Here is a 69468-nt window from a genome sequence, read left to right on the forward strand (position 1 = left end):
ACAGTGCCTGCCTGGAGCAGGCAATTAAGGAAGACATTGAACTTAATTTAGAGCACATTGTTCATAAGCATGGCCACAGTGTTTATACACTGACAATGAACCGATAAGCCTGAAATATATCCTGTGACAGCTAACAAGGTAGGGTAGTCTAGAACCATTGTAGACAGTGAGGAACTAACCAGGCCAATGAGAGAGTGTGTTGGCTAGTCTATGTCAATTTGACACAAGGTATAGACATCTGAGAAGGAACTTCAGTTGAGAAAATGCCTCCATAAGACTGTAGACAGGCCTGCCTGTAGGGGCTTATCTTAACGAGTGATTGACGAGGGAGGAAACACTCCAGGAATGGTGGGTCTGAGTTCTTTGTGTGTGTGCCTGAGCACTTCAAGACTGGGTTTCTCTGTGTAGCCCTGGCTGTCCCTGAACTCACTCCGTAGTCCAGGCTGGCCTCAAACTCAGAGATCTGCGTGCTTCTGCCTCCTGAGTGCTGGCCTTAAAAGTATGAGCTATGATTACTGTAGTGGTTCTGAGTTCTAAAAAGAAGCATGCTGAGCAAGCCATGAGGAGCAAGAGAGTAAGCTCCCCTCCATGGCCTCTGCAGCAGCTCCTGCTCCACGCTCCCTCCTGGTTTCAGTTCTTGACTTCTCTCAGTAAACTGACTCGGAATATGTAAGCCTTTCCTCCCTAAGGTGGTTTTTGATCATGGTGCTTTATCCATCACAGTCGTAGTAACCCTGACTAAGACAGATGGCTCAGCGGGTAAAGAAAGACGCCCGCTACCAAGCCTGATGACCTGAGTTTGGTCTGTGAGACCCACAACGTGGAAAGAAAGAGCCAGCTCCTACTGTCATGCCCAAGTTACTGATCTCCAAAAAGAAATCCATGGAACCTGATTCCTATGCACAAGAAGGTTTTTAATATACAAATTCGAATTTGGACCACACCTCCAGCAAAGGCAGTGGCTGAGGGAAGAGCAATGACAAGCCCAGGATGGAGAGCTTTTAGCGGGGAGACTCTGTAATCAGGGGAGCTCATGCCCTGTTGTCTTGAGACGGGGTAAGGAGGGCATAGGGTAAGATAGTTTCTGAAACCACTGGTCAGTTTTTGGGTGCGAAACACTAACAAAGAGCCATTAATAACTGACAAGGTGTCTTCAAGGGCAGGATGCCTCCTAGGAACATCTGGACCTCAGTTAAATTTTATGGCCCTGCTCCCTAGCTCCTTAATTGGCCATTCTCAGGTTATCTGTTTAAATTCTGCTATCGCAGCACATTTCTGGAGCTGAGATCGGCCCCTGTTCACTGTATGGCTTAAGATGAAGCCTCTTCTTTAAAATGTTTAAAATGGAGTTTGAAAGTCAGGTCCTCACACTACAAGTTATTTTCTCAGCATCACACTTGTTCCATGACACGTGTATGTTCATTATACTCCTCCCTACTAAATAGATAAATGAGTCAAGCCTTTCAGAAGTCAGTGTGCCGCGGGTCGGGGGAGAGCAGTGCTAATGGGGATCGGTATAGGAACTGAACTGTCCAGTTAGGGAGGGCGCGCCACTGGCCTCCGACTCCTCCCAGCCTGCACACGTGTGCGCCACCCTAAACTTTCCTTCTCCCAGGTGGTATAACCTTTGCTAAGGCTTGAGATCAGAGGAATTTTTACTTTGTGTAGTCCTTGGCATTAAATAAAGGGACCTTTACCCAGCACCAGCAGGAACCACCCTTGGGAGCCACTTAGTGCTGCCCGGCACGTCCACAGCAATTAGAGCAAAGGGCCAGAGTTCAGGAGCCTCTTTGAGGGAAGTTCTCCTGAGCCAGCGTCAGCCCCATTCTCACTCCTGCAGGGCACATATCACGGAAGCTGCCCTTGGATTTAGTTCCTGTAGGAGACAGGATGACCCTGCCCTATAGCACTCTCCACATAGGCAAGACTCCTAAACCTGGCTAAAGTGGCTCAGTACCAGAAAGAACTCAAGCAGGGCTGGAGAGGTGGCTCAGTGGTTAGTTCCCAGCACCCACATGGCAGCTCATGGCTGTCTGTAACTCCAGTCCCAGGGGATTTGACACCCTCACACAGGCATGCATGCATTCAAAACACCAATGCACAGAAAAACAAATGAATTCTTGAAAAAAAAAGAAGGAATGCAAGCAATTTTTGCTGTGATGAAGATGAAATGTAAGGCCCTCCACATTGAGCAACACTCTAAGGCTAGACAGATGTCAAGCATTTCGCAGTTTGACTTTGCCTTAGGGAGAACTATTGCTTCATCTAGTAATGGTGGCTCATGTCTGGACTCTAGCTATTGGGAGGCAGAGGCAGAGGAAGGTTGGCAGTTCAGGCCCAACTGCAGCTACATTGTAAGACTGTCTCCAGATCAAAACAATACAGTCTGTTGCTTCAGTGTGGGAAAATAACGTGTTGCCGTGTTCCCATCAAATGCCGATATGTACAGTGAATGTGCACATTGCTCCCAGAAGCTGTCTGCCCTGTCCTAGATTTTCTCTTGCTATTCCCTCTGCCTGCAAGTTCTCTCTCAGGCAGGTGTCGTATCAACTGCTCCTGTCCGTCAGCCAGACTTGTGCTTCCAGATGGCTGAGTGGGGCAGAGCGACGGCTCAGCTGGTAGAGGGCTTGCCTGGGGACCGGTAAAAGCCGGGCCTGATGACACACTCCGGTGATCCCAGTCCTGTGGAAGTGAAGACAGCACGCTGACCAGTCAGTCTAGAAGAACCAGTGAAAAATAATAGGCCGAGGCCCCGTGGTGGTGGTGCACACCTTTAATCCCAACACTCAGGAGGCAGAGACAGGCAGATCTCTGAGTTTGTGGCCAGCCTGGTCTACAGAGTGAGTTCCAGGACAGCCAGGGCTACACAGAGAAATCCTGCCTCAAAACAATAAAAATTTAAAAAAGAAAAAAATACATGTATGTATACATGTGTGTACACAAACATACACACGGACTGTGGAGGATGGTAGAGGAAGACACCAGATGCCAACCTTTGGCTTGTACATGCTTTCACATGTGTGTGCACCATCCCACACACACACACACACACACACATGAACCTATATACGCACACACAAACAGGGAGGCCTTTCCTATGTCCCTTCTAAAATATCCTTTTCTCTACAAGCCTACAAAGTCTACAGCTTTTGCTGCCCCCTGCCATGGCTAGCTTTGGTTATCAATTTGACTACACCTGAAATTAACTAAAATCCCAAAATGGAGGGCAGGCCAGTGAGAGATTTTCGCTTAATTTGAGGTAGGAAGAACCACTTTTAATCTGGACCTTAAAGTGGGAAGATGCACGCCTTTAATCGGGGTCACACCTTCTGCCAGAAGCCCATAGAAGGACATGGCAGGAGGAAACACATGCTCTTTGTCTATTTGCCCTCACCTTGTCGATACATCCTTCCGTCACTGCATGAAAGCCCCATTCTTCTGGATTCCAGTGCATACTGAAGACCAGCGGAGACATTGAGGCTCGTGGACTGAGCAACCGCTGCATTCTTGGACTTTCTGTTCACAGCGGCCATTGTTGAATTACCTGGACCATAACTTGTAAGTCATTTCAGTAACCCCCCCCTTTCTGTACACAGAGAGATTAATTCCATAAGTTCTGCTTCTCTAGAGAGCCCTGAGTAGTACACCCCTTTAAAAATATTGTACATTTATGTGTGCAGGTTAGAAGACAACTTGTTGGTTCTCTCCTTCTTGCACATGGGTTCTGGGGATCCAACTCAGGTAATCAGGTTTGTCAAGAAGAACCTTTACCTGATGAACCATCTAACTGGCCGTGGTTCATTTGTTTGTTTGTTTGTAGATAGTGGTGCCAATGTACAGCCCAGTTAGGCTGGAACTCCCTATGTAGACCAGTCTGGCCTCAAACTCACAGAGATCAGCCTGCCTCAGCCTCCCAAGGGCTGGGAGTAAGTAAAGGTTTTGAAGTCTTTCTAAAATAACCCTTTTCAATATTAGGTGCCTCCATCCCAACTCTCTGCCCATCTTCCTTGAGAAGACGCTGAAGGCCTCTGTTTCAGTTTGGGTGACTCCCCCCTCTACTTCCAGGGATCATTTTGTGTCCCAGGTACCCCTAGTAACTGGTTTTGGTTGGGGATTTGGCTTATGACCCGAGGGAGGTGGCAGACATCGCCATTTATCCTGAAAGCGTCAGCATATAGCTGGTGGCCTCTGCTTCCTCCACTTAGGGAAGCCTGCCTAAGAATGAAACCCTGCTGGTTCTGAAGCAGAAATGAAGGCTGGCAGGTAGAGTGTGGCTTAGGGACCTGTCAGTCTGGGCCCCTACACAAGCCCTGCCCTGAACTCACCGTGCCTTCCTGTTTCCCAATCCTGTGACTCAGTTCTTTCCCGGCACAACCAGTACGATCTAGTTTCTACTGAGGACCAGCAAATCAGAACTAAGAAGGCCAGAGACCAGGCAGAAGCTGTGGGGCTCTACAGGGAGAACCTTGTAGCGGGGATTTTGGGATCATCAGCCCCCAAATCATGACTCGGAGACTTGCTATGTTGGACTCTAGTGTCTAACCCGAGAAGGAGTCGCCCCCAGAGACCACCTCATACACCACAGCCGATGCAAAAGCATGAGGATTTTATTAATTCTGTTATGACAGGGTCCCTCAGCACTCGGGAAGCCGAGAGACCCCGACTAGCTGGTACAGTCTACTTTTAAAGGAGAAGGCCCCATAGAAACAAGAGGGGTTGTTCCTTGACCATTATGATTGGCTTGTTCGAAAAGGGCTAATACCAATAATTGACTGTAGAATTATTGTCAGATCAGATGAGGTAAGAGGTCATTTTGACCCCGTTTCCCAGGGGACTGAATCAAAACATACATGTATGGGTGATTGTTCAGGAACTGAGTACGTGCATGTGTAGCTGTTAGGTCCTTGGTTCCCAGGGGAGGAGGGGAAGCACTGAGGCTCACAGAGGCTGAGAGGGTTTGGAATTGTCAGAAATGGCTTCAGAATTGTCTAAAGTCTTACAGCTATTAATTATGAAAGCTTGGTCTTAGTTTAGGTTTGTTTCTGGATGCTTTTTGTTGTTGTTGTTGTTGTTTGAGAAAGGGTTTCTCTGTAGCTTTGGAGCCTGTCCTAGAACTAGCTCCATTAGACTAGATTGAACTCACAGAGATCTGCCTGCCTCTGCTTCCCGAGTGCTGGGATTAAAGGCGCACACCACCACCGCCCAGCTCAGCCTATGTTTTCTTATTGTCTAGGTTTGTCGTGTGCATATTTTCCCTCTTAGTAAAAGAGTGGGTCAGGTCACTTCAGGCAGGATCTTGTTTGTGTTCTGCTTAGGGCAGCTTCCCAGAGATGGACAGAAAAGAGGTGGCACCATCAGACTGTTTTGGAATCTACTTTCCCTCAGCAGAGAGCATGTAATTCACTGATCAGAATAATGTGTTACATACTACATATGTATTACAGTGTTGTTTCCCACTTTTCTGATGGATTCTTACAAGAAGATATTTTGAACCAACTCAGTTTTATATATATCCATGATGAACATCAGGTCCTATAGAACAGAATCTTGCTCAGGACTTGAGGAATTTTCTGATGTTATGTATGGGTGTAGCAAATTATTAATTAATTAATTAATTAAGTTAGTTAGTTAGTCAGATACAGGGTCTTGTTATATAACTCAGGCTGTTCTCAAAGTTGTCATCCTCCTGCCTCACTTTCTAAAGTATTGTGATAACATTGTATTTTCTACCTTACTCTGATTTTTGTTTGCTTTGTCTTTTGGTTGTGGCAGAAAACCTGCCTAGAGCTTTTTGAATGCTAGACAAGCTGTCTGTCTGTCGGTGAGCTATCCCCTGCTGTCTGTCGGTGAGCTATCCCCTGCTATCCGTCGGTGAGCTTTCCCCAGGACTCATACAGTTGACATCACAATAGAATAGTGCATTAATGCACTCTTGGGCCCTGAGATGGCTCAGCAGGGAAGGTGCCTGCCACATAAGCCTGTGGACCTGCGTTTGATCTTTGGGCTCCATGGTGGAAGGAGAGAACTGACTCCTAGGAGGTCTGCTGTGGCCTTCACACTGTAACCTACACACATGTGCTGTGGCAATATGCGCCTGCATTAACATATGCATAATAAATACATATTTTTTTTTGTTTTTCAATATCGGGTTTCTTTGTGTAACAGTCCTGACTGTCCGGGTTGGCCTCGAACTCACAGAGATCCACCTGCCTCTGCTTCCCAAGTGCTGGGATTAAAGGCGTGTACCACCACTGCTTGGCATAAATACATAATTTTTTGATGAGTAAAATAATTAATAAAATAAAACAATGCGTTGTGTACATAGGTTTGAAGATAACTGTCACAGTTAACTTATGCAGTGTCCAATCCAAGCTAAAATTTGATGTCATAAGTATTTTTTTTTGTTTTGTTTTTGGTTTTTCGAGACAGGGTTACTCTGTGGCTTTGGAGCCGGTCCTGGAACTAGCTCTTGTAGACCAGGCTGGCCTCGAACTCAGAGATCCGCCTGCCTCTGCCTCCCAAGTGCTGGGATTAAAGGCATGCATCACCATCTGGCTGATGTCATAAATATTGAGCACAATTGATATGCTAAACATATTTATATATGAAATATGAAAGGTACAATGAAAAACATGTACAATAACAATCTTTTTTTTTTTTCTGATACAGGGTTTTCCTGTTGTAGACCTGGCTGTCCTGGAACTCACTATCTAGACTAGGCCAGCTTCAAACTCGCAGAGATCCACTTGCTTCTCCCACCCAGTGCTGTACAATGATAAACTTCATGATACTTACAATATAGTAGAGAAAACTAGAGACAGCAGAAGGGGCCCAGCCAGAGGAGAGCCAGATGTGTTTAGAAAACAGGAAGTATGGAATTCCATGCAAATGAAGATTTGCCTGATGGTCATGTGGAATCTGTAGATGCTGTGGTGGTGCACGCCTGTAATTCCAGCACTTAGGAGTCTGAGGCAGGAGGATTACAAATTTGAAGACAACCTGACTAAACTGTGAGACACTCTCCAAAAAAAATATAACCTCCCCACCCCCAACACATACATTTTCAGGAAATAGGCATTCAGCATGAGCTCACGTTCCCTCTTTCCCTTGGTGTTGTAAGCTGTTTGCAAGCCTCTAACCCTTTCTAAATGGGTGAGGGAGATAAAGTGATCAAATGACATTGCAGTCATTAAGAGCAGTGTCTGGTCAGTTGGTGTCAACTTGACACAGTGAGAGTTATCTGGGAAGAGAAATCTCAGTTGACAAAATTCCTCCATCAGATTGCCTGTAGGCAAGTCTGTACGACAGTTTCTTGATTAATAACTGATGGTGAAGGGCCACTGAACAAGCCATGAGGAGCAAGTCGTAAATAGCAATTCTCTATGGCCTCTGCATTAGCTCCTGCCTCAAGTTCCTGCCCTGATGTCCTCAGTGACAGGGCGACCTGAGAGTTCTAAGCTGGAACACCCTCTCCTCCCCACGGTGAACTGGGGGGCTCTGCAGGAGGAAGGCCTGACATGAGATCGTGAGAGCAAGCAAGGAGTTAGACCAGTGAACCCTGGCTAGTGTTCCAGCATAGGAACCGTGCTGGAGTACCGGGGAGGGCAAGAACATTCCCGTGAGGTATCCACTCGCTAGAGATGGAGAAATGAAACAAACAAGCCATGGTGGCATAAACACGCCACCCTAGCACTTGGGAGGTGAAGGCTGGAGGATCAGGACTCAAGGCCAGCCTCAGCTACGTCTGTGTCAGGAGTTCAAGATCAGTCTTGATTACACGAGACCCTGTCTCAAGGAAACATATATAAGAAACAGATTGGCTTGCCCAGGTTTTTTTTTTTTCCCTCTCCCCGCAGCTGTAGGTGAAATTCAGCCCTTGTCTTATCTTAAGATGTTGTTCTTTCTACAGCTTCATCCTCTGTCTGGCATGTCTCTAGTGCTGGTGCAGGACCTGTGGGAATTAGACGAGGACTATGGGTCCAGCCTAAGGAATGCCTCCATGGGAGGAGCAGCAGAGAAGTAGCAAGGAAGGAGGGAAAGTAGGGGGACAGACGGGCACAGGGTGAAGGCAGCCGGGCAGAGGGGACAGACGGGCACAGGGTGATGGCAGCTGGGCAGAGGGGACAGACGGGCACAGGTAGAAGAGGAAGTTTGCCATCTTGGATACACACATGGCAAACACTGAGGTTCTGCTGTGGATGGTCTCAGTGATCTCAATTCAGAAAGTGATTCCAGATTCACAACGGATGGGGAAACACAGGGAAAGTGACAGGGTATAGTGAGCACAGGCTGTGTTTCCAGCTAACCTTGACCTTGTGTTACCAGAAGAAGTAATAGGGGAGCCAACTCCAAGACTACACCCACAGGAAGTTTATTAGGGAGAAAACTTGGCCCTGATAATAAGGGAACCGAAGGGAGCAAGACTGGGAGGGAACAGCTGAACTGTATTGGACCATTCCCACTGGATGTAGGCTGTGAGGAATGGGGTGGGACCAGACACCCAAAGGCCACCTGCCAGCAGCACTTCAACCACCAACAGCTGGAATAATACATCCTTCATAGCTGTGTGTTGGTACACAAACTTTAATCCTAGTACTCAGAAGGCAGAGCTGAGTGGGAGGCCAGCCTGTTCTATAAAGTAAGTTTCTCCAAAGTGAGTTCCAGACCCTGTCTGAAAAGACAAATAAAAAGTCCTTATAGCAGGGGTTCGGCTTATACCTGTGATCCAGCACACAGTAGGCTGAGGTAGGAGGGTCACAAGGCCAATTTGGACCACATGGCAAGTTCGGGACCAGGCTGAGCTGCCGGAGAACTTATTTCACCTCTTCCCTAGAAAGTTCTTAGTTCTCAAAGCAGGTCTGAGCACTAGGATATGATGTATTGGATTACACACAGGAATAGCTTCTAAGGTGAGCAGCATCTGAGGAAGACTATTTTTTGGCACAGATAAAATTTAACTTCGGAAATAAGTACAGAAGTAGGAGTATACTATCACTCTTTATTGCCTAACAGTTATAACATGTTTTACATTTTACATGTTATAAAACACTTAATATCTATCTCTGAAACAGTCATAGGACACCCCCTGTATACCTGATCTTGGCTATCTCCAGCTACACAAAGATACCACCCACCTAGGGTCTCATTATGTCGCCCTGGCTAGCCAGGAACTTCTGGAGATCTGCCTGCCTCTGCCTCCCGAGGGCTGAGGTCGAAAGTGTGGGACATCTCATGCTCAGTCTTTTCTATTGAAAGCTCAGTTTATTGGGAGGAAAAGTACAAAGCCATAAACAGTGATGGACTGTGCTTCTGCTATCACTGATTGTACGTGCAGTGCCCAGCCTGCGCTGGGTGCTTAGCAAATAGTGGGAAAATGAGTTAATTTGTTAAGCTTGAAAGTCCTACATGGTTTGGTCCTGAGAACCTGACAGGGGCCACAAGGGCGTGAAGTAGAGGCACACAGACACAGCTGGGTTGAGAGGGCCTTGGAAGCTCTGCCCACGACCACCAGCAAGCTGTGCAGCAGCTCAGAGCCTTGGCTTGATTGTTACAGGGCCACGGGAGGAAAGGTTAGGTTCGCTCACTAGGTGGGAGGTCTCTGCAGGAGAGCAGTCTCAGGCTGTAAACTTCCAGGAGGGAGCTCAGTCCGAGTTTTCTTCTCTGTTCTGTCAACGTTCCCACAGGGACCAGAGAGAGCTTTGCCAATTCCCATGGGTTTGCTGCATCAGGGTCCTGGTCAATAGAACACATTCTCTCTCCCTGTACATTCACGCAGGGCTCCTCTGCTCCCCACACTTGGGTAGTCAATAGAATTTAAGAGTAATAAATGTTGCCTAGAGGAGTCAGAGGACAAAGACAGAGTTGTTTTTGTTTTGTTCTTTTGAGACAGGGTTTCTCTGTGTAGCCCTGGCTATCCTTGGAGCTAGCTCAGTAAACCAAAATTGGTCTTGAACTCACAGAAATCTGCCTGCTTCTGCCTCCCGAGTGCTGGGATTAAGGGTTTGTGTAACCATTGCATGACTTAGAGCTGCTTTTTCAATGTCTATATTACTGTTGTATTGGGGGTAAGGGTATGGTGTGCTAGTGTGGAGATCAGGGACAGCACTGGGGAGTTCGTTCTCTCCTTCCACCTTTGGATTGGTTCCCAGGCTCAGTTCACCAGGCTTTCCATGCTAACACTTTTCCTCTTTGGCCCCATGGGTGATTTTGAGGAACCCTAAAGAGCAACTTTCCAGGTAACGGTGGTCAATGGCAGTGGTGGCTAAGTTTAGGAAGTCGCAGAGAAAATGAAAGCATGGAGGAATTCTTGGAGTGTGTGTGTGGGTAGGAAGCTTAGAAAGGACCCCTTAATAAAAGGTGCGTGCAATGGAAACACACACTGCTCTTCCAGAGGACCCAGGCTTAGTTTCCAGCACCCACACTGAGCAGTTCACAACTTTCTATATTCCAGTTCCGGGGTCATGAGCCTTCTGCAGGCATTGTACTCACAGTACACACACACACACACACACACACACACACACACACCAAATAAAATCTTCATGAGTTTTTAAGATTTATTTATTTATTTATTATGTATACACTGTTCCCTATACACTTATTATACTTGCAGGCCAGAAGAGGGCACGAGATCTCATAGATAGTTATGAGCCATCATGTGGCTGCTAGGAATTGAACTCAGGACCCTCGAAGAGCAGTCAGTGCTCTTAACCTCTGAGCCATCTCTCCAGCCCCCAATCTTTACGTTTTTTTTTTAGCACATTATACATATGATTAAAAATAAAACTTTTGTTTTTGGAAAAATTCATATTAAGAGCTGGACATGGTCCCGGTGGTGGTAGTGGTTTCAGTGACAATGCATGCCTGGCTGTCCTGGGATTCATTCTGTAGACCAGGCTGGCCTCAAACTCACAGAGATCCGTCTGCTTCTGCCTCCTGAGTGCTGGGATTAAAGGCGTGCGCCACCCCTACCCGGCCAGTCTGGTCTACAGAGTGAGTTCCAGGATAGCCAGGGCTACACAGAGAAACCCTGTTTGTTGGGGAGGTGGGGAGCGGAGGGTGGACCCCATATTCACATGCTACCCATAGATACTGCCGTCTGTACAGAAACGGGTTTCCATTGTTGTCATATGAACTATTGGAAGAGAATAGTACTCCATGTACAAAATGGAGCCGACACTGAGTGCAGCTGCCACATCTAACTGAATTGTGTTTGAAATCTATCTTTGTTGGCCAGTATGTGTCTTTAGGCAAATCAGTCAACCCTCATAAATTACTGATGAATCTTCCAACTGAAGATAATCGTTCCTGTCTCACGGTTTTGTGAGGCTTGATGGCTGCTTGTGTTGTATATAGAAAAGAGGGCTCCTGAATGTGGTGGAAGAAAACCTGAAGGTGGTTCTGTAAAACCCATGATTTGTTTTGTTTTTTTGAGATAAGGTTTCTCTATGTAGCCCTGGCTGTCTTGGAACTTGTTCTGTAGACCAGGTTAGCTCGAATTCAGAAATCTACCTGCCTCTGCCTCTGCTGGGATTAATCGCATGTATCACCTAGACTGGCATGATTTATAAGCTAGTGTGTGTGTGTTGTGTGCATGCGTGTGTCTGTGTGCGTGTGTAAAACGATGGGACCCAGAGCCCCACACACAGTGGGGCACACCCACTCTGGCATTCAGTTATGTCCTCAGCCCCACTTCTTTAAAAATCATAAACTCGAATCTTTTTTTCTGCCAGATTCTATTCCATGGGTGGTTTTATGGATATTTCTATTTTCTAAGGAGGACAAGCTGTCCCCAGCTTAATCTGCAGAGGCAGCTTGGCCTTGGGGAATGGTCTGATAGCACTAGAATTGGAAGCAGATCACATCTTACGTAGAACTTTTGGTGGCTGAGTGAGCCTAGCCCCAGGACTTTCATGTGGGATGTTCCTAGCATTGCCATGGTTAAATGTGCATGCAGCCTACTTGGTGGTTTGGATCAACTGCTCTTCTTCCCATTTACTCTTAGGCAAGTCTCAGTTATCTCCAGGAGGCAAATTCCCCCATCCTTCAAGCTCCCCTCCTCCCTCACTGAGAAATCTTGCCCTAAATTTCTGTTTTGCTGCTTCAGGACTTTTTCTTTCCCACCAGGTACTCAGTTCTGATCTGGCTCACTTTGTTGTCTGCGGGCAGATCACTGATTGAGAGCTAATGTCCTCGGCTCCTTCAGATCCAGAGAAACAGACCAGGCGGCATTTCCACCGATACTTTGAGACGCCTTCTAATTGCATCAATATCGCACGTACTATTATGTGGAAAATACATGTGGACTGTCAGACTTTGGGTTAATTGGTTTTACCTCCTGCCTCAGAGGGGCAGAGTCCTAGTCTGCAAGCCGTCCCTAACCAGCTTGACTCCCAGGGGAGTGGCAGTCAGAAGAAAGCAGTTCCCTCCACCCATTTCATTCACAGCACCCTTAGCCTCCAGGTCCCGCCCTTCGGAGAGGCACAGAAAGGAAATCTCAGAAGAAAACTTTAACTCAATTAATTTTTATTAATAACTAGGAGTGGCAGACAGAAATACAATGCCGGTCAAAGATGAAATTTGATTATGCTTTAGAGGGTGCGGTTTGAAGTTTTCCCTCACTCTTGTCCCACCTCTAATCTCATCTCCCACCAAGGGAGGCGCTCTAGTCCGCATATAAAGACGCTGCGCTGTTCTGCAAAAATCAAACCAGTTCTGCACCATGGGGAAGAGGCAGCCAAGGGCCGCAGCAACTGCTCCCAACTGTGAGCTAAGTAAGTGGGCAGCTAGCGGCGGGGACGCTCCAGCCGAGCACACCTGGAAGCTGACACCAACAGCCCCGACCCTTTTCTTTTCTAGATGCAACGGAGGGTCCCAGAGGAGGCTGGGAGGCTGTGGGCCAGAGGGTGCTCGTCCAGAACTAACGTGTGCCTCTTCTCTTCTTTCAGGAGACCACTCTGTATGGAAAGCTGCAGCCCTTACCAGGGTGCGGAAGTTTGGCTTTTTCTTTTTGTACACAGTTTGCTTTTGCTGTTATCATATCTTTTAATTTCCATTTCTGTGGGTTTACGCTCTCTTTCTGTCTCCGTTCTTACATTTCTCCCAGCCGTTTTTATGTGAAGAACAACACAGCGCTATCCTCTCTATTGTTATAGCCAGAAGGGGAAATCGGAAACAAAACAAAACAAAAACAAAACAAACAAGAACCAAGCGGTTTTGGTGGCTCTTAAGAATTTCGAGGCAAGCTGGGGGTCTTGTCAGGCCACTTAGTCTCTCCCCTCTTGGTCTCTACAGAGAAAGGCTCTGAGGTGTGAGGCCGGAGATAGAGCGGGACTGCTTTGGGGAAGGCAGGATACTGTGTGGGGAGAAGACACAGCTAGGTGGGATGGAGGACAACTCACTGAGAGACTTGGGAGGAGGAGGAGGAGGAGGAGGGCTGGTGCGGCCGAACTGGCTCCGCTGGTCCAAGTTTCGCGGTTCCTCCCAGACGTGGGGGTGTTCTTGGCGCGTCAGTGGACACAGCGCGGTGGCCCAAGAAGCCAGACGAAGAGAGGCTGCCATGGTGCCCTATTGTCGGTTGTAGCTGTATCTCGTAGTCATCATCTCTTCGGAGGAAGCAGGCTTGTGGTTGCCTAAAAAGAGATGGCGGAAACTATGACAAAAATGTATCTTGCGTTCCCGGGGTGGGAGTTGCCAACCTGCGAATGCGGTGTGTTTGAACTCCATGGCTGGAGCGGGCCTCGCCCCCGACTCGGACCCGCCCCAACTAGGTCCCGCCCCCAACTCCAGCATGGGCGGGCGGAGCCTTTGCTCCCGGTCCGCCCGCCACGCGGTGCGTCGGCTGCAGGAGTCCAGCCAATCAGGAAGTGGAGTTCCCGTCCTGCGGGCCAATCGCGGGAGGGCAGGAGATTGACCAGCTAGTTGCTGGCTTCTGGGATATGGAGGCGCCGACGCGGCGTGTCAGGTGGTGGCCGAGCCGGTAAGCCGAGGTGCTGGCGGGGTCAGGGGTTACGGCGTTCCGCTTTGTGCGGGTGGGCGGGCGAGGGCACGACCGGAGGACAGTTCGTATCCCGAGGAGACGGGGGAGCCCCGGGGTCGGCACAGGCGCTGGTGGTCACGGGCCTCGGCCTTTCCCCGCGACCTGGGACACCAGCCCACCGCCCCTCTTCGGGCTGGCCCGACTGGAGGCGTCCCGGGTCAGGGGTGCGCAGACCCTGTGCGACGCGGAGGAGGAGATCCGTGAAGCAGTTTCCTCCCGGAGCCCGGAGATCCGTCTGCCCGCGGCCTCCCTCAGCGCAGCACCCTGTCAACCCAGAGGCCGCCTGTGCTGCGCTGTTGGCACGAAGGCCTCAGGCCTCGGGGTTGAGGGCTGCCAGGGTCCCTGCGCTTTCCAGACCTCATTCGGGACACCTCGCGCGCGATGGATGCGCCCCTTCTCAGCGGTTTCCTAAGCCCGGTACTTTCAAAGCTCGCTTGTTTGATATTGCTCCTTTAGATTCTTTGTCCATGTCGGTTCTCTGGTCCAGGACTTAATTGATACGTCAGACTATTTGGAAGGGCATCCTCAGGACACAGGTTGAGATTCCGCTGTGTAATACGGAGATACTCCGTTGTTCTTTGCTTTTTCAACAATGGGATTCAAGGCATCAAAAGCAAACATATGGAGGGAGAGCTGGCTAGGGCCGGTGGGCTTCTAGGAGCTTCCGTGCGGCCCGTGGGGAAACCACGGGAAGCTGTCCACCTTGTCCACCGTGGCATCTCCATCACTTCGTGGCTGTGTTAATATTCTGTTCTGGCTGCTTAGGCTTTCTTCAGTCCCACCACTTTACGTGGGGTGACGGCAGGATCTTAGAGGTTGTCGGCGTTAAATTAGTTACTACATGTAAAGCAAAGTGCTTAGGTCAGTCCCCTGCCACCAGGTGTTTTTATTAGTGCCTGCTCATGCCTGCTGTTACCTGGCTTTGACCTTCTCAGGAGTCTTTGCTCGGAATCCCTTGGGCTGTTGCCAGAGGTTCCCCAGGCCAGTGCTTCCCAGCTGTATTATTAGTCTGAAAGTGCAGTTAATTACAGGTGAAGGCAGGCGCTGTGCTAACAGTTTCTTCTTAATCCTTGTCTTTTCTTTCTGAGACTGGAGCTTACTATATATATATATATATATATATATATATATATATATATATATATATATATATATTTATCTAACTGGTCTGGAACTTGATCAAGTCGGCCTCTAACTTGCAGCGATCCTTCTGCCTCTGTGCTGAGATCAGTCACAAGCATTTACTACTCAGGCTTGGCTTCTGCTTAGTTTATGAAATGAACTTGGAAAATAACGTTTTAGGCTATTTTCTGCAGTAGCTGTGTTAACAAATGTAACCTTGAGATTTCACTGGTGCATTTTTTATTAGATATTTATTATCAGTCTTGCTTGCATTGAATTTATTTTAAACACATACATAAAAGGCTGTGACTGCCACACATGTGGTCTCGCGTGTTTCCGGAAGGCCTGTGGGACTCAGAAGGGGAATTTCTGAACACCCTGGCAGCACCTCTTGTTGAGGAACAGGGAAGCTGCATGTGACTCTGAGATTCTACTCTGAGGAAAGCGGTGGTTTCTTAGGTTACAGCAGAGCTGGCAGGAGGCTTTGGTTCAGCTGTGACTCAGAGAAAAGTATCCACAAAGTAGGATTTTTTTCTTTTTGACTTTGCAGTCAAGAGCCTGGTTAGGTGCTGTTTTGTCTGATGCCTTAATTTTCTGCTATGCAAGTACATCTTTGTATGAGCCTTAAAATCCCTCTTAATTCCTGCTAGTTGGGAGACCCCAGAAGTTCAGAGGAAGCTGCTGTTCACTCAGCAACACTGCTAGGAACCAATTGCTAAATGAGAAACTCTGTTTAAGGAAAAGTGCTGCTTACAAAGCATGCTCCATGGGCTAGAGAGATGGCTCAGCGGTTAAGAGCCCTGGGTGCTCTTCCAGAGGTCCTGAGTTCAATTCCCAGCACCCACATGGTGACTCACAAAGCTTGCTCCATGTACTGCAGTGGCAAGTGGCATATGTTCACTTGCTCATCTGTATTAAAACAGTTTAATACTCCTTTAGGTCGAAATGTGCTCACATTCATACATAATGAGAGGAGAAGGCCACAAGTTAATTATTGAAACTTTATCAGGTTCCAAAGAGCAGAAGGAAGCATCCAAGGCTGAGGAATCTTTTACTATGTTTGTTTGACTTGACACATAATTTTTCTTTTAAGAAAAGAAGGTAAATGTTGAAGGTAGTACCTGTTAGCATAAATGGGTTGGCTGTGATCTAAAGAAAAGCATTCTTCAGATTTTCTGGAGAAAAACTGTATAAGTAAGTCGCAAAAAAGTCTTAGGCAAAGTGTTTTTATGTGACGAAAGGTAGATTTCTTTTGTTAAATTTCTTCTTTTCTTCACGAAGCAAGGGCCTTTGATGGTCACAGGATGAGGTGTCAGGCCAGGTGACCAGATGCTCCCCCCTCACCAGGAAACTCTGCTGTAAAGCTGAGGTTAGAAGGAAGTTTGCAGGAAGCTTACCCTGGCCTAGCTGGAGGAATAAAGGACAAGGCAGAGCAGGGCACAGTAAACCGTGTGTGCTCCAGTGGGCAACCAGGATGGTGAGCCCTGCCAGCAGGGAAAAGATTAGTTTTCATGAGTGTGCATCCAGCCTGCCCTCCTGCCCATGAGTGTGCACCCAGCCTGCCCTCCTACCCATGAGTGTGGACCCAGCCTGCCCTCCTACCCATGAGTGTGGCCCCAGCCTGCCCTCCTACCCGTGAGTGTGACCCCAGCCTGCCCTCCTACCCATGAGTGTGCACCCAACCTGCCCTCCTACCCATGAGTGTGGCCCCAGCCTTCCCTCCTGCCCATGAGTGTGCACCCAGCCTGCCCTCCTACCCATGAGTGTGGACCCAGCCTGCCCTCCTACCCATGAGTGTGAACCCAGGAAGCCCTCCTTCCCATGAGTGTGTACCCGGCCTGCCCTCCTACCTATGAGTGTGTACCCGGCCTGCCCTCCTTCTGCCCTTTTTTTTTTCTTAAGGGATTTATTTTATTTTTAATTATCTGTGTGTGGGGGTATATGAGTGTGTTTGCGCATGCCCCAGTGTTTACGTGCCCCTGACTGTGTGGAGGCACGTGCTCGTGGGTGCAGATGCCCACCAAGACTAGAGGTGTCAGGAACTGGAGTTACAGACAGTTAAGCCAAATGATGTAGGTGCTAGGAATGGAACTCAGGTCTTCTGGAAGAGCAGAGAGTGCTCTTAAACCCCCCCCCCCCCCACCAAGCCATCTCTCCAGCCTCAGGCCATATTTCTAAGTCATGGTTGATAAATAACACTTTTGTCTAAACAGATCAGTACTTGACAGCTGGCCCACGTTTGCCCCTTTCTTATCTTCTTTGACACTGGAGCAGGCAGTTTCCTTATCAGCTGTGGTCCTTTCCCCAGATCTTACTCTCCTCCCTTCTCCTCCCTTCTCTCTGACTCTCTCTCTCTCTCTCTCTCTCTCTCTCTCTCTCTCTCTGTGTGTGTGTGTGTGTGTGTGTGTGTTTCCAGACAGGATCTGGGTGTCTAAGCCTAGTCGGCTTGAAGCTTCTCCCAGACTGGCCTGGACCTCTTAGCCTCCTGCTTTTGTGTTCTGAAAGCTGGAGTCAGAAGCACGTGTCAGTCGTCACGCTAGGCTTTCCTTTTCTTGCTTTTCAACTATTTGTCTGTTTGAGACCAAGTCTATGTCGTCCTGGCTCTCTTGGCACTCCCTACGTAGACCCCACTGGTCTGGAGCTCACAGAGCTGCCTCTGTCCCCCTCGAGTGCTGAGTGCTGGGATTGAAGGCAGTGTGAGGCTCCCCCAAACCTTCCCACCCCCATAAGGTTTTTCTGTCAATTCAAAGAAAGAACTAAAGAGTCAAACTCAGGTAAGAGACAGCATGCTGGTATTTGTTGAATTGGAATTATAGTTCTTGGGTAAGATAGGTAGGAGGAGAGACGATTACTGTGGCATTCGAAGTTAGTAAATGACTGTCTCAGTGACTGTTGTGTCACAGGGAGCCAGCTCTGGTTCAGGTAGAGTAGCTTTGTGTAACAGGAGCGCTATTTGTACTTTGTGAGCTAGGTGTGTTGCATATAGAACCCTGGTAGGTAGGGTGAATTATAGTTTTAAGGTCATTTTTTGTTGTTGTTTGTTTTTGTTTTTTCAAGACGGTTTCTTGGTGTAGCCCTGGCTGTCCTAGAACTTGCTGTGTGTGCCACCACTACCTAGCAAGATTTGGAGCCCTGCTGGGCACTGGTGGCACACGCCTTTAATCCCAACACTCAGGAGGCAGAGGTAGGCGGATCTCTGTGAGTTCGAGGCCAGCCTGGTTTACAAGAGCTAGATTAGATCCTGGACAGGCTCTATAGCTACAGCGAAACCCTGTCTTGAAAAAAAAATGGAATCTTAATGTTTTCTTGTGTTGGTCCTACTCTTCTTTCTGAGGTAGAGTTTTACTAAGCAGCTTCAAGTTGGCTTTGAACTTGTGACTTACCTGCCTCAGCCTCCAAACTCTGTGGTGGCAGGTCCATATTCTCTTCTGAGTACTTGAGAGCCAGAGAGTGCTGCTAGGCTGTTTGATCTCCAAAGCCCTCAAAGTAGAACTAGAACCGACCCTGTAGTTGTCCCCTGACCTCCACAGGTGCACACATGCTCACACACATACACACACAAATGTACATACAAGGTCTTTACACTCTGAGTGCCATTTCTGGGTGTTTGGAGGTGTGACCACTGTATCTGTGGATCTGACCGGTGTCTGAGGAAAGGCTCCAGGAAAGGTGTGGCTGTGCCCTTTACCCGAGCTCTTTTGCTCGGAGCTACGGAGTCTGGTGCTTCCTTACAGGCACTGTTTTCGGTTGCTTGTATATACATTCTAGTTCCTGTTCTTTGATTTTATTGAAATGAAAGGCAGGAAAGAAAAAAGAGTTTTGAGAAGTGGGGAGATTTAGACTATATAGAAACACCCCTCAGTATGGGGCGGTGGGTGATAAAAACTTTATTCTCTATACCTTAAAATTAATGAAATGGTTATGAATGCCTTTGGCAAATATAAGAAGCCATTGTTTTAAATGCAAGCCCTTTTTCAATATAAGAAAAAAATAGCATTTTATACTTTATTTTGTTTCTTTTTTAATGATTTATTTGGTGTTTTTCCTGCATGTCTGTCTGTTTGAGGGTGTTGGGTCCCCTGGACTTGGAGTTACAGACAGTTGTAAGCTACTGTGTGGGTGCTGAAAATTGAACTCGGGGTCCTCTGGAAGAGCAGTGAGTGCTGGGCTCTCTCTTCACTGCGTGATTTTTAAGGTAATCAATCTTCTTATTAAAGTAGCTGAAGAATTGCAATGAGAATACCAGGGAGTAAATGTTCACCACCTCAGAAGATAGGCTAGTGCTAAGCAGTGGATGCTGGCGGGTACTCGGTGGATGGCCGCTTACCCCAGAGTCAGATTTAGGAAATGGCTCTCTTGAAAGAGGACTTCTGGGCTGGAGAGATGGCTCAGTGGTTAAGAGCACTGCTTGTCCTTCCAAAGGTCCTGAGTTCAATTCCCAGCAACCACATGGTGGCTCACAACCATCTGTAATGAGATCTGGCCTGCAGGCAGACATACAGGCAGAACACTGCATACTTAATTAAATAAATCTAAAAAAAAGAAAAGAGGACTTCTGTTCTTTGTATTTGAGGGGAAAATCATCATTTCACAATTTGAGTCATTATATGGGCACTAAGACAAAAGAGGAGTAGGTTAAGCTTTAGGCTGTCAGTGCCTGCCATTCTAGAAAGCCCAGAGCTGATTATACACTTTCAGTATCTATAGTTTCGCAGAATGTCCCCAGTGAGTGGCTGTCAGAAAGACTCTGACAATCTATAGAAGCTTTACATTTTGAGAAAAGTAAGTAGGGCCTGGTGATATATGTTGCTGGAGCACCTGGGTTTGAGCCTCACGACTACATATAACAATAATACAAGTACCTGGTGAAGCATTTTTATTGCCAAAAAAGATAGAGGGGAGCTCAGTACTTACTTCCTTTTGACCCGCTTTTTGCTTTGCTACTGCTTCTTTCTCTCTCTTTTCTGTACTTTCTGGCCTAGAGTTTGCTGTGTAGCTGAGGCTGGTTTTGAACTCATGATCTTCCTGACTCCTCCACTTTCAAAGTACTAGGATTATAGCTATGAATCACCAAACTGGCTCCCAACTGCCTTTTCTTTCTTTCCTTAAGCAACATTATATATTTGTGTATGTTTGTGTGTGTGTGTGTGTGTGTGTGTGTGTGTGCGAGAGAGAGAGAGAGAGAGAGAGAGAGAGAGAGAGAGAGAGAGAGAGAGAGAGAATGAGAACGAAGAAACTTGTAGGAGTCAATTCTGTTTTTCTGCTATCCACCATGTGGGTCCTGAGGGTGGAATTCAGGTAGCCTTGGTGGCAAGCACCTTTATTAGCTGAGCGACTCACCAGCCCTCAACAAGCCTCCTTTTCTTCTTTTCTTCCTCTCTTGCTCTCGCTCTTACCTTTCCTTTTTCCTTCCTTCCTTCCTTCCCTCCTTTCTTTTCTGTCTGTCTGTCTTTCTGTCTCTTCTCCCCCTCTCTTCCCCTCCCCTCACCTCTTCTTGCTTTTCTTTTCTACAGGGTTTCTCTGTATAACAGCCCTGGCTGTCCTGGAACTTGCTTCATAGACCAGGTTGTTCTCAAATTCAGAGATTTGCCTGCCTCTGTCTCTGCCTCCTGAGAGCTGGGATTAAAGTGCACCACCACTGCCTGGCTGACAATTTCATTTTATTTGTTTTTGTTTGTTTGTTTGTTTCGAGACAGGGTTTCTGCGTAACTTTGGAGCCTGTCCTGGAACTAGCTCTTGTAGACCAGGCTGGCCTCGAACTCACAGAGATCCGCCTGCCTTTGCCTCCTGAGTGCTGGGATTAAAGGCGTGCGCTATCACTGCTCAGCATACTGAATATTCTTAAACAGGATATCAGCCCTCATTGCGAAAACAATCTGATTTAGTCAGTCTGTGTGGCTGTTCTCAGAACTGAACAGAGATTATGGCAGGTCATGTCACGTGACCCAAAGCTCCCAGAAGCACTGCATGAAGTTTGGTGGTTTCTTGTGGCCCAAGTTCCTTTTCTTATAAGAGTCCAGTGACTGACCTGATGTGTAGTTTCTCATTTCCTGTGGGTAGGATAACTGGGTGTCTTGCCTTATTCACACAGAATGACAAAGTTAAAGGGCTACCCACCAACCCATGGCTGTGACTGGAGCCCAGCAGAATGGTCAAATGAATGACAGCCCTCAGATGAGGCCACTATAAGTGGGTGGAAGAGGCTGGATTGATGAGTGGTAGCGGGGGTCTGTGGGCTGACCAGAAACACGGGGCTAGTTGTCTGTTGCAGGAAAATGCTTGCCCCTGGTAACTGTGAGGGAGAGATGGTGCTCCTTAAATTAACCATGGACGGTGTGCTGGCTAGGGTGACACCCAGAGCTCACTTTTGATAGAATTCAGTAAGGTAAAACATGTTAATATATAAAGAATATCCAGAAAATAAGGTGGAGGGCTGTTGAGATAGAGGAGAAAAAATGTTTTGGGGGAAGGAGGCTCTCCCCCTCTCAGCAGGTGAGCACTTTGAGGGTTCCTGTGAGCAGTATTGGTGATAACTTTCTCTCTCGCTGTATGTTTGCAATCAACCGAGACAACAAGTCCATAGTAAGTAGGTTCAGAAGTGAAAAGTTCGGCCTTTTTAGAGCTGAGGGATGGCTCCATCCAGGGACCCGCACAGTGGAAGAAGGGAGCCAACTCCTGTGAGTTATATGATACCCATGTCTCCCCGGCCCCCTGAAAAAAATAAATAAATAAAAAAAAAAAGTTCAGCCTTTGTAGTGAGGCCAAGTCGACAGTGTTCTGTGGATAGACCACCGTGTCAGCTTGCTAATGCTCCCCCAGTCCCCAGCTGCACCCTGATATGTCATTGGTGCCCAGAGAAACACTGCTTCCCACAGATGGGGCCCAGTCCTGCTAACCTCAGCATTCTTGCAGACCCCAGGGCAGCTTAGCCTGTGGGTAACTAGCTTCTCCCAATTTTCAGAGCGAGACTGGAACTTTCTTTAGTTTTCCCTCTAGGGAATAGTGATCATCCACTTGAGAGGCACCTTCCACACCCATCCATAAAACTGAATCATGAGTTTAAATTGTTAGTTAGGCCAGATTTTTATTCCCTTTTGTTGTCACATGGCTGATGTTGATTTCCCTATCCTGCCTCCATTTTCCAGATTTTGTTACTACAAACCTGGCTGCTTTCTGTTCTTTTAAAAGTTGTGAATTTTGAAGATTATTCCGTTGTTAGATATTTTGGTTAATATTGAGGCTATTTTGGGTTAATTTGGGCTAATATTGGCTTAATATTGAAGCAGAAACTTGTTGATTAGCAGCCCGTTAGTGCACACAAAGACAGATTTGTTGGGAGCTGGGTGTGGTGGTGCACACCTTTAATTTCAGCAGAGGCAGGTGGGATTTTTGTGAGTTCAAGACCAACCTGACCTACTAAGCAGTTCCAGGACGTCCAGGGCTGCACAGAGAAACCCTGCCCAAAAAATCGAAATAACAACAACCAAACAGATTTGTTGGCAGGTTCATCTGCTGTGCATACAGAGGGTCCCACTTGAGCTTGGAACCCGTGAGAGCCAAGAGGCTGACTCACAGCCTCTTCCTGGCCTCATCTTTTATTGTTTTTGTTAATGTCTCTTAATCCTGTTTTGAAATCTGTAGTTATTTTCAGGGTCAGCTGATTGAGGAGAGGATTGTTCCTTTCATACAAGGGTTCAGCCATACAGTGGCAAAAAGCGTTAGTTTTGTTCTTACTAATTCTTTACCTTTCCTTTCTCTTATAGAATCCTATTCTAAGAACACAGACACTCAGGTACCTACCATGGTGTTGGACCCTGAAGAAAAGATGCCAGATGGTAACTTACATCTTTGTGTCATAGTCTGTATGGGATTGGGCTTTCCTAGATAAGGCAGCTATGAATGAAATTAATTTATGACCATTGGATTCTTCCTCATGTCTTATTTCTAATTGCCAGCTAGTTTGGTTTCTAGAACAGTAATGCTTGCGAGGACAGCGTCATTCCTGCAGTGTCATATATGCAGTGTTTCATGTGTGTATGGAGCAGAAGCACAGGGTCCTGTGCAGCTGAGCTCCTCCTCTAGACCACCCACTCCCTTCTGCTTAGTGAAGGTGGTGGGGACCAGCGTCCTAGAAAAACCAGAGCGCTGATATTTTAGTGGGTTGTAGGGTTTATGAGAAAGAGGAGAAAGCCTCGTGATGCCGACAGCTCGGTGGACTTTGGAAGCTCTTGGTGAACTAGCCCTTTTCTGCTAGGCCTTCCCCAACTTGGATTTAAGATTAACTGTAAAATGCAGACTTCAGGGAAACACTGCTTTCAGGCTGCTATGAGCCCTGCTGTCACAAGGGCGCTAGCACCCGTGACCAACAGTCACTAAGCAGAGGCCTTAGTCAGACTTCCCAGACTTCTGCTTTGCCGCATCCTCTTAGTGTTGGGTGGGTTTTCCAGTTCTCTCTTCTGCTGTGTGAGACTGATAGAGCTGTGGTACCCAAGAATGATCCTTGAGTGAGTCCTGCTGGATAATGGGATGGGAAGATGTCCTAGTACCTGACTTATTTTCTTTTAAAAATTAGGATTCTGAATTTCTCATGGGGCTAGTTTGTCAATATTGAGTCGTAGGTGTGTATTGCTTTGTTGGTTTTAAGACAAAGTCTTGTTAAATTGAAGCCCAGACTGAACTCAGACTTGTATCCCTTTTGATTTAGTCTTTCAAGCATGTCATTGTCCTTAGAGAACCATTATCAGGTGGGTGTAGAGGAAGTCCAGTGATTAGTGTTAAGACTGACCCAGGGAGGAGACAGGGCATGGATCTGAGAGGAGGTAGGGAAAGTAGGGACAGGAAGGAATCTAATCAAAATGCATGGTATGAAATTCTCAAAGGACTATAAAATATCATGTTAAACTGATCCCAGGCTGAGAGCTTTTAGAGGCTTTTGAACTCTTTGCTTCCAAGAGTTAGGGTTGCAGGCTGTACCACAGCTGGCTTGTACACATATTACCCTGTAAAGATATTTAATTTATTGGGCTGGGGATGTAACTTTTTTGTAGAGTGCTTGCATAGCATGCATGAAGCCCTGGGCTCAGTTCTCAGCTCTATTTAAAACCAGGTATGTGGCTGTAATCCCAGCACTTGGGAGGTGGATACAAAAGAATCAAGTTCAGAGTCATCCTTGGCACAAACCAGTCTGGGTTACAGACCAGTCTGAGACCAGCCCTTGTGTCTAGGCTGGTCTCTTGTGTGTGCAGGTCTAAAGCTGTTGCTCAGTGATGGGGGAACATATGCCAGACAAGGGTTAGCATTACTGAGAGTGCTCATTAGTGAATGTGGTCATGTTAACACAGATGGCGCTTCTGGAGACCATGGAGACTCTGCCAGCCTCAGTGCCATCAATCCTGCCTATAGTAACTCCTCCCTCCCTCAGTCCACTGGGGACTCTGAGGAGCCCTTCACCACATACTTTGACGAGAAGATCCCCATTCCTGAAGAGGAGGTTAGTGATGGTTCCTTGCAGGGGACCCTGTGTCCTGGGGAAAGCCTTGGAGGGACAGGTCTGCCAGCCACCTCTAGCTCAACAACCTGAGGTCTTATTTTGGCAGCCAGTCTCTGACATCATCAGGATAAATGGCCTCTGTGGGAAAGGTACTAGTGAGAATTTTGTAGTTCAGGAAGGATGGATATTGTGGCTTCCTCTTTCAGCTGTGCCTCTCTCTGCTCCTGTGTGGGTAGTGGGGGAGCCCAGGGTGCCATGTTACTTACTGTAGAACGAGCTGCTGATGGAGAGCCGGTAAAGGAAGGGCTGTCACTGAGAGCTGGATGTGAAACATGGGCACGTGCCCTGCGTGCCCTGAGCCCCTGCAGTTGGTGATGCCCCTTGACAGGTGACAGAGTAGTGGAGACACTCAGGCTGCCTTTCCTCTCTCGTTTACAGCACTCTTGTTTTAGCTTTCGTAAACTGTGGGCGTTCACGGGGCCTGGCTTTCTTATGAGCATTGCCTACTTGGATCCAGGAAACATCGAATCTGATTTGCAGTCTGGGGCAGTGGCTGGATTTAAGGTGAGCATCCAGTTTACAAGTTTTCATTATTGTTATTTTTGCTGACATTTTTGCAATGCTGAGGATGAACTCTGGGGCCTTGCAATGCTGTCCTCATCTTTGAGCCCTTGTTATACTCTTACACCTTTTTCTTGATCATGTTGAGTAGCCTTCAGGTAGAGTTGACCCTTGAACAACATAGGTTTGAACTGTGCATGTCTACTTATGTGTAGGTTCTTTCTAGATTATCAGCAACTTTCTATTTTACTTATTTACATGGCTGTCCTAGAACTCATTATGTGACCAGGCTGGCCTCTGTTTTCAAAATGCTAGAACTAAAGGTATATGCCCAGCCCAGACATAACAATCTGTTTTATAATTTACTACCCCAGGCTATATGGAGATCTACTGCAGAAAGGTTAAAATGCACCCCATCCTCTGCACGCACACAGTTCACGGTGGAGCTGTTCTCAGTTGAGAGAAATAAAAGCAAATGTAAGATGTGTTGTTAACTCCTAACCATGTACAGTAGCTGTCATGTGTGCTGTACTTCTGTGTTGGCACCTGGTGCTCTTATGAGCTCACGTGATTGCTTATGATGTGTGGCTGGTCGTTTCTGTGTGAGCAGCTTCTCTTTCAGTAAGGGATGTAGTACAGTAAAAAGGGTTTCTTGGGTTGTTGTGTAGGTTTTTGTGTAGATTTTATTCATGCCAATTGCTTCTTGGCCTTTTGGCTAAGCGTAAATAAGTGTGTTGTATTATTGGTATGGCTTCTGATAAACAGGCTGTTAATCAAGTTTTAGGGGATGAAATGTTACATGAAAACTTCTCTTGCACGGCAGAGGAGTCTGGGACTTGGTGTCTAACCTCCTGTCTTAGTTACTTTTCTAATGCTCTAATGAAAGACTATGTCAAGACAACTTAGAATGCTGGGTGGTGGTGGTGCATGCCTTTAATCCCAGCACTCGGGAGGCAGAGGCAGGTGGATCTCTATGAGTTCGATGCCAGCCTGGTCTACAGAGTGAGTTCCAGGACAATCTCCAAAGCCACAGAACAAAACAACTTTAATTGGGCTTACAGTAGAACAGAGGTGTGGGGAGCAGGAACAGCTGAGAGCACATGGTCCCCAAATAGGAAGCAGAAAGGACACTGGAAATGGCAGGAAGCTTTTGGAGCCTCAAAACTGCCCTGTGACACACCTCCACCAAGACCAGGCTTTCTGATTGCTCAAACAATTCCACAACTGTATTCAAACTTAGGAGCCCATGGCCATTCTCGTTCAAACCCCAACGCTCCCTCATTGTTCCAGCATGCACAGGTCTTCATTGGCACTGACACTTCGTGAAAAGTCCTTACTATATGGTGTCTTGTTTTTTATTTGTTTTTGTTTTGAGTTTTGAATTTTTGAGACAGGGTTTCTCTGAATAACAATCCTAACTGTTCTGGAACTCACATTGTAGACCAGGCTGGCCTTGAATTCTCAGAGATCTGCCTGCCTCTGCCTCCAAAATGATTAAGCCACCACTGCCTGGCATGGTCTCTTGTTTTATCCACATAATAAATATCCTTAGGAAAAGCAAAAGATGGGAAACTGAGGATCAGAAAGATGCTAGACCTAGTGGGTCACGTGTAGAAGCTGTTGCAGAGTGTGGACCCATCCCCCTGCTTTGACGAACTGTTTCCCGTTAGCATCTCCAAACAACCAGTCAAAAAGCCCTTTGCTTGTCTAATGATGTTGGGGGATGTTGTTCTCCTTAGTTGCTCTGGGTGCTTCTGTTGGCTACCATTGTGGGGCTGCTGCTCCAGCGCCTTGCAGCTAGACTTGGAGTGGTCACCGGCTTGCATCTAGCTGAAGTGTGTCACCGTCAGTATCCCAAGGTGAGTGGCTTGTCTATTACCATGCAGGAATCTGTGTGTCTGATATTGTGTGCTGGCCCACTCTGGATTGAGCCAGAGGAGAAGTTGGGGTCAGTGTCCCTGAAACTAGAAGTACCAAGGGGTTCCTAATGCCTCTTCTGCTGTCAGCCTGTGTCCTCCTTCAGAATCTAACATGGGACTCCCTTTTTTGTTTTTCTCTTGAGATAGGCTCATGTAGCCCAGGTTAACATTGAACTCTATATTTAGCCTTGTGTTTCAACCTTTCCTAGTGGTCCTAGAATTACAGGCACACACAGGTTTCCTTAGGGAAGTGCTGCATGAGTAAGCATTAACCAGGTTACCCCTTATTTTGTTTGATGTCACCATCACTTTGAAAAAGATATTTTTTACAAAGTATATGTGGTAGGTCCTGTGGATTGGCTAATTATTTTTAATTTACTCTTAAGTATCCTACCTTTCATACTTGCCACCTTAAGTGGGAATGACTTCTGTCAGAAGAATTTGCAGGGGAGCTGAGGACAAAACTCAGGCCTTCCCAAATACTCCATAGGCACCCTAGAGATTGAACCACTTCTGTCATGCCTGAAAATCTTTTTAAGTTAGTTCACTTGTAGACATGAAACAGGCCTCCCTTGGGAGTGCCGTAAATTTTTAGTCTCATTTCTGACTATGAACATAGAGGCTTTGTGTTGTTGTTTTTCTTTTCTATTCTCCTAGGCTGGTGGGTCAGCGGTCTCTGTCTCTCTGTACCCCCTCCCCCAGCCTAGGATGTTCTTGAACTCTTGATCATCCTGCTGGAATCCCTGAGTACAGGTGTTACAGGCCTATGTCACCATGCATGATAAATATAAATTATTTTTACCAACTTTTCAGAAAATGTTGTTGTTTTATAATTCCCTTTAGTGTCTTTTTCTTTGTGCATATTAATAGTTATTTATGAGAAGAAACTTTTTGGATAGTAAGTATCTGGAAGCTTTCTTTTTGGTGTCAGTAAGCCAACATTAACTAAATGTATTTTTCCATTCATCTGTTGGTCTAGATTTAGTTTCCTAGTTTGCTATATTCCATCTATTCTCAACTAGTTTACCATGAATACTTTAAAAAAGAGATTTATTTTTTTAAAATTCTGTCTACATATTTGAGTATGTACATTTGAGTGTGAGTGTCTGTAGAGGGCGGAGGCTTCGGATCCCCTGGCGCTGGACTTGAAGGAGTGGCACGAGCGGAGACCCAGCCTTGCTCTTCTGCAAGCGCAGTACGCACTGCTGTTGTGCAAGCGCAGTACGCACTGCTGTTGTGCAAGCGCAGTACGCACTGCTGTTGTGCAAGCGCAGTACGCACTGCTGTTGTGCAAGCGTAGTATGCACTGCTGTTGCTGAGCCATCTCTCTAGTCCCTCACCCTAAACACTAATACGTCTATCTTTTTCCTCTGACTCTCCTGGAACTCACTCTGTAGACCAGGTTGGTCTTGAGCTCACAGAGGTCCTCCTGCCTCTGCCTTCCAAGTGCTGGGATTAAAGGCGTGCGCCACCACCTCCTGACTGATTGAGTCTTTCTTAATTGTTCATTTCTTGTTCTCTCTTGACTTTCATTTTGGCCATGTTTGTATATTTATTTTTCCCTCAAATTTCTTAGACTGTTTTTGGGCAAGAGAGTACGTGGAAAGTAATGAATAGAAGTTTGATTCTTCTCCTGAGGAGGATTAAGGAGAAAAAAGTGAGCTGGGTTGCCACCCTTACCTTGACTCACAGTCTCTTGCAGGAAGAACACTTTCCTTCTCTGTGTGGGGTTGAGTTCTGTTATGTCTATGTAAGGCTATGTGGTTCTGTGCCAAAATCTGAATTCTGAATGAAGGAGGAAGTTCTTATAAACGAATGACCAGAGCCACTGTTTGCTTTGCAGGTCCCACGGGTCATCCTGTGGTTGATGGTGGAGTTGGCGATCATTGGTTCTGATATGCAGGAAGTCATTGGCTCAGCCATCGCCATCAATCTCCTGTCGGCAGGAAGGTGGGGGCTTCCCTCTAGATCATTGTCAGTATTGAGCTGGATTCCAAAGACAGGGTGAAAATGAGCCAGCTCATTCCGGAGCATTCCGGAGCCGCCTTCATCTTTCCCAGTGGACATAGTCCCTGTCACTCCCATTCCCATGATGTGCACACTTGTATTTAAATCGATTGTGTGGGGTTTTGTACAATTACTCCTTTGTAAGGGGAGGGCTACTTATCTGATTGCACCTGACCCACGCTTGGTGTGTCCTACACATCTGACACAGTAAGCTCCCAGGGAGGCTGTCAGTGGATGGCCTTTAGCTGATGGTGTTTCTCAAGCTTGGTTTCCTGCCACTGTTGCTTTTCCCCAGGCCCTAGCCTCCCCCGTGTTCTGTGTTGGACAAGCTGTGAAGAAAGTGCCTTCCCTGGGTCTTCAGTCTCTGTTTCTCTTCTCTAACCTAGGATTCCCCTGTGGGGAGGAGTTCTCATCACCATTGCAGACACTTTTGTCTTTCTCTTTTTGGACAAATATGGTAAGGAGGGTGGAACTGGTGGGCGAATCAAAGCCGCCTGCTTCAGGCACGTGGTTACAGGGAAGTCTGTCTTCTCTGTGCTCACTGTGTGTTTCCCCCTTAGGGTTGCGGAAGCTGGAAGCATTTTTTGGCTTTCTCATCACTATTATGGCCCTCACATTTGGATATGAGGCAAGTGTTACAGGCTGTTGGTTAACTATTTAAAACAAAGTTTCATTTTGTTTGTTTGTAGTCTTTTATTATAAAAAGCAATAATAGTGCCAGAATAGAATAGTTTAACTGTATTGGGTCAACAAAAAGCCACTGTACTTCTGGGCTGTTGTTGAAAAAATATAGTCTGTGGCAAGGATTCATGTGCAGGAAAGCCTGTAGAAATTTTCTTTGAATCAAAAGTGGCTAGACCTTTCAGGACCAACATTTTTGGTCCCAAATTAGCTACCCTGACAGCAGGACAGTTTTAGGGTGGGACAGACAGAGGCTTATGTTGACTGTTAACTCAAAGCAGTTCTGTTTGTGCTCATCGTGACTGAAATTAATTAACCACAGCTTGACTATTTCCTGTATTAGACCAGCTGATGGTAGTAGTGAACGTGTGCGGTGGTGCATGCCTGAAATACTAGCAACTAAACAGAGGCAGACTGGTCTCTGTGAGTTTGAGTCCAACTTGGTATACTTAGAGAATTCCAGACCAGCCAGGACTGTAGAGTGAGACAAAAAACTGTTGATGAGTAATAGGTGATTGATTATTTTCCTGGTTGTTGCTTGCCCACCGCTAGGGATCAGTACCACTATGTTTACCTTTTCTGTTCAGTTATAAACAGATTTCTTCTTACAGGCCTGCCTAAATATTAAAAGATACCTAGTCTATGAGTAGGTTTTTCAGGTTGTCCCAAGGCTTGCAAGAGAAATCCTAAGCCAGGAGAAAGTTTGGGTGGGCAGTGTTAAGGAATGACCCACTCCCAGCACACGGGTGACAAGCAGAGGAGGTTCTTAGATGAGCAGGTGAACAGCAGTGTGTAGAGCGTGGGTTTAAGAACAGAACTGTTCTTGGATCTGTATCAGCAGTTACAGAGACACAAATACCAGCAAGACCTTTAGTCAGTTTGTTTCCTCAGAACACCGTGTTCTCTACATATCTGCATTGTACATTCAGAATATTTAGTCCTGAGTCCTGGCCCCTGGCAGCAAGCCCCATTATTAGTTATCTTTGGTAGCTGTAACTAAAATACTTGAGGAAAGTAACAGGAGATGAAGGGTCTACTTACCTGGGGCTTCAGAGGGCTCGGGCTGCCTGCAGTTCCTTGGGCAGAACACCCTGGCGGCAGATGTGCTGTTGAAGGTTCTATCTCAGTGCAGACAGAAGCACGGAGGTTCAGGACATGGCTAGGTCCAGGAGGACTGCCTGCATTCATCTACTTCTTCCAGGGAGGCTCCACCTGCCAAAATTTCTACCACATCCCCAAATTGTACGAGCACGATGGGGCTTGAGTTGGTCATGAGCCTGCGGCAGTTTCTGTTCCGACCACAGCAGCCCTTTGTCGCCGTTCATTGCTGATGCTGTCCTTAAACTCAGGGCCTTGTGCATACTAAGCGCGTACGTGTTCATGATTCCATACTCCTATTCCAGGCAGTTGTTACAGAGGGTAAAGGAGTGAAGGATGCCAGTGTCCCTAGTGCTGTTCTTCCCCTTCCATGTTGCGGTAAAGGCTAATAGGTGTTGTGTTGCTGTGTAGTATATTACAGTGAAGCCCAGCCAGAGCCAAGTGCTCAGGGGCATGTTCGTGCCGTCCTGTTCAGGCTGCAGCACTCCACAGATTGAGCAGGCTGTGGGCATCGTGGGAGCTGTCATCATGCCACACAACATGTACCTGCATTCTGCCTTAGTCAAGGTGAGCAGTGCCCTTCCGTATTCTTAGTTTCTGACTGCTAGAGCTCTGGAGGAGCTGTGCTCCACAGGAGCGCCGTATTTCTAAGGCTGGCGGGACTGTGTTTATCACCAGATTGACCAGGAAAAGTGATCCTCAAATTCCAGGCTAGTGTTCTTCATAAAAGGTCTGGAAGTCTTGAGGTCCAGAAGTAAGGAGGGCTTTCCCAGTAAGTCAGGCGTTGCTTGGCCAAGATAGGTCAGACACTTGACAACTAGTCCACTAGACTTAGAACTGAGATAGTCTCTGGGAGCTCAGCCTGGGTGCTGGCTGCCCATTTGGGGGTTGTGCACTGTTGTCAAAGGTGTGGAGTTCTTTGTACTTAGTGAGCTAAGATCTGTTTCATTTAGCCAGTTGTTTGCCCTCTTAATCTTTCAGCTGACTCCAAAGTTCTGAGTTGTTACAAAGAAACTTTCTGCAACTCCTGGAAAAATGACTGCTGCCTTTATCTCTCTAGTCTAGACAGGTAAACCGGGCCGATAAGCGGGAAGTCCGGGAAGCCAACAAGTACTTCTTCATTGAGTCCTGCATTGCGCTCTTTGTTTCCTTCATCATCAATGTCTTTGTCGTCTCGGTCTTTGCTGAAGCATTTTTTGGGAAAACCAACAATCAGGTGGTGAGTAAGCCAGGGTTGTGGGTGGTGAAGGCCAGGTGAACTGCATGCCTGAATGGGGACAGAAAAGAACCCAAGGAGACTTATCTGAAGTCTAGGTGCCCCTCCTATTCCTCCAGTCTACACACCAGCCAGTCTATGGTGTGGGGCTAGGAAGCCTGGTCCCACCCATTCCCGGGTGAACTGGAAGAGCTGGCCTTGGACTCACAGTTGCCTCCTGCTGTCATAGAGGTGTAGCATTTTGGCTGTTTGGCCATTGTTATTTCTGTTTCCTTTTTATTAACTGCTGCCTGCCTGTCTGCTAGTCTTGATGGTTGTGCTGAGGAAAGGTCAGGAGGAGTCAGCAGAAAGGACGCATGCTCTGACAGGGCAGGCCTTGACTGACAGGGCGGAGCTTAGCACATTTTGAATTCTCTCCCATCCATTTTGTTTGGTTGTTTTTTTTATTTGAGGTTTTTTGTTTATTGTTGAGTGTTTTAAGATGCCAGGATTGAACTCAGGACCATGTATGCGATGCTAAGCAAGTGTTCCACCACGGAGCTGCTTGCCCGCATTGCTGTCTAGTTTTGTTCATCATTTGTGTCTACAGGAGTGACCCTGGCTCTGCTTTGACCGAGGTCCTCTGGGTGCTGCTGTCCTCTCACATTTGAAGTCTTCTGATTTGTTTTCCTTTTTTTTTTGTTTTGTTTTGGGTTTTGACTTTTGATAAAAGGGCTTCATTGTGTAGTCCTGGGTCGAGGCTTGAAACTCTGTAGACCAGGCACCTGCCTCTGCCTCCCAAGTACTAGGATTAAAGGCTTGCATCACCGTGCTCTTCATTTAATCTAGGTTTTGGTTTGGGTTTATTTATTTATTTTTGGATGAGTTCTACTTGTGCAGCCCAGTCTGGCCTCAAGTTTGGGATTCTTCTAGCTCAGCTCCCTGAAGGCTGCCCTCTAAGCGGGAAGCCCTTTGAAAGAGTTTCTCTTTCCTTACTTGCCCTGCAAACTCTGTCTCAGTAAACACTGTGGTGCTGGAGGGAATAACAGGCCTGGGGAGGGCTGCAGGTAGAGGCACAGCTGTCAACCCCCTGGAGTGCCTCCTCTCTTATCTCCTGCAAAGGAATTTGGTGAGACAAACTGGGGAGTTCTTATCTGGCCCTCATTTCTGAAACTGCTTTGGGCTTTAGATTGACGTCTGTAGGAATAGCAGCAGCCCCCATACTGGCCTCTTTCCTAATGACAACTCAACTCTGGCTGTGGACATCTACAAAGGGGTAAGCACACTGATTTGCAGTCTCTGCTTTGGGGTAAGTGTTTGCATATCCTCTTTGAGAGTTCATTTCAGATTTGAGCATAATTCCTCTGAGTATCTTTTATTTCTGAGACCCTAGGCCAGGTGCACATTTGGGGTTTTGCGGGGTAGGTTAGCAACTCCTAAACTCAGGAGGACATCTTAAAGTGTGCAGACAGTGACTGCAGTGACAGGTGAATTAGTGAGGTGTTCATTCCTGGGTCCTTTTGGGCCCATCATGTTGGTTCCATTGTGATCCCCAAGAACATAATATGTACCCTACATTCCCCACATGATTCACTGTCTTAGCTGCTCCTGCCATTTTTCACGAGAATACATTAAGGAGCAGGCTTTGGGAAGTGCAGGGTTCTGTCTCTTTAGTATTTAAGGTTAGAGATGAAGGAGCATGTGGAAGAGGGATGAAGGGATGCCCAGCAGTCAGGTGGAGCCTCTGGGTCACACCAACACCGAGTCTCACTGTCTAGCAGTGCCCGGTGCAGCACTTGATGTGCTGTCATTTCACGAGGAGAGGGAGGTGCTGCAGAGGGCCGCTGTTCCGGGTGTCATCTAAGCACTCACACGCTCCTATCTCTCTCCCTGTCCCAGGGTGTTGTGCTTGGATGTTATTTTGGGCCTGCGGCTCTCTACATCTGGGCAGTGGGGATCCTGGCTGCAGGACAGAGCTCCACCATGACAGGAACCTATTCCGGCCAATTTGTTATGGAGGTGTGTGCTGGGGTTGAATACAGGGGATGGCACAGCGCTTGAGTGTCTAACTCCACGGTTTACAGGTTTCCCTGACTTCCCCAGGCATTTCTCTCTCCTGTCACTTGTGGTCACCAGCCCCCATGCCTTCTTCCAGGGATTCCTGAACCTAAGATGGTCACGTTTTGCCCGAGTGATCCTGACACGCTCTATTGCTATCATCCCCACTCTCCTTGTTGCTGTCTTCCAAGATGTAGAGCATCTAACAGGGATGAATGACTTCCTGAATGTTCTGCAGAGCTTACAGGTGAGCAGGCAGCTGGGGAAGCTCATGCTGGAGGCTGGGTACTAGGGGTGAGTGAGAGGAAGGAAAGGCATGGAAGTTCATTAAATGGAAGTAATGAGCTCTGCTTAATATATAAAACACAAATTTGAGGCCACCAAGATGGCTCAGTGGATACAGTGCTAGCTGTGCCATTGTACAAGTGTAAATTCCTAAATTTGATCCCCTGAAGACATGGGAAGAGGAAAGAACTGTCTCCAAAAGTTGTCCTCTGATCTCCTGTTGCGAGCCCTATTCCTGAGCGGGCCTTCTGCCCTTACTTCGAGGTCGGCGGGTAAATACTCAGGATGACCACAGTCTTTGTTCTAGGAACAAGTTTATTATGCCAATAGTCAAATCTCCAATTGTTACTATAGCAGATATAAGCAAACATCAAAAACTATAACAATCCTTAGCCAATCAATCACATCACACATTCAATCACATTGAATTCACATTCAGCAAGGATTCCTATGTCCTAGGCAAGGTCTTCTACCCTATCTTACTGAGGCATTGGTGTATAGGACCTGATAATGGTTCGTGGCTCTCGACATAGACCTCTGGATCAGCAAGTCTTGATCCGCCGGCAAGAGCGAGTTCTCTGGCTCTTGGAAGATCTCAGCTGTCAAGTTGCTGGTTCGTTGGATTCTCTGTGACTGCTTCTGACAGCGTGTCTAGCCAGTCATTTTGAGAATGTCTTCTGGCCGTGAGCCTCAAGTTTTTACACTGTTTCTGGCTGCCTTTCCTCCTTACTTCTAGATTAGCACACATGTCTGCTTATCATATAGTTACGTCACACTTGTTCATTCGACTCAAACTCTTATCATCACTGCACACATTGCTTCATACTTTTTAGTTTCATTTTGTGTGTCACTTAATATTGCCTCTTAATACTCCTGGACTTGTTTGTCCTTACAGACTCATAACATCTCCATATTCACCCGCAACATGGGCATGTCTGTCTGTCAGTCCGTCTATCCTCTCTTTCCTTACTCAGTCTCTGTCTGTCTTTCTCACACACAAATAAATAAGTAACTTAGTAATACATAAAAATGCACAGCACTGTAGCTCGTTAATGCAGCAAGGGTAAATCATTAAGTGATTCCTGAGGGCACCACTACCTCCTGGGGAGGTTACAAGGCAAGTCACATCCAATATGTTATTTATTTATTTAAGATTATGTATTTTTATTTACATGTGTCAGTGTTTTACCTTTGTGTATGTATGAGCACCGTGTGTGTGCCTGGAACCTGCAGAGTTCAGAAGAGGGCATCAGATCCCCTAGCACTGGAGTTGCAGACAGTTGTGAGCTGCCATGCAGCTGCTGGGAATCGAACCTGGATCCTCTGCAAGAGCAGTTCACAAAGTGTTCTTAACCACTGAGCCATCTGTCTGGCCCCCAATGCATTGTCTTTTGTGTTTAAACAAAGGCACTTAGGATCATGATTAGTGCTGGGTTAAAAATAATGTTTGGCAAAGGCAAGATGATAGGAACAGCTATTACCATGGCACAGATGAGATATGGTTTATGACTCCTGTCTGTGAGCAGTGCTGGTGTCTTGTGGTGCAGTAACCATGATTGATGTGGAGGGAGAGAGCACACCAGAGCCAGGCCAGTGCCAATAAGCAGCATTCCTCTGAAGTGTCTGGTCAGGTCCTGCCCTGACTCTCTTGGTGATAGACTGTGACCTGAAAGTATAAGCCAGATAACCCCCAACCCCCTCCCCACATTGCTTCTCATCAGTGTTTAGTCACAGCGTTAGAGATGAAACTCATGCACCCACGTAATTCCTTCTGGTTTTTCAGCTTCCTTTTGCTCTCATACCCATCCTCACCTTTACCAGCCTGCGGCCAGTGATGAATGAGTTCTCCAATGGAATGTGAGTACACTTGTCACCCTCCCCAGGAGGAAACGGGAGGTGACTTTTTACCCAGCAGGCCAGTCAGAAATGTCTTCTCTAGGGGAGCTGTGTGTTCCTAGCTGCTTCCTCTCGGGTCGTGAAGACCCTGGCATGGGTGAGCTACAGTACGGAGGAGAGCTGCTCCAGACCTTCCTGTCCTAGCTCTCCACCCTCTGCTGCTGAGGTTTCAATTCTGTGCACTCCGGTAATACATTCAGTGTACACCTTGAAGGGATATGTGGGGTGTGTTCTAGTTTCATTTCTGCTGCTTCGACAGATACCATGCCAACAAGCAGCAAAGGGGTGGAAATGTTTATTTGGCTTACAATTCCAAATTACTGTCCATTATTCTGGAAGAAGTCAAGGTAGAACTTAGTCTTATCACAGGCACTGTCAGGAACAAGGGGTAAACACATCCTTGCCTGCATGTTTGCCCTAAGCTTGCTTCTTCTTATACTGTTGAGGATGCACTGGGTGGGTAATGGTGCCACCCTGAGTGGGCTGGTTGTTCTGCATCATCCCTACAGATGCACCCACAAGCCAGCCTGGTATAGGTAATTTCCCTTTGAGACTATCTTTCCACGTGGTTCTTGGCTGTGTCAAGTTGGCAGCTAAAACCAGTCAGTGCAGGTGCTCATGTAACCCGTTAGGGTCCCAGGGTCTCTAATTGTCACCACTCTAGAGGTGGTGGGACCTGGGAGAGTGGAGCTGATAAATGAGGCGGACTGAAGTCTCCTGCAATAGCCAACTTTCTTCAGAGCCTCGGACAGTTTATACTCTGAGGGCTAAGATGCGTGTCAAGTTCTCTGAGTTCAAGCTGTGTACCCGGGACTGGCAGCATGCGGCAAGAACTTGGTTTCCTATAGAGGCCTGTACAGGAGAGCTTAAACATTTAATTGAATAACAACAGCAAGCAATAATGAGTAACGTGAAGGCAACTCACTCCTGTCCACTGCACCTGGGTGACAGGCAGAACGACACAGAACACATTCCAAGAACAGTGCCATGTTTTTGGAGAAATTGAGGTCACAAGACTCTAATCTTGACTCCATTCCTGGACCATGTTCTGATATCTAATGAAATGGCTCTGCCTTTCCAGGACCTGCTGATTTCTGGGGTCTTAAATGCTAGATTTCTGTGCCAGAGAGATGATAGGTCAGTGGGTAAATATGCTTGCCCCACAAGCCTGACAACCTGAGTCTGATCCCTGGGACTTATATGAAGGATGAAGGAGAAAAATAAATAACTCTACAGATGTGATCTTCTGACCTTCATATGCATGTTATAGCATGTGTGCCCACACATGTACTCATCATTCATACGCATACGTTAATAGTAGATAGTTAAATACTAGGTTCAAATTACTCCAGCCCTTCCCCCTTCTGCTCAATCACTCATTTTGACCCTCTTACATTTTTCTCAACCTGTGTCCCATTTACCACATGAGACATAGGTTTCTTTTCTGTCTGTGGCCTGGTTGGACTATTGCACACTTATGCATCCCTTCTTTCACAGAGGCTGGAGGATCGCTGGTGGAATTTTGGTCCTTATCGTCTGCTCCATCAACATGTACTTTGTAGTGGTTTATGTCCAGGACCTAGGGCACTTGGCACTGTATGTGGTGGCTGCGGTGATCAGCGTGGCTTACTTGAGCTTTGTGTTCTACCTGGTGAGTCCATTGTGAAGGGAGCGGGGCACTGGTATCAGGGTGCATAGGTGGGGCTAGCTGCCTTTTAGAGACGAATGATCCTCAAAGCAGTCTACTGAGGCAGTTCACGTGGCTTTGTCAAATCAGCTGTTTCTAAAATTCTTTCTTTTCTGTTGCTTTTGGTATTGGAGATTAAATGCCATGACGAGCAGCATCCTAATGTTGCACTCTATTCTCAACAAGATGTTTATATTTTGAATCGTCCAATATATTTAAGTTTTTTTTTTGAGGAGGAGGTGTTTCTTGAGACAGGATTTCTCTGTGTAACAGCCCTGGCTCCCCTGGACCTTACTTTGTAGACCAGGCTGGCCTCAAACTAATAATGATTTTCAATTATTTCATCCTATATAAAACTTTGAATTATAGAGATCTGCCTACCTCTGCCTCCCAAGTGCTGGGATTAAAGGTGTGTGCCACCATGCCTGGCTTATTTTAGTCGTTAATACCTAGTATTTTTCTATTTCCGTTGATTTTATAAGGATCCAATATTTAATTCCTAAAAAGAATGTATGTATGGTATGTTTGAGAAACAAAATGTCTCAGTAGTTGCACAGCAAGCTTAAGGACCTGAGTTCAAATCCTCAGGACCCATGTTAAAGGACGGGCATGGGGTTGTGTGAGCCTGTAATCCCAGCACTGGAGGAAGGGAGGCAGCAATAGGAGAGTCATCGAGGCTTGCCAGCCTAGCTACAGATTCAGCAAGACTCCTTGTCACAAAGGAATAAGTGACAGAACAGGAAACATGGTGACTTCCAATGACCTCTGCAAGTGCATGCCCCCTGCACACATACAGAGGGCAAATATAGATGTATTCTCTAGTCCCCAATCTTTCTCACTGCTTTTTTTTGTTTGTTTGATTGGTTTTTTTTTTTTTTGGTTTTTTTTTTTTTTCCGAGACAGGTTTCTTTGTAGCTTTGGAGCCTGTCCTGGAACTCACTCTGTAGACCAGGCTGGACTTGAACTCACAGAGACCCGCCTGCCTCTGCCTCCTGAGTGCTGGGATTAAAGGCGTGCGCCACCACCGCCCGGCTTCTCCCTACTTTTACTAGTGGAAAATCCATAGCAATAAGAACAGACTGGATTATCTGTTTAACACAGAGTTCATACTGAGGTTGAGGATAAGAAGCAGCAGTGTTGAAGATGGAGGCTAGAGCCCTGCTGTTCTCTCTCATGCATTTCACTCCATGCGTGCCATGTCTTCCACAGGTTAGAATCTTTTAGAGAAAAGCTTCGGTGCGTAGTTTAATATGTGCCCTGGGTCAGTGAATCTTTTCCGTTTCCAATAAACCTTGGGCATCTAAGGTTATACTTCACCATAGGACTTTGGAAACCAGATAACTGCATGTGTCCTTGGCAGGAATTGTTTTAAAATCCTCTTTAAAAAAAATCGAGACTGGAGAGATGGCTCAGAAAGGTCCTGAGTTCAATTCCTGGCAACCACATGGTGGCTCACAACCATCTGTAATGGGGTCTAGTGCCCTCTTCTGGCCTGCAGGCATACATGCAGGCCAAATATGGTATACATAATAAATAAATTTTTAAAAAAATCGACCAGCTGTTCCTTCATGCAAATTGAGTGTGTTAACTCAGTACCCTAAGACTAGTGAGATTATCTGAGCCCCAAATTTGGAGGTAGGGCAGATTTTACATCTTGATTACTGCTGCTTCGCTCAAAACCAGGAGCTTCACAGAGGAGCTGTCTCCCTGCCAGTCTGTAGCCTCTCCGTGTCCTTGGGAAACCAATGAGAAATGGCTACTGGAGAGTTCCCCTGAGCGAAACTAGTCATAAACACAAAGCCTACGAACAAAGAGAGTGCAGTTTTGGAAAACCTTGGAGGGCAAAGCAGAAGAGGGGCTGAGAGCCTGACTTGGTCCTTGGTGGAAAGAAATGGATGAAGCTGGATGTTTGGGACAGGAAGCAGGTGTGTCCCTGCAGAGCATGGCTGTGCTGTCTTGGTGGGCGAGTGACAATCATGTTTTCTCTTCCAGGGTTGGCAATGTTTGATTGCCTTGGGCCTTTCTTTCCTGGACTGTGGTCACACGGTAAGCATCTCTAAGGTCCTGCTGAGCGAAGACACCAACGGTGGCAACAATACTAAGTAAACACTGGGTCAGTCTGTCTGTCGGTGCAGGAGCCATCAGAGCCAGTGTGTTTCTATGGTTCACTGTGTGAACATAGCCACAAGTATGTGCTGTTGCACACACTTCATTTAGGACTCAACGAGTAGTTGGGAAATACTTTGTTTCTTGTGTGTTGAGGTCTTTGTTTTGTTTTTGTGAAATAGGATATTGCTATGAAACACTAGGTAGCCTAAACTCACTGTGTAGCCCAGGCTGCCCTCAAACTCACGACAATCCTGTCTCATACCCCTGAGCACTGAGATTATGGGCATGCACTACCGTGCCTGGTTTTTCCCATGTGTGCTTACAAGGTGATTATTTTTGAAGGGGTGAGTCTCACCCTGTAGCATTGACAGCCCCTAGAGAAAGTGACCCTTGAGCTGCTTTAAACACTAAGTCCCTAGGTAGCTGTCCAAGGGCGAATAGCATTTTATGTTCTTAAAACTTTATGAATTAGGGATATAGTAAACTGAAATTATGTTTCCATTGGGTGATTAAGGATATAGTAGCTCCAGGCACGCAAATTTTTATCAAAGGATAATGGATATTTAAGGCTGAAAAATACTTTTATGCTCCCTTTCAAATATTTTTTATTATAAAAAACCCAACTAGAGTGATATGCCATCCATTTGAACTACAAAATTAGAGACAACTACCATCTCTGAGTTCAGGATTTGTTTACTTGTTTGTTGGATTGCTTTCCAAGATAGGATTTCTCTGTGTAGCCCTGGCAGTCCTGGAACTTGTTCTGTAGACGAAGCTGGTCTCAAACTCAGAGATCTACCTGCCTCTGCCTCCCAAGTGCTGGGACTAAAGGCGTGCACCACCACTGCCCCTCTGTGTTCATGATTTTTTATTTCTACTTTTAATTTCTCAGTGGAAGAAGGGTAGGAAGCATAAAAGATGAGTGCGGACAGATGGTCCACCTGCAGGGGCTTGCTCATTACCTACAGAAGCTGTCCTTAGCATGCAAGCTTAGTGGGGCTTCATCTTTGGCTCCGAGGGTTCCTGGCAGTGTCTGGTCTTGGGTGCGCACAGTCACAGAGCCTTTGCCTTCCTCCCCTAAGAGAGTGGTGATAGCAGGAGAATGTAGTGTTTGGGAACTGGCATTCTCGTGGGCCTGGACTTGGAGTGGGTCAGAGAGCTAACTGCGCTATTCCCGGAAGTCACCTTTCACCAAATCGTGTCTCTGACCCGCCACTGTTTCATATCCAAGATGACGCGGGACCTAAGCTTTGCAAAGTCAGTAGGTGTCCTGTCACTGTGCTGGTGAAGTTCCTCCCTGCACTCTGGACTAATGCCTCAGAGAGAAAGCCTGTTGAGACCTGAAGGCGAAGCTCTGGAGTCTTCAGCTTGCGACTGCTGCTCTCGCCTCAGCCACTTCTGACATGCTTACATGGGAGCCTGAGACCGATTCTGTCAAACCCTGTCTGTTTGGAGGATCTGAATAAGCAAGTCGTGGGTAGTCATTGTCTTGGTGGCAGCAGGAATGAGAGTGGCCTTGAAGGACGTCCTTGACTCTGAAGCTTTCCTTCTAGCAAGCTGGCTGCAGATGATCTAGGCTCGGCTGTGCCGGCCGCATTATTATTGGCACTACTAGCAGTGGTTCTCAACCTCTGGGTTGAGTTTGGCAAATCTCTGTCTCCCAAAAAATATTTTAATTATGATTCATAATAGTAGTAAAATTACAGTTATGAAGTAGCAATGAAATAATTTTATGGTTGGGGGTCACCACAGCATGAGGAGCTGTATTAAATGGTCATTGCATCAGGAAGTTTGAGAACCATTGTCCTACAGGGTCCTTCTCATACCTGCCCCTTCTATCACCATTGTTCCCAAAACTTACCTGAATGGTGCCTGAAGATGCTGGAGACTGACCTTTGAACCTTTGTCTTGCTGTAGTATGTGAAGGCCAGATTGATGGCAACAGAGTTCCTTACAAAGCTGCTGTAGTAATGTTTACACTTCCTCAGGGCAGGGTGTCTCCAGAGTCACAAACACAGATAGTCCAGCCCACAGCTGCTGGGGTGGACCCAGGGGCCTTGTGCTTGCTAGGCAAGGCGTCTGCTATGGATCGTGCTTCCCTGCCCTAGAATTTGTCTGTTATATTTGTTTACAATGATAGACGTTTTCACTGTAGTTAGGTGTTCTTTTCTGATTCTATGCCTGCAATGTTTTACACTGTCATTTGGTGGTCACTGGGAATGTGTACTCAGTACCCTGTACAGAGAACAGTGTGTCAAAGTTTCTAGCCCTCCATGCCAGTGTTGTTCTGGCCGTGTATTTGTGAGCCATCTTTGTACTTTCTCTAAGTTGGTACTTGTTCTCCTGTGACATGAAATAATTGTACGATTCAGTGCACTGGGAGTTGACAGGCTGGGTGTAGCTCCAGCATGGCTTGTGAGATCTTGACAGGGCCGTAGGAAGTGGCTACTATGAGGCTTTTAGTGAACCTTCACAGCGTGTAAACTTGATTTGTAATTAAAAAACAAAACAAAACAAAAAAACAAAAGAAAAACTCTCCTTTTTCCTGTTTGCTTTCCTGGCTAATTTTGTAACCTCGAAAACACTTTATTAATAGGGTCTCAGCAGCTTTGATCGAGAAGCACATACATGTCAGTTGCTAAGAGAGACACACTAAGCCCCCGCAGCGCCAGTGCTTGCCTCCTAACAGACAAGTCCCCAGAAGGCTGGGTTAGTCGTGGACACCAAGATTGTAATTTCACTTTGGGGCTGAGAGATGGCTTCTAAAGTGTAGATGCCAACAAACTTCACAACTGGAGTTAGATGCCCGGGACCCACATGTTGGAAGGCGAGAAACAACTGTTTGTTTGTTTGTTTGTTTGTTTGTTTGTTTGTTTTTCAAGATAGGGTTTCTCTGTAGCTTTGGAGCCTGTCCTGGAACTAGCTCTTGTCGACCAGGCTGGCCTCAAACTCACAAAGATCTGCCTGTCTCTGCCTCCCAAGTGCTGGGATTAAAGGCGTGTGCCACCACCGCCCTGCAAGAACCAACTCTTGAAAGTGGTCCCTGATCTGCACGTGTGCTCCGTGGTCCCTGATCTCCACGTGTGCTCCGTGGTCCCCGACTTCCACGTGTGCTCCGTGGTCCCTGACCTCCACGTGTGCTCCATAGTCCCTGACCTCCACGTGTACTCCGTGGCACGTCTATAGTTGTCCCCATATACATACACAACAAATAAATACCAAATTAAAATTTTTTCTGATGAAATGAAAATCAATTTCAATTTATCACTCAGTTAAATACCCTTGTTGGGCTTAAGGCTATAACTTTACTATTCTGCAAGATGGGATTTTCCTGCCTTTCTTTAACTTGAAGGTTTACCTGTCTGTAGTCTTGTCTCATCATCCAGGAAGGATCTTACAATATGTATTTGCTGCCAAAAAAAGTAGTAAAAATTGAATGAGAGAAACAGTCACCTAGCTTAAACCCAGGTGCACATTTTGGCAGACCTGATGTAAATGCTGACCCTGGCATCGTTGCCCTTTGTAAGCAGAGGTGAAACTCAGGTGTGAGGAGCTAGCAGCATTGTCACCAGGCGTGGTGGGGAGTATGTCCTTACCTGACCATCCCAAGACAGCAGGCAAGCTTCAGTTCCTCTTGTGGAAGCTTCCCAGCCTGCTTCAGGAGCTGCCTGCCTAAGATGGTTATCGGAGCTGGCTGTGTTCACCAAACTTCCCTCAACTTTGATTTCATTTCATAGCTAATCTAGAATGAAAGCAATCTCTAGATCCTCTTGTTAGCCTTCCTATTCCCTTACATGTGTTTACAAACGGTGGACTACAGAGGAGACCTGATGATTAAAGCAGGTGCTGCTCCTCCAGAGGACCCAAGATCAGTTCCAGCACCTACGGCAGATCATTGCCAGACTCAGCTGCAGCTTCAGGGGACCCAATGCTCTCTTCTGGCCTTTGTAGGAACCTGTAGGTCCCTGCATGCTCGCTTGTGCGCTCTCTCTCCCTCTCTCCCTCCCTCCCTCCCCATCTCCCTCTCTCCCTCCCTCCCTCCCTCTCTTCCTCCCTCCCTCCCTCCCTCTCCCTCCCTCCTTCCCTTCCTCTCCCCCTCCCTCTCCCCCTCCCCCCGTTATTACAAGACTCTCACCTTCTGTACGGAGGCAGCCTACAAGCCAGGGCACTGGTGTCCGTGCAGAGGCCACCCTGTGTAATACACACACTCTTCTGTGTGAGGCTGTAGTGAGACTCCAGACATTTCTCCAGTGTCACCAAACATTTCAACCAGATGTCGTGACACACGCTTGTAATTTCAACACTTGAGAGGCCAGCCAGTTCAAGATCAGAGTGACCTCCATAGAGAAACCTGTGTCAGCACTCATTAGTGGTTTTGGATGCTTACATCAGGCTTAGAGAACAGACAGGGTCATGTGTGGCAGTAGCTAAGGACCAATAATAGATACACTCATGTATCACCTGTCCGCACCCCAGTCCATTGTAACCTATTGTAATACTTAGCCAGATTTCTCAGTGCCTCGGAACTAGACAACAAAATTTTCCAATTAAGTTACCTAACTGATGATACTCTGATGTCATGGAGTGAAAGCGTCCACCATCTTTTTTCACATGGGAGAGGTTTCCATGGTGAGTCTGGCCCTAGTCATTAGTTCCCAAGCCTGGATGTCAGACCTGCAAGTGCAATGTCAGTGTCTTCCTAGCACACTGGCTGGGACCCATTTGTTCTATGTCGGCTTCTCCTGCGAGGTGATATGGGACAGTGTGTGACGTGCTCAAAATAAACTTTGTGAAGACTTGATGCGGTATCTTATCAGTGTGCTTGGCATCTTGAGGTACAGCATATTTCCATTTTACACACCGAAGATAAGGTCCAGAAGATACACACAGAGCTTGAATGTGGTGCATGACTAATCCTAGCCTCATGAGGCAGGAGGATAACTGCAAATTCCAGTACAGTCATGGCTGGAGAGTGAGACCCAGCCTCCAACTAAACAAAGGGTTGGGTTTAGCTCAGTGGTATAGCACTTGCCTCAGTTCTGAAAATAGAATAAAACCCAAATGGATACATTGGAAGGACTAAAACTGGGCCTTGTCCCCCCACGTCTCCAGTGCCTTTTCTACTGTGTTATATGGGTGCCGTTCATTCATACAGACTTCTAGTCTGCACTTGACAGTCACACAGAGGCTGTTGGTGCCAAGGGTAACAGTATTACTCATACCCTAAGGACTAGTATGAAAGTCAGTCATGGCCCCAAAGTGTCTCACTGCACAGCTAAAGAAGGACAGTTCATTGCCAGGTGCACAGAGTCCACCTTTAGTCCCAGTTCTCAGTGCGGGGAGTGGCAAAGTAGGCGAATCTCTGAGCTCAAGACCAGTTTAACATATAGGAAGTTCTGGGCTAGTAAGGGTTACTTAGAGCCTTTTGGTTTTTTGTTTGTTTGGTTTGGTTTGGTTTTTTGAGATTGTTTCTCTGTGTAACAGCCCTAACTGTCCTGGAACTCACTCTGTAGGTCAGGATGGCCTCCCAGAGATCTGCCTGCCTCTGCCTCCTGAATGCTGGGATTAAAGGCATGGACCACCATCACCTGGCTGGAAATACACTTTTGAAACAGTTGAGGGTGGGGCATGGTTATAAACTAGTGTGATCCCAGGACCCGGGAGGTGGAGACTGCTAGCCAGTCACAATCATCCTCAGCTCTAGAGCATTTTTGAAGCCAGCCTTAAATCCTGCTTTAAAAATCAGAAAGTGCACGACATGAAGACAGCTGAGGTTCCTGATTCAATATGACAAACACCGGAGACCTATAGGTTACCCCTTTCTCACTACACTTTTGTTCTTTTAATGGGAGGGTTTTCTCAAGTGTCAGATGATAATAGGGCCAGAATTACAGGGCTTAGAGATTAGATTATTTGAAGTCTGATTTCCAGTACACAGTGCTGAGACAGAGGGGCTCTGTATTTGGTCATATTAGCCTATGGTTGAATCCCGAAGCTCTGTCCCAAGGTGCACTTGGCACTGTCTCCATCCTTACTCTTCCAGCTCTGGTGTGAAATATCAGGCACTATTCCGGCAGCTACAAAACGCATACATGAGAAACTTCCCCTTTCCACGTGTGTGTGCATACTTTCCCTGGCACCCTGGGCTCCGCCCTTTCTCTAACGTACCCCCTCTGCCCCTGGCTGCCTGACTGCTGTGTGGACATGGACAACCTCCACACTGGCTTTGATCTTCCCTCTCCTGCTCGGGGCGGCTTGTCTGCCCTAGAATCTTCCATCTCCTGCTCGGGGCGGCTTGTCTGCCCTAGAGTTTGTCTTTGAACCTCTAATGGAATTGTTCTTCATGGGCTGGGGGCATGATTCAGTGGCGAAGAACACCTGCTCATGCAAAGGACCCAGTCCAGGGGATCCAATGCCTTCTGACCTCCATGCATACCAGACACGCATGCACACTATGTATGTGAAGGCAAGACACACTGATGCACATAAAATAAAAATCTAAACTTAAAATTGTCCTTGAATTTAAACAACCTCATATACACATAAGCCATTTTCTTTTCTTCTTTTAAATTTTATTTTATGTGCCTTGGTGTTTTGCCTGCATGTATGCCTGTGTGAGGGTGTTGCTTCCCCTGGAGCTTACAGACAGTGTGAGCTGCCATGTGGATGTTGGGAATTGAACCTAGATTCTCTGGAAGAGCAGACAGTGAGTGCTCTTAACCCCTGAGCCATCTCTCCAACCCCCCACTTTCTATTCTGAAATAAAATACAGAAGTACTGAGGAAAGGGGACTAAACTGAGCTTACCGTGTGACTCCTTGAAAGTCAGGCTAATTCTCTCCCGTGTTTTTGTCCTCAGTGTCACCTGGGATTGACAGCTCAGCCTGAGCTCTACCTGCTGAACGCCGTGGATGCCGACTCATTTGTGGCTAGATGACAAACAGCCCGAGAGACTTTAAAAACACTTTTTCTCAGCCATTTTGTGCCAAGTGTCTGTTAGCAAATCTCTGTTAGTTCAGAGGTGAGTTTGTTCAGATGTTTTCAACAAAGGCAGAGATTTCCTCATGAGATCCAGGGTAAAAGCCAAGAGCTGTGCATGGGTCCGAGCCCCGCTTGCCTCCAGCAGTCAGACAGTAGGGAGTGGTAAGCAGTGGGCCTGGGCAGCCATGCTCCCCACAGGCTCGTGCCTGCACTTCTGGGGATTAAAAATGTATGGATATGTATTTATGTAAACCCAAACATGCCAGTTTGGGTAAGATTTTAAGGTTATAAAAGCTGATAGATTTTTAAAAAAATGTTCAGGTAAATTAGGTATTTGTTTTTATCTGGATCATAAATAAGGAAGGGAATGAATCTTTTTACATTGGACTTTCTACATTAACGATCTTTTAAAGTACTATTCTACTGAGCTGGTGGTTTCAGTTCATTGTCATACATCAGGATGTCTCTTTGGTAGCTGCTAATACTTGCATATCACTTAAAGTGTGTGTGAGAGAGAGCGTGAGTGTATGTGTGTGCACTCACATATGTATGTCCAAGTGTATGCTTGTGTGTGCATGTGTGTGCACTCATGTGCCTTCATGTGTTCCTACTTGTGCAGACCACAGGCTGATATCAGGCGTTTCTTTAGACTCTCTACCCTACCTTGTGACTCACGGACTTTCTGAACATGGAGCTCACTGCTTGGCTACACTGCCTGGCCAGTGAGTTTGGGGATCCTCCTGCCCCTTTGCCCCAACACTGGAGTTACAGATTCACTACACTTGGAGTTCATGCAGAGCTGGGGACCCGAACTCAGATCTTCTTGGACAGCAGATGCTTCACTAACTGAAATGTCCCCCCAGTCCCTGGCACATCAGTTCTAATGAGAGCCTTTCTCCTGTCTGTTTTCACACTGATTGTATCTGCTGCCACTGTTTTCCAGTGTTTGCCAGGCCGTGGTGTCCCCGCCCACTGAAGCACTGACACTGTGCATGCCATGGTGGACCCTGTTTCTCAGGGTCACTCTTAGTGATGCTGTTGAGTGTCCTGGGGAACCCTAAGCATTTTAAGGTGTGTGTGTGTAGCAAGTGGTGTGAGGCTTGTACTGGATGAGAACCCAGATAGTCAGTCCACGCAGAACCTCTGTGTAGCTTCTTAAATCTCCTTCTTAAACTTTGTATAATAAAACTCACATTGGGTAACTGAAAACTTGTTTAGGGTACTGCTCCATCGCGGAGCTCTTGCCTGCGTTAGGCAAGGTCTGGGGTTTGACCCCCAGCAGTTCATACACACACGCACACACTTTTATCCTAACAGGCTTTTTAAATAGTTTATTTTTATTTTTATGTGCATTGGTGTTTTGCCTGCATGTATGTCTGTGGGAAGGTGGCGGATCCCCTGGTACCGGAGTTACAGACAGTTGTGAGCTGCCACTGATCCGGGTCCTCTGGGAGAACACTCAGTGCTCTTAACCACTGAGCCATCTCCACCCCACAGCCATCTTCTTGAGGAATGGGTTACAGCACTGGGCTCACATCCTACACAGCAGTCCAGTAGGCTGAAGCGGGATCCTGCCCGCCCACTGTCATCGCCACGTGTGCCACAGTGGCATTCGAGCCGCTCATTTCCTTCTTGGCTCCCTGGGTGCTAAGTCTACAAACCTCACAGATGTTGATGCTGTTAAACATCACGTTTATCTTTTGGCATTCAATTGTATGATCTCTCTGCTTTGCTCTAAAACAATACCGTTTAGTAAGTGATTGTGTGTGTGTGTGTGTGTGTGTGTGTATCTGTGTGTCTCTGTGTATATGTTTGTGTGTGTCTGTATATCTGTCTGTATCTATGTGTTATGTGTGTGTATGTGTCTGTGTGTGTGTGTCTAGGTATGCCTCTAAGTGCCAGAGAGTTTTCTTTTCCTTCTTTCCTCCCTCCCTCCTCCCTCCCTCCCTCCCTCCTTCCCTCCCTTTCTCTCTTATTCTCTGTTCCTAGGCAGGCTCTCTCTGTGTATTCCTGGCTGTCTGAGAACTCACTCTGTCAACCAGGCTGGCCTCGAAATCAGAGATCCGCCTGTCTCTGCCTCCTGAGTGCTAGGATTAGAGGTGTTCATACCACCTGGCAGGGAGTTTTCTGAACTTGACAGTTCCTTCACTTTCACTTGAGCCCCCCCCCCCCCACTTTTTTTTTTTTTTTTGGACAGTCTAACCATGTAGCTCTGGCTGGCCTGGAACTTGCTGTGTAGAATTTAAGAGATCATTTACCTCAGCCCAAGTGCAGGGATTAAGAATTTGTGCCATTATGCCTGGCCATGGGCCTCTTGAGACTTAAGAGAACAACCATACAATTTAGGTCACAGTTCTTTGATCTTAAAATTGAGACAAAACCAGTATTTTCACTTGGGTAATTAAAGTTTCTGCATTTCAGTTGTGTGTGCACAGACTGCAACCCTAGATGAACTAGGTTGTGTCTACTGGCCCCGCCCCTCCAGTTCTCTTTCTCAGTGCTGCTTTCACAGGAGATGATGCTGGAGAAGAAAGGTCAGAGATAGGAATGTCCTGTTTCACAACTCGTAAGCAGCTGAGGTAGTTGAACAGAGGTCAGGAACTCCGAGGATTCCTGTAGCTCTCCTTTGTGCTTTGTGTGCCAGTAGGGGCAGAGTTGAACAGCCACAAGCTCACGTGTCACTCTGAGGCCACACCACTCTTGTCAGCGAAAATATCTATCACATTCAACCCATTAGAAGGTTGATGTGAGCGTTCCTTCATCAGGACCCAGGAGCTGGAGATGCGGGGTGGAAGGTAGAGTCTTGGACTAGCATACAGGAAGTCTGGATTCAACCCAGCTCTGCAAACAAATATCCGGGCCTGGTGGTGCACACCAGCAATCCTGGCACCCTGGTGATAGAGGCAAGAGGACCAGAAGTTCGGGTTCATCCTCGGCTTTGTATCAACTTCAAAATCCTGGGGTTTGTTTGTTTTGTTTTTAAAGATGGGGGTTGTTGCTACAGAGACAGCTTAGTGGTTAAGAATATTTATTGTTCTTGTAGAGCCTGAAATTGGTTCCCAGCACCCACACAGCAGCTAACAACCATCCTTCACCCCAGTACCCTCTTCTGAACACTTCAGGCACCAGGCATGCCTGTGGTGCACAAACATACATGTAGGCAAAACATACACATAAAAAATCTAAAAAGATTACAATAAAAAATTTAAATGAAGGTGCTAGCAAGATAGCTCAGTAGGTAAAGACACATGCCACCATGTCTGGTGACCTGAGTTTCATCCTAGGGACTCCATGGTAGGAGGAGAAACCGACTCACAAGTCTTCCTCGACCTCTACAGTCAATCCATGGCTAGTGTACACTCACGCATATACACACAAATAAACTAAGAGTGTGACTTAAAAATAATTAAACAACATAAAACATTTAGCTGGGCATGGTGATCAGTGCCTGTAATCTCAGATCATAGGAGGCTGAGCCAGGAGGATCTCGAATTACGTGCCAAAACCTTGTCTCATCACAAGAGACTAGAGAGATGACTGCACCCTCATGGCTGCTACTGCCGTCTGTGACTCCAGTCCCAGGGAATCCAGTGCCCTCTTCTAGCTTCCTAGGGCACTGCATACACATGACACACGCATATGTATGTAGGTAAAACACCCTAGACACAAAATAACAAGATGAATTTAAAAAACAAATGAACCAGTAATATTTCATTATTAGCCACCCATGGTAGAAATCTGGATTTGTGCAGGGGCATTGTGCGGCAGCGGTCTGTTTCGTTATGCACCTGATAATAGGGTATTTTCTCGGAAAAGAGATTTAGCTCAGTCTATTCGAGGACATGGGGCTAGCACTCCCCTCTACTGAGGGACCTTCCCTGTGTCACCTGGAGGATGGCGCCAAGGGAGGCTCACTAGCAAAAGCAGAGGATGCCAGGAGACCAAGAGCCAGGAAGTAGTTCACTCCCTCTTCATTCGTTCGTTCGTTCGTTCCTATTCTCTCTCCCCTCTTGCTCTCAGCTGACCACAGACTCAGCCTTAGCTCCCTAGGAGGACTGTCCCTTTTGTTTGTTTTGTTTTGGGGGGGTGAGAGGGGTGTTTTCAAAACAGGGTCTCTCTGTGTTGCTCTAGCTCTCCTGAAACTTACTCTGTAGGCCAGGCTGGCTTTGAACTCAGAGATCTACCTGCCTCAGCTTCCTGAGCGCTGGGATTAAAGGCGTGTGCCACCACCACCATCTAGGACTATCCCTTCTTAACAGCCTGCCCTCATGAAAACAGAGTTCTGTAAGAACTGCCAATTCTTCCCCTTGTGACCTAACCATCCCTCATTAGGCTCCACCTCTTCAGAGACTCCTCCCACCTCAGCCTCATATGGGGGACAGATTCAGATTATAGCATGAAAGTGCTAGTGTAGTCAATCTCTAGATGAACCGACGTGTGTTCACTGTGGCGTCCAGTTGTGGACGGGTGTTCTGATCCTGCAGACTTGGAGTGGCAGCAAGCATGCAGCGTGTTCCTCCTGCATAGCTGTGTCCCCTTGCCATGAAGGACGGGTGGAGAACATGCAGGCTTGTGACGTAGTTTAATTAATCGGCAGCATCAAAGATTTTTGTATCCAGTGAAGATTCCCTTTTCAGACGTTATGGCTTTAGGCCCCTGTAGTATTTCCCTGAGTCGGGTGTTAGTGTCTGTCTGCAGGACCTTCCTGCGGTGAGTCTCCCAGCTTACCCGGCTCTTCTCATCCCTTCTTCAACAGTTCTCTACTGTTCACCTCACCTGAGTCTGTAAGTTTGCATGCATCGCTGCCATCAATAGGTGAACACTTGGCATTGCTTTTTAAGCAATGACTATATTCTTTTCATTCACTCAGTAACATTACAAAGTAGGCTTTGGCAGGGCAGTGGTGGCACACGCCTTTAATGCAAACACTGGGGAGGCAGAGACAGTCAGATCTCTGTGAGTTTGAGGCCAGCCTGGTCTACAGAGTGAGTTCCAGGACAGCCAGGGATACACAGAGAATCCCCCCTCTCCCCCCAAAAGAGGTGGGCTTTGTGAGAAAAGGTGTCTTCTATGCAGTGGAGCTGAGACAGAAGGATTGCTGTTTTGAGGACAGACACTGCTGCACAGTAAAATACTGCCCGCCCCCAATGTTTTTGTTTTTGCGCACGGGTTTCATAGTAGACAACGCAGACTAGCCCTGGAGCTTGTGATTCTCCTGCTGATGGCTTCTGAGGTTATAGGCTGCTATCCCCCTCTCTAAATATTGATTTGTTTTTCTGTGTATTTATGAGCATTTGCCTGCGTGTGTGCGCGCTCCTCTGCTTCCCTGGTGTAGGTGGCTGTGAGCATCGAACCCTGGCCACCTGCAAAAGCATTGCCCGCTCCATTCCTACAGCTCCTCATTTGTTTGTGGGCACATGTGGGGTCAGAGGATAACTTCCAGAGTTCATTCTCTCCTTCCACCTTATGGGCTTCAGGGATCGAACAGGTTGTCAGGCTTGGCAGCAAGCCTCTTCACTCCCTGTGCCACCTTGCCTCCCTGACAACCGTTTCCTAGCAAACCCACTTGCATTGCTTGCTGAGTGTATAGTGACTATGCTTTTGCTAAGCTCCTGGTTAGAAGTCTGTCAGTGCGCTGTTGGTGCGGGTACAGCTGCTGTCTGCACACGCAAGGTCCTGAGCCGCACCTGTTGTTACTGCAAGGGGGAATGAGTGAGAAAAGGGACATCAGCAGGAGGCCGCCGTGGCTGTAGAATGGCATCAGCACAGACTTCCTGAGAGTCTGCAGTGGGGTCCGCACACCGTCAGACTCCTTTTCTAAGGACCTGCACTCAGAAGGGCCTTGTTCTCCTTGCTTTCAGCTTCTGGCTTTACTTTTTGGGTACATCGAAGAAGCGAGGTCTGATGTAGTCCTTATACATAGAATAGAGAACGCCTGGAACAGAAAGGCATTGCTCATCAGTAGTGCCCACGAGACGCAGACACTGATGCTTTCCCGCATGCTTCTGTGAAACCAGCACACTTGCGAAATAAAGACACAGACAACCTCTCAGGTCCACACAGAGGCTGCAGAATCAGACAACACCTATGTTTCAGTCAATATTGACACAAGTGTGCATATGCACACACACACGGACATATTGACACAGGTGTGCATGTGTGCACACACGGACATATTGACACAGGTGTGCATGTGCACACACACGGACATATTGACACAGGTGTGCACGTGCACATACACAGACATTGACACAGGTGTGCATGTGCACACACATGGACATATTGACACAGATGTGCATGTGCGCACACATGGACATATTGACACAGGTGTGCATGTGCGCATACACAGACACAAAATAAATTCATAAAGCTGCAAATTCTATAATTTCTTAAAATTTAAAAACCAATATTGTTATGAACTTAGACTGTCACACTATCCCCAAGTTTGCATTTTTGTTGTTTTTTTGAGATGGTTTTTCCATGCTGTCCTGGAACCCAATATATAGACCAGGCTGACTCTGAAGTACAGAGATCCTCCTGCCTCTGCCTCCTGAGTGTTGGGGTTAAAGGTGTGGGCCACCTTGGCTGGCTCAGTGACACATGCCAGCAGCCCTAGTGCTTGGTAGGCAGAGGCAGGAGATCAGTTCAGTGTAGTCTTTGGCTACACAGTGGTTGGAGGCCAGCCTAAAGTACATGAAATCCTGTCTTACAAAGGAATAAAACAAAGCAAATCTTGGGAAACGCTTTGATCAGATGTCTGATCAGATCTGAATTAACCAGTCAGATTCAATATCTATCTGCCTGTGCTTAGTATGTCAAGGAACACATGACTGAACAGCCCCCGCTCTGGGATTATAGCCAGGGTGGGAATTAGCGCCAAGAAGCTGATGCTGATTGCGGCTTCCACAAGGTCCTAGGACTGTGCTGGGGGCAGGGGACAGAGGTAAAATAGGTTCAGAGGGAAAGGGGTGCCTCCATGAACCCTTGACGTGTTAGTAAATCTCCAAATGTCCAAAAGCTAGAGGAGTCAGAAGACTCAGCCGAATTCTCATTACCATCCTGTCTCCCAGCCAAGGCATCCGGTACCTAGTCATCCGAGTCGCTCACTTCCCCCAAGACTGCCCACTGTGAGCTCCCTAGGGGCCACAGAGGATAGGGCTCTGTGAATTCTTCTTGCAGCTCCACATGATAGTAAACTGAGGCACAAGCTGCAAAAATTTTAGAGTGAAATACTAAAATAACTAGAATGACGTGTAGAATTCAAGCCCAAATGTTTTTCTTTAGCTGAAATCACTGTCACTGAAGCGATGTTCTCGGGACGGAGAGGTCACTAAGGATGTTGATCTAGCCGCCACCACAAGCCCTGGGCTTGATCCCCACCACCCCATACACCAGGCATGGTGGCACCCACTTGTAATCCCGGCATTCAGACAGCAGAGGCAGGAATGTTGTCAGAAGTTCAGTCATCCTTGGCTACACGGGGTTTGAGGCCAGCACCGGATAGTGAGACTGTCTCGACACGTAGCAGTAGCAGATAAAACCTCTGGCTGGCAGAGAGTTCTGGACTCATTTCTTTTGTCTTGTTAGAGATGATTCCTGCTCTTACCACCCACTTCCCTAAGGTCACAGTATCTTCGTCTCAGCTCACAGACCTGTCGCTTCACTGGTGAACCGATTCTCCAAGCGAGACCTAAGAGCGTGACGCCCTCATGTCTACAACACACAGCTCCATGTGCTAACAGTGACACCCTAGCTTCTTATTAGATTTAACTTTAGTTTGTATGTTTATGTGTGTGAGAGTAGGCATGCTTGCACCCTAGCATGTGTGTGGGGTCACTTCTGCTTTGAGACAGGGTATCTCTGTTGTCAGGTCCTGTGGACACCAGGCTAGCTGGCCAAGCAGCTCCCATCTCACCACAGGCACACTGGGGTTACAGATGTGAGTCCCGGGAATCTGAACTCACTTCTCACACTGATGTAGCAAGCACTTAGCACTTTACTATCAAGCCATCCCCCTGCCTCTCCAAGCTTTTAAATTGTGTGTAAAGAAATACATTGAGCTGGATGGTGGTGGCGCATGTTTTTAATTCCAGCACTTGGAAGGCAGAGGCAGGTATATCTCTGTGAGTTCAAGTCCAGCCTGTCTACAGAGTGAATTCCAGGACAGGCTTCAAAGCTACAGAGACATCCTCTTGAAAAACAAATACAAAAAAGAAAGAAAGAAAAAGAAATAATATTGAATATGTCCTCAAAATGTGCCTTTTTTGAAACAAGGTTTTGTTATGCAGCCTGGACTCAGACTGACCTCCACAGCTGGTAGCCTCCTGCCTCAGTTTCAGTGCTGGTATTATAGGCATGCGTATTTATTTTTAAACAATAAATTTAATATAAACAGTGTACATATTAGCAAAGCATTATTATTTTTTATTTTAGTGTGTTTCTTTTTGAGACAGGATCTGACTGTCTTGCCCAGTGTGACTTCTATTCCTGGACGCAAGGGGAAGGACGTGTGGGACCTCCCACATCTGGTTAGCTTTTTATTTTCAAGATACAGTATTTTTTACCCATATTCCTAAGAACCCCTTTATGTATAGGATGGGAATTCTACAATTAAAGAGTTTACTGGAGTCTCAGGCTAACCTTGAACTTGCTACTCACTGGAAATGACCTTGAACATCTGATAAGCCTGCCTTCATCTACTGGGAGCTGGGATTACAGATCTGTGCCACCCTGATTTTTGTGCCATGTTTTGTTCAATTTGAGGGCCTCCTATATCCTCAGCAAGCGCCCTACCACTGGGCTCTCTCTATAGCCATGGGGATTGCAGTCCGTGTACTGTGAGAACGGTTTGAGACAAAGCGACTGTCCTGTGAGATACAGTGACACTTGGTTTTCCGGCCCTGTATTGTAGTGGCTCTTACAGGGCAGGGTACCAGTGTGGGGATGCTGACAGATGCTGGTAAGACAGCTCGGGGTGAGGGCATCTGCCTCTCAAGCCCAGTGACCTCAGAAATCACGAAAGGTGGACAGAACCATTCCACAGAGCTGTGCTCCACACATGCCTCGCTTCACGTGTGCCATATGTGTGTACTCCCATGCGCACTGCACACACAACAGTGCCAAATTGTGGAAGAATTCTGAAAGTTTCTGAGCATGCGTGTGTGTGTGTGTGTGTGTATTCCAATTGTGTGTGTGAGAGAGAATTAGAGACGAACATGCTCATGACAGGAAGCAGCAGGCTGTGATGACACAGGCCCTCTACAAAGCACAGACATCTACAGACTCTTCCTTTGAGTGGCAGGGCAGGGGTCTGCCAGCATCCAGCCAGTGCTCGACCCGCCCCAGACGATGTGATTTTCCTCCCTGTGCTGCTCAGGTCTCTGGTAAATGGCTACATGTCTCTTTGGGGAAAGCTAGCGAGATGATCATAGTACATTTGTTTATGCATAGATGTGTTGTACATACACGTGTGTGTGTGTGTGTGTGTGTGTGTGTGTATGTGTGTGTGTGTAACATGTGTATGTTGGGGGATATTGCAGTATCTTCCCCTAGGGGCCAGAACTCTCCACTTTAAGTTCAAGCCCAGCCTTTTCTGCTTCTGTAATGTCCCCACTTTCAGCTCCAGGGCCACCGTACCAAGGCCCACACTGTACCAGGGCTCCCGCTGTAACTAGGGCCTCTGCCATAATCAGGGCCCCTACCATAACCAGGAACTCCACTTTCAGCTCTAGGGTCACTGTACCCAGGGTCCCCACTGTAGCTCGCCCACCCCCATCTCTATGGCTTAGCCTGTGCTGGTTGCTGTATGGACTGCTGCTAATCACGACGATCAAGCATCCCTGGCCTTTGCTGATCAGATGCTGCCAGTGGCCCCTTTAAGATCTGGATCTCTAAGTCCACTGCAGTCCGGGGAGGCCAGCGGCTCAGTGCAGCAATTCTCGGAATGAAAGCGCTATCGGGACTTGAGAAGGGAGCCAGGACTACTTGTGCACCACAAAGTGGGTGGGTGGACTCGGAGTCAGGACAATCACTCTGACTGGCTGCTTCGATGGCAGTTTTGTAGGCTCAGTGCTGCTGCCAGCTGAGGCTACATTGTCTGCTCTGGATGCCCTGCACACTGCAGGCCACTTGGCAGCAGCCCTTCCTTCTACCCCTGCCTTCCACTCCCAACAGGACAAACAAAAAATGTCCCCATACGTTACCAGATCAGATTTTCCTGAGGGAACACACTAGCTGTCGCTTCCTGAAAGCCTATGAGGCCAACCAAGCCACGAACGTTTGGAGGCTCCTCATAGCTGAGCTGTGACGCTTGGTGATAAGAGGACCAAACAGTAAGCACTCCGAGGCTTCGTGTGTGTCACTTACGCCACGTGAAGTGGCTGGATGTCACCACGGACGTAAGGACACAGGGTGGACAGAAGGGTGGTGGACCGAAGGGTCCTCTCGAGAAGGTTCGCAGAGACCAAGTGCCCTCTGAACCGTGACAAAGAGCTTTGTTGGTGACACTGAAGACACGAAGACTGACACCCGAGAGAGCATTGTGAAGAGATGGGAATGGCTGACTCAGGCGGGGGCCAGGAGAGGAGCTTTGCTTTCGTGCACGCCGTGACTGGCCAAAGCAGCTCTGGAAACGGAAGCTGTTGCCATTGAAGAGGAGTTTGTGGGTGGTGACAACCTTGGCCGCGTGGTTTTGGTAGATGATCTGCTAACAGTGAGGGCAGGTTTGGAGGTGGGGAGCTACAATTACAACAGATCTTCAGGTTCGGGACCCACGAAGAGAGGAAACTGAAGCAGAAACTGGCCCTGTGGTATGGAGGCCACAGTGACCAGTGGCTCTCACAGCAGAGAGGCAGCTGCAGCTGTGGCCAGAGGTTCTCACTGCAGGAAACAAAGCATGGCTGGAGAGGAGAGCAGGAAAGTGGCAGGGAACCCCCCTGAGTGACTCTAAGCTGGCCTTGCTGCTGCAAAGGCAAAATCCTCAAGGCCTGGCCTGGGCCCCGTGCAGTCTGATGATGGTGCTGAGTAGATGTCTTTTAATGTGCCCCTCTAAGCTGTACCGTGTGAAGTTAGTGTACTCTGAAGCCATCTTGGTACTCTCCTCCAGCGGTGAGAACTTTAGGGTCCTCACAGGGTTCTGCCAGGCTTCATTGGAAATTTCGTTACAGTTGCTTGGGTGAAATGTCTTGCCTCCAGAACTCTGATGCAGTTGAACTGACAGGTCCTCCTGCCGTGCTAGCAAGTTCACTGTTGAACAGGTCACGTGAGCATCGTCTACTGAGCCAGGAGCACACACCTAATCCCTGTACCAGGAGGCCTGAAGCAGGAACATTTCAAGCTCTAGATAGCCTGGGGTACTTCCTAAGTGCTAGCCTGGGCTCTAGTGTAGGACCCTAAAAGCAAAGTAATGAAAGGGTTTTGGTACTACCTATGCAATAAATACGCTCCATTGGGCCATAGGAAATGTATAATGTCTATAGAAAAAGGGGCCAATACATAAGGCCCATAGGAAAACAGCCAACCAGAGCCACTGTAGGAATCTAGTCTGTCCTGCGTATTCTAGCTAGCTCATGTTTGAACATTCTAAATTCTTCTTGCCTATCCTATCATGAGAATTGTAATTCTGAGTCTGGCCTGACTAAATAGCAAGTTTGGGGTCCACCTTCGACTACCTAGAGATATTCTGTCTCAAGCAAACAAACCTCAGAAGTGCACGCCAGGTATGGTGCTGCACAGCTGAATTCCAGCCCTTGTGAGCCAGTGTCAGGAAGGCCACCTGCGCTGAGGGCCATCCAGGCTACACAGTGAACTCACCGCCACCCAGAGTGCTCTGTGCTACACAGCTTTATGTCAGCGCGACACGAGCTGACGTCATCTGACAGGAGGGAGCGTCAATAGAAAAAAGCCTCTCTAAGATGAGGCTGTAGGGAAGCAGCACTTTCTTAGTGATTGATGGGGAGGGCCCAGCCCATAGTGGGTGGTGCCATCCTTGGGCTGTGGTCCTGGATTCTATAGGAAAGCAGGCTGAGCAAGCCATGAGGAACAAGCCAGTAAGCAGCACCCCTCCATGGCCTCTGCATCAGCTCTGCCCCAGGTTCCAGCCCAGCTTGAGTCCTGTCCTGATTGTCTTCAGTGATGGGCTGCAATGTGGAAGTGTAAGCCTGATGAACCCTTTAGTCCCCAGCTCGCCCTTTGGTCATGGTGTTTCATCACAGCAATAGAAACCCTAAGACGTGGTCCTATCTTTTCTTGTCAGTACATTGCTCAGTGGGCAAACTTCACACCTGGATGGAAGTAAAAATGTTGTTTAGATCTTTGGCCTCTGAAGTGGCTCCTCCTAAGTAAAGTGCTGGGGATGCAGCCACTGCTGTGAGCAGAACTGGATGGGGTAGAGACAGTTCAGCACCTGCCGCTGAAGCAGTGGTTCTCAACCTGTGGGTCACGACCCCCCCACACATAGCAGATATTTACATTATGATTCATAACAGTAGCAAAATTACAATTATGAAGTAGCAATGAAAATAATTTTATGGTTGGGGGTCACCACAGCATGAGGAACTGTGTTAGAAGGTGGAGAAACACTGCCATAGGCTGTTACATAGAAAATCCCTGTCTCAGAAAACCAGAAAAGAAGCTAGGCTTTGTTGGTGCACACCTTTAATCCCAGCACTCAGGAGGCAGAGTCAGACAGATCTTTGTGAGTTCGAGGCCAGCCTGGTCTACAAGAGCTAGTTCCAGGACAGGCTCCAAAGCTACAGAGAAACCTTGTATTGAAAAACAACAACAAAATACCCACCCCCCTCCTTGAGGTCTTATCAGGTGAAAATAGTAAGAAATTAAGAAACCTCACCCCTATTAGCCTGTTTCCTTTAAAGGTTTATTTTTATGTGCATGAGTGCCTGAAAGTATGGAAGTACACACTGTGTATGCCTGATGCTAAAGAAGATTCCAGAACTCTGAGATCTCAGAACTGGAGTTACGAGTAGTTCTGAGCCACCACGTGGGTGCTGGGAACTGCACCTGAGTCTTCTGAGAAACAGCCAGTGCTCTTAACTGCTTCATCTCTCCAGGGCCCAAGGTGAATCTTCTTATCTGCAGCCTCATACTGTTTCAAGCCAATATTTATCTTCTACCAAGAATAAACAGAATAAGGAAAACAAAAGTACACACATACACACAGATGCGCACACCTGTGGAGGACAGCTGGCCCTGAGAAACCTTACCTAGGGTCACGGCTCCCACAACGCAGCCTTGGGCAGCGACCCGCACGTGAATGAGACGAAGGGACAGCTTCTCATCTCTTCTGGACTTCAACTTTAGAGACCGCAGGACAGCACAGGCACAAAACCTGCCACCCCTGTGAATTTAAACCATGAGTGGATAAACAGGAGGCAAGTGTACAGGGCAGCTACCCGGAAGACGGGCAGTCAAACTGCAGGCTGAGTGTCCCTGCCCAACACACTGGGGGCCAGAAGCCAGGCTTGCAGGTGGTGTAGATTTTGGAATATCTGCATTGCACGATACTTTGTGATGAACCCAGGTCTCAAAAGCAAGCCTGTATATGCCTCCCTCACCTGTTCACCTGGACTGTAGGTGTTTCCTAGATCTGCAGAGTACCTATACTTTGATTGTGACTCCTCACGTGAGAGCAGGTGTGGAACCTTCCCCTCAAAGCATCATGGTGACTCAGATTTTGAAGTATATTGAAATTTTGGATTTCAAATGCTCAACCTGTACCAAAGAGGACATTAAAAAGAGCTATAGCATAGGACCTGCCTAGCATGGCTTTAAGCCTAAGATTGTCTCAAGTTGGTGTGGCAGTCCATGCCTGTAACCAGGATGCCACTGTACAGGGAGTTTAAGGCTAGCCTGGGCTACATGAAACCCTGTGTGCTGGCTAGGCTTTTGTCATCTAGATGCAAGATGGAGTCATCTGGGAAGAAGAACCACTATTGAGAAAATGCCTCCATCAGGGTGCCCGTAGGTCTAAGAAAACAGAGGCTGAGAAAGTAAAGCAGATCAATTCAGCGGGCAGATGACTTCGTCAGGATTGTCCCCGCCTCCAGTCCTGCCTCGGCTTTCCTCCATAGCAGGCTGCAAGATGAGATGAACCAAATCGTTTTTGTCACTGTGCTGGTTTTGGTCATGGTGTTCTATTTTATATGTCTATGTTTTGTATCACATGTGTTCAGTGCCCACAGAAGCCAGCAAATGACACTGGATACACTATGACTGTAGTTATAGACGGTTATGAGCTACCATGTGGGTGCTGGGAATTGAACCTGGGTCTTTTGGAAAGACAGCCAGTGCTCTTAACTGCTGAGCCATCTCTCCAGCCTCTAGACATAGTGTTTTATCACAGTAGTAGAAATGTTACTGAACAATAAACATACTCAAAATTATAGTTTTTAAGAATTTATTTAGAGAGAGAGGAAGAGAGATTGAAGGACTGAAAAGCCCTTCAATTAGGACTAAAAGCCCTAAATAGCCTGAACTATAGTGGTATATTGTGTTTTTATAAATAAAGCTTGCCTGAAGGTCAGTGCAAAGCAGCCGTACTAGTCAGCCATGCAGGCCAGGCAGTGGTGGTGCACACCTGTAATCCTAGCAGCCACACTAGTTAGCCATAGAGGCCGGGTGGTGGTGCTACATGCCTTTAAGCAACACTAGAGAGGAACATAAGACGGGAGGAGACAGGTCTCAGTCTCAATTTCTGGAGGCAGGATCACCCATTTTCGGTCTGAGGTAGCGGTAAGAGTCAGTGGCTGGTGCTTTGCTTTTCTGATCTTCAGGTTGAACTCTAATGTCTGTCTCTGGGTTTTTATTATTTGTGCTACACTGAGCAGAAGAAAAACTGTAAACCTACAAACTGTTATAAGAAGAGATCTCTGTGAGTTCGAGTCTAGCCTGGTCTACATAGGGAGTCCCAGGGCAGCCAAGGCTACGTAGGGAAGACCGGTCTCAAAAAATAAGAAGAATCATAGATTTATTTTGATTTATTTCACAGTGCTTCAAATTGGACCCCAGGGCCTATGTGTTTGAGGCAAGTACTCTAGTTCAGGGTCCATCCCAATAAATTATAATTTGATGGAAGTAATTTCAGATCATCGATAGAAGTATTTTGTAAATTATCTGTATGATACAGTCCATCCTGTGGCAAAATATCCTGTAACTATTGTTAAGATTACAAAAGCTAAATGAAACTTCAACAATACATACAAACTTTATCCTTATTTGTTTTCTAGCTAAAACCTGACTCTTCCCTTGATCAAGTCCGGTTCTGTCCTCACTAAAAGGTTCTGTCCCTCTGTGAATCTAAGTCAGTGCCATTCTGTTCCTAGTGTCTCTGCTCTGCAGGTAATTGAGTTTAGCTGGGAGCTTTCATCTTTGTGCATTAGACACTCTGTTCCTGCAGAACACCGCCTTAATGTGCAACAGACACGGAGGTTAATCTGCCATTACCGGGATCTGCCCAAATAGCTCTAAGGGGCTTGCTTTTCCTTCTGTTGCCTCCCTCTTTGGAGGCAGGGTCTTTCGTGGCTCACACTGGTCTTGATCTTACTCTATAGTGATGTTGACCTTGAACTTCAGGTCTTCCTGAGTGGTGGACTTGGAGTGATCTGCCAACCTGCACTCATACATAAGACTTGAACCTAGCGCTGTGCACAAGCTGGGCAAACTCCACCAACTGAGCTGCATCCCAGCCCCCTAGGAGTAATGTTCTCAATCATACTTGACAGTGATGCAGGGAAAACCTGTAAGAGCAGATGCCAAGACTTACAAGTGATGTGCAGAACAGAGACAGGCGGTTCTAGCCGACCGTCGGGATGCTGAACTGTTGCTCCGGTCCTCAGTCAGAAACGTGAGTCTATTCAGGGAGTTCTGTTTGAGTTCGTGTGAACTAATAATATTAGATAGACCTCTAGGGGCTGACGAGATGGCCCAGCAGGTGCTTGCTGCCAAGTCTGATGTTCTAGGTTTGATCCCTGGAACCCACATAGTGGAAGAAGAGAACCAGTCCCCAAAAGTTGTCCTTTGACATGCTTGCTGTGACATGTGTATGACAGCCCCCCCCATCAACAGTAAATATAAAGACATTAGATAGGCCTTTGATGAAGTGTGTAAAACTCAGTAAAAGGTTAGCTAAAACCCACTGGCGTGTGAGCTAGAAAGTATCCCCAAGCTCAACCCATGCTTCTCTGAGGGGCACACTTTGGAGAATCAGAATGCGCGCACACGGGCAGAGTCACCCCAGAGAGGCTGAACTCCTTCTCGTCATGGTTTTCCTACAACCATCAAGGCAGGTACTTACCCACAGGGACAAACGGGGAGTCCCTCGATTTCCTGAGGAGACGGGACAGCTGGCCTTTATCCCCAGCTGCTGGCCACTCGTCTGAAGGCATACTTCTCTCTAGGGACAGCAGGGACCTGTGTGGTTGCTGTCATCGGCCCAAGAACCTGTCTCCCGCTGCTACGTTGCTCAGAGCCTGTCGGTTCACTGGAAATAGGCAGCTGTCCCTCCCTCCATCTCACTTTTCACCGCAACTGAATCCCAAACAGCGGGGGAATGTTACAATATGTGGAGAGAGAACCTGGTGGGCAGAGTCCTTGAGTACAACACCCGGTCCCCATCCAGTCCCCTTTCCCAGTGTGGCATTTGAAGTCACCTGGGACTTGAGGACTTCTCCCCAAGAAACCAAGACCACAGGCTTTCTCTTACAATGATGTCGCCAGCACAGGCAAACTCGTCTTCTGATGCGCAGGTGATGGGGGTAAAAGTCTTCTGGGGTCCAGCGGATAGGGCTACCACTCTGCATGATGCTCAGTACGTGGACAACTGCTCAGATATCTACTGAGCACCCCTAGCACCAGGCCAGGCAGCGAGAAGTGATTGTCCTCATCTGCCAGGGGTTAATGAAGACTCAGAGACAACTGAATTGTGATAGACTGAGTGATCCAGCCTGGTGTATGTACAACCCACCTATACATGTGCACACACAAGCAGCACATGGTATTCCAGCCTGGTGTATGTGCAACCCACCTATACATGTGCACACACAAGCAGCACATGGTATTCCAGCCTGGTGCATGTGCAACCCACCTATACATGTGCACACACAAGCAGCACATGGTATTCCAGCCTGGTGTATGTGCAACCCACCTATACATGTGCACACACAAGCAGCACATGGTATTCCAGCCTGGTGTGTGCGTAGCCCACCTTTACATGTGAACACACGTGCAGTGCGTGGTATTCCAGCCTGGTGTGTGCGCAGCCCACCTACCTATTCATGTGAACACACATACAGCGCATGGTGTTCCAGCCTGGTGTGTGTGCAGCCCACCTTTACATGTGAATACACACGCAGCTCATGGTATTCAAACACAGAAGCTCCTGTTTATGGATGAGATCAACAGAAAATCAAAGCCAGCAAGAGGCACCATACCTGCAAGTGCTGGAGCCCAGCCCCACTGCTTGCTGACTCCTGCAGGGTCTGAGCAGCACAGGTGTAAGGCTGCCACAGATCCCTGCGATTTCCAGCTAATTGATGATCACAGGAAAACAGACAACCCCGAGGGAGTGGCCAGCTGGCATTGGCTGAGGTCTCCCACCCTCCTGCTGAAGACCCAGAAGCAGCAGCTGCCACGAATGTCAGGCTTTGGAAGATTCTAGGTTTCATTTGCTTTTTCGAGACAGGGTCTAATACTATAGATAGTCTTGACTGTCTTGGAACTTGCTCTGTAGCCCAGGCTGGCCTTGAACTCAGGGATCCACCTGTTTCTGCCTCCTGAGTGCTGGGACTAAAGTTGTGTGCCACCACACCCGGCTAGAAGAAAGTCCGACTGTTCAGGGGGCTTCTGGGGCCTCTGTGACTGTGACTCTCAGATATCCTTGCCCAGGACTGAAGAGAAGGCAAGTGCGGGCTACTATCAGGGAAATGCCATTCAAAGCCAAGATCCAATTCCTAGTTTAGAAATCCGGCACAGTTCTGACCCTGGGCTGGATGGAAGGACACTAAAAACGATAAATAATTGAAAACTGTAGAGTTGGGAGTGGATAGCTGATCTTGTGGTTTGGTCTTGGGTGTGGAGGCGTTTGGAGAAGGTCGGGTGTGGCAGTGAGGGACTGGAGGTCAGACGGTGACAACACTGAGAGTCTAGCAGTAGGAGATGGCTCCATGCAGGTGGCAATGGCTGGTATTTCTGAGGCACGAGGTCTTAAAGGCCTGGAACTAGGACAGCACCAACTGTACCAGCGTTTAGAGTCCACATGGACAGAGACACAAAGCAGAACTAAAATCGTGAAAGGGGCCATGATAGCTAAAGGAGTCTAAACACACTCAGAAAAGCTACTTGGGACTTGCCCTAGCTCTGAGGTCTGCTCTGAATTTTCATTTGCATTCTCAACTATATTGGTTGTTGTTTGGTTTATTTTGAGAGGATTTTCCCCTCTACTTTCTCTAAAATGTTGGTCCAGAACATCAGGTTTCATTGAAGAATCCACATGTGCATCCTCCTTCAGAGTTGCGGATTCCAGGACCACTGATGGAGTTTTTTCCTCTTATCACTTTGAACATATCAACCCACTGCCCGCTGGGGTCCTAGATTTCTGTCTGGTGGGAAATTGGATGAAGTGTTTATGGAGAGAATGTGACAAAGTCTATTCCTCTCAGCCCCGTAGAAGTTAGTCACTTGCCCTGGAGTGTCCTGGGAAACAGAGCCTTGCCAGAGCATCCCAGAGTCAGTCAGAGGCTGCCATTTCATTCTGATCAATCTGAGTCTACTAAAAAAGGAACTGATTGCTTTGAGGATGGATGTGATGGGCTCCATAAGCCAAAAGTCATGACAACATGTTAGGGTCTGTGAAAAGTGGACCATGCTATATTAACGAATCAATCCCACACCAGTTATGTTTTAAGGGGTTATTTATTTGGCGGGGGGTAAAACTTACATACACCATAAACCGTCAGGAAGGGAGCCTAGTCGCTGGAGCAGGAGCCGGGAGCAGCAGCCGAGACCGAGCACCGGAACCAAGAGCCGGAACCAAGAGAGACCTTATCCGGAACTGCTTCTCTTTTTAAAAGAGAAATATACCACACCCCAGTGGGCTGGTATTTCAGCAGCTATTGGCTGACGGAGCGGAAGTCGCTCCCCGCTGCACTGTGGGCTCCTGCTTCAGTGATTATTGGTTGAGGCAGCGGAAGTTACTCCCACAACACCTCCCCCTTTTGTTTAAGTAAGAGAGTTCTAAGCCTACTACGAAATTATATACAGTAAGTACAAACCTACACAATTATATACAATAAATACAAATATCCTATTCTAACTAGCTTAAGTCTTATATAAGAAATAACTTGGCCACGTCATAAAAGGAAAGTAATTACGTTTATATAATCTTCAATCCCTTCAAAGATCTGAGAAGGGAAATAATGTTACCTAAGTAATTAGGAAGTGCAATCAAACTTCCAGAACATGTAACAAATCACAGAGACAACTGGCTACCTGGGCAAACACCCAAAATCACGTTTGCAGCGTTGAAGCAACCAACTTTGGCTAAGGCCTAACGTAACTGACATACCATTTTCAAAGGCAAGGAACTTTTCAAAACTATCTTATCCTGTCTTGGCAGGATATGACAGTCCTGTTTTATCCATTTACGGATACTCTGTAACTCTGTCAGTAGTTGAGGCATGGGCATTTCTTTACCCAAAGGCCAGTTCTACCAAGAAGAAAGGCTCCAGGTGGAGTGTCTTTGGTGCTCAACATTCTCTCGGGAATAGATCAGTGTTGCCAGGAAGGATTGTGTCTCCCTACCACAGAACTCTGAGTTAGATTAAAGGCCGTTTTCTGCAGCTCTTTGAAGAGGTTGAAGATTATCTATCTATACTGAATATAATCTCTATGTATCTAAAGAACCTGATTAGTCTAATTATAAATGACAAACTTAGATGACTATTGATCTATATTATTCTCAATATCTATCTAACTTAAAGACTGAAATAGTAAACAACTGTGCAATAAATGGGGACAATATGACCTCCAAATATAAACAATGTGCAAGTATACATTGCAATATGGTAAATATATATATCAATACATAAACAATATATAAGTATCTTAATCAAAGGTAGAAGTGTACAATGCAATATGGTAAAATATACATATATCAATACAATATATATATATATGTCAATACATAAAAATGTTTTAAACAGAGGTAGAAGCATGTATGCATAAAATAGTCAACATAATTTAATTTTGTATCAATATATAAGAATCAATACCAATACATTTGTCAAAAACAATAACTCACAAGTACAAAGCTATTATTCCATAATCCAATTATCCCTTTTTTTTTTTAGATTCCTGCACTTATAAAATTCCTCCCCCAACCCTCAACCCTATACTAATTATAACCAACCCCTAAATGATGTCCCTAAACCCAAGGACAAACTTTACTGGGAGAGGGGACGTCGTTCTCTAGAATTACTTCCAGCTGTCATGGGGGCGACGTTCTTTCTGGGGGATCCTGTGAAAGTAAAATGATGGTTAAATTTCAAGATCAATGTCTTTTAAAATTGCAAATAGTCTCTGAGTATTTTGTGGAGGTCTGGCCAGAATGTTGTACAAGATGTGCATCATTTCAGCTAACCACGTTGGCATCGTCTTGTGCATCTGGTACCCAAAACAGGTCTTGTAGTAGCGCTATCAGTATCATGATGTCATCTCAACCAGGTGGAGTTGTTGTTATGGGGCCCCATCTTCTTCCTGGAAACTTCAAATGTCACTGCAGGAAAAACTTATTGTTCATTGTGGAAAAATTAAACATTAATCATATATATTAATCATATATTAATATCATATATTATATGATTATAATAATATATAATCATATATTAATCATATAGACATATACAGACATACATATATTCAATGAAAGACATGATAGATATATTCACTGAAAGGTATGATAGATATGAAGAAAAGTAAAAATGTTTTCTAAACTCATATTTCTTTCTGTCCCATATCATGGCTCTTGACATGAGAAAGAAACTCCAGAAATTCTGGGTTTTTCTTTTAACAACAGGCTTGGAATTAGAGAGGGACTGAGCCAGAGTCCAACTCTAAAACCAGCTCTATAAATTTAGAAATATGATTTAGTATATTTTACTTACAGAACCTATTCAGTTTTCTTGATAGTCCTTATTGTGCCATTATTTTCCATCTGTCAGTATTCAGATATCCAGGGTCCCTTGAACTTTTCAAAAATCAGTGTTTTCCTGTGGAGATAAGAACAGAACCCTGCCCCCATTCTATATGTTTTTCTTACCAACTGTATGAATATCATCATTGTGGATGAGCTGTCATTTCTCCTTTCCAAGAGGTTTCTCCTCTTCAAATCGAACCTTTATTAATTTTGATGGTATCCACAATTTTTCTTCTCCTGTGGAAACAAGAGCAAAACCCCTTCCCCAACGTAGCACATCTCCTGGCCTCCATTGAGAGGTCAGCACGTCTTTGAAATAAACAGATTGGTTTAGTTCAGAAGTTTTTTCCATTATCCAATGCCTCTCTGCTGCTGTTGTTCCTTTCTCATTAGCATTAAGAAAATTCAAGATTAATAAAGCATTATGCAATCTATTTCTGGGGGTATCTTTCGTCCCTTTCTGTTTGTTTAGCATATCCTTTATAGTTTGATTTGATCTTTCTATAACTGCTTGACCTGTAGGATTGTATGGTATACCTGTAACATGCTTAATATTATAATAAGCAAAAAATCGTTTCATTTTCCTAGATACATAAGCTGGACCATTATCTGTTTTTATTTGTGCAGGTATACCCATAATGGCCATAACTTCTAATAAATGTGTGATTACTGAGTCAGCTTTTTCTGAGCTTAAAGCGGTTGCCCACTGAAAGCCTGAATAAGTGTCAATGGTGTGATGTACATATTTTAACTTGCCAAATTCTGGAAAGTGAAACACATCCATCTGCCAAATTTCATTCCTTTTAATACCCTTTGGATTAGTCCCTGCAGGCAATGGTGTTTGGTTATAAAAAGAGCAAGTAGGGCATTTCTTTACAATCTCCTTAGCTTGTTGCCATGTAATAGAAAACTCTTTTTTCAAGCCTTTGCTATTGACATGATGTTTCTTATGAAATTCAGATGCCTCCAGCACACTACCAATCAATAATTGATCAATATCTGCATTACCTTGTGCTAGAGGACCTGGCAGACCTGTATGGGATCGGATATGTGTTATATACATAGGGCAGAGCCTGTTTCTGATCATGTCTTGTACCTGGATAAACAATGAGGTCAGTTCTGTATCATCAGGTATAA

General features: G+C 46.7%; 1 protein-coding gene across 6 annotated transcripts; it reads left to right on the top strand.

Annotated features, from left to right (window-relative positions):
• The first annotated feature begins 12726 nt into the window (after nucleotides 1–12726).
• Nucleotides 12727–47553, top strand: Slc11a2 (solute carrier family 11 member 2). Of its 6 annotated transcripts, none has more exons than XM_085678610.2 (17): nucleotides 12727–12773; nucleotides 22924–22995; nucleotides 24502–24650; nucleotides 25089–25214; nucleotides 26951–27070; nucleotides 28974–29080; nucleotides 29524–29594; nucleotides 29698–29765; nucleotides 31328–31483; nucleotides 31977–32135; nucleotides 33301–33387; nucleotides 34011–34130; nucleotides 34267–34416; nucleotides 36238–36311; nucleotides 37848–38001; nucleotides 40030–40083; nucleotides 47005–47553. In XM_085678610.2, the coding sequence occupies exons 2-17, from the start codon at nucleotides 22962–22964 to the stop codon at nucleotides 47080–47082; spliced, it is 1707 nt and encodes a 568-aa protein (XP_085534736.2). In that variant the 5' UTR covers nucleotides 12727–12773; nucleotides 22924–22961; the 3' UTR covers nucleotides 47083–47553. The 6 variants fall into 6 exon arrangements, with proteins under 6 accessions (XP_085534736.2, XP_085534737.1, XP_085534738.1 ...); XM_085678611.2 differs by lacking the exon at nucleotides 12727–12773 and adding an exon at nucleotides 13830–13978; XM_085678612.1 differs by lacking the exon at nucleotides 12727–12773 and adding an exon at nucleotides 13967–13988.
• Nucleotides 47554–69468: the final 21915 nt, after the last annotated feature.

Source organism: Myodes glareolus, chromosome 19 (genome assembly GCF_982192425.1).
Source record: "Myodes glareolus chromosome 19, mMyoGla1.1, whole genome shotgun sequence".
NCBI classification, from domain to species: domain Eukaryota; kingdom Metazoa; phylum Chordata; class Mammalia; order Rodentia; family Cricetidae; genus Myodes; species Myodes glareolus.

What these genes read in the sequence shown, in the direction of transcription:
- Slc11a2 (XM_085678610.2), top strand. Translation starts at nt 22,962, where the DNA reads ATGGTGTTGGACCCTGAAGAAAAGATGCCAGATG. An exon ending in GGAAAACCAACAATCAGGTG is followed by an intron (nt 32,136 to 33,300) that starts GTGAGTAAGCCA and finishes TTTGGGCTTTAG; the next exon opens with ATTGACGTCTGTAGGAATAG. An exon ending in TCCTGGACTGTGGTCACACG is followed by an intron (nt 40,084 to 47,004) that starts GTAAGCATCTCT and finishes TTTTGTCCTCAG; the next exon opens with TGTCACCTGGGATTGACAGC.